Raw genomic sequence first — 72,089 nt, forward strand, 5'->3', positions numbered from 1 at the left:
CCTTAAGCTTCTTTGGTTGGCCTCCTTAGCAGCCTCTATTATTGTTAAAAATTGATTTGTATCCTTCATTTCAAACATTTGAGCATTGGATGAAGTTTGGTGGTCATTTTGGGGATTATGAAGGAGTTAGAAGATCTTGAAGTTCTAAGCTTGGAGAAGGAAGTCTTGGATCCAAAATATCTACCCATTTTGCCAGAGTTTGAGGTATCAAGTTCTTATCTTGATGGCTAGATGCTTATATCCCTCTTTTAGGTTAATTTGTTATGCTTTAGCTATGGGTTGGATGAATGTTTGGATTAGGAAGTCCCAAAGCATTATTCTTTCAGATCTGGGGTTGTCATGGTCTCTTTTGGTATAAAGGTACCGACTTTATGGATTTAAGGACTTATTGTGTGTATTAAGTCCCTTATTAAGCTCTTATTGAGCTTTTGAGTTTCTGCTAGGCATGCATGAATGTAAAGTTGTCAACTTTATATGGTTTTCCAGCTACAAGGTGTCAGATCTTCAATTTGGGGCTTTGTCTTTGGAGATTAAGTACTTAATGGTTAAGCCCTCACTCTTTTAAGTCTAGGGTTTGGGTTTGAACCCATTTTGGTGGTTCCTAGGGGTAAAGTTGGAAACTTTACCCTTCTAGATCTCATTTTGGTCGAGACTTGAGCTTTGGAGCTCTTGTATTCGATGAAGGCATCTTAATGTATTAAATTGTTGGGTCTCGGGCGAACTCGGCGAGTTGGTTGGTTAACTCGGCGAGTTGTTTTGGTTTTCCCCAATTTTTGAGTTGATGTAGAACTCGGCGAGTTGATTAGACAACTCGACGAGTTGGGTCCATATGTGTGACATCCCCAATTTCTCGGCCAGAAAAGACCGATTTGTTTATGCTTGGTTTTTAAAATCAGAGTAATCTTTTAAAGAAAACAGTTGCGGAATTTGTTCCTAAAACAAAATATGATAAGAATTATCAAAGCATTTCTTTAAAGAAATGTATTTTCATTATATAACAAAATCTCGGGATGTCATGTTCAATACAGACCAAAAGCATAAACAGAACAAAATAGACCTTACAACAGTTATTCATAACTACTGGCCTATAATCCAAAATCTATCGTCAAGTCCACCAACTTATACTCTTGTGCCATTACCTGTAATGCAAAGAAAACTGAGTGGGTCAGGCTTGGGAGCCTGGTGAGCATATAGGGTTTTCAACCCACAATAATATAATTATTATATTCAACCATCAAACAATCAACTCAATTACCCATCCCTATTATCTTTCTTAGGATTTTACCCTAGGAATTCAACTACCCATCATTCATTCATTCCTAAGGATTGACCTAAGGAATTAGCACAAACTTCCATTGCTACATAAGGCGCATCTGCCAACATTATCCTTTAAGCGCCTCTGCCAGGATTACGTCATACACTATGAGGCGCGACTGCCAGGTTTATGACATTCTCTTTTAGGCACATTTGCCGACATTATCTTATAAGCGCATCTGCCAAGATTATCCTATAAGCGCATCTACTATTATTATGACAATCACTATTTGGCGCATCTACCAAGATCACGACATTCACTACTTGGTGCATCTACCGATATTATTCTCAAGCGCATCTGCTAGCATTATGACATGCTCTTTTAGGTTCATCTACCAATACTATACTTAAGTGCATCTACTAGTATTATGTCACTCTCTCTTTGGTGCATCTACCAATACTATGCTTGAGCGCATCTGCTAGCATTATGACATTCTCTGATTGGTGCATCTGCCAATATCATTCTTAATCATCTTTCATACATCATCATTTTATCACATACCAACTATCTCATCTACCCATGTTCTACCCAACATATTTGTAGATATAAATTACATATACAGTTTAACTCATTTAAAAACTATATAAGACATTCATTCCATACTCATCTCAAATAAACAACAATATATAAACACATAGCACGTATTTTATAACAAATACTTCATATTTATGTGTTAGAAGAAAGTAACCACACACTCACTCGTGTAAACAACAATATACTTAATACACTCAAACCATACTTGTATTATTATCATGTTTGTGAAAGGTAGTATACACTCACTTGATCAGAAGATGATCGGACAGCACTACGACTTGCAGAAGTAGTAATCCTCAGCAGATCTGGAAGATCTCCACAAAAATCGAACTTCTCGTGGGCAGAGCTTCGGCTCGGGAACCGCACTTCTCGGGATCTTCGGGATCTCGGGACTTGCTTCGGGGCTCGAGAATAATATCGGGTCTTCGGGGTATTTCTGGCATGCAAATCGATGCAAAACGGGAGAGAGAAGAGAGAAAATAGCAAAAGAACTCGGCTGCCCTCGCATCCTATTTATAGGAGGCTGGAGCCTCGGAGTACGTGGGGCGTACTGCTCCGAAACGTCATGGCGTTCGTCATCCGAAGAACTCGAGTGCGAAGGTCGTCATGCTTCGCTGTACGCGGGGCGTACTTCGGATCAGATCGGTGACTCCTTCGGATAATCATCCGAATTAAAGATTAAATTTAAATACAAAATATTTAATAAACTTCGGAAATTCATATCTTCTTCATACAAACTCCGTTTTCGACGTTCTTTATATCCACGCGAAGGTGAGACTATGCTCTACAACTTTCGTTTAGACTACGTCGGCTAATTTTGACTTTATTTTTATTATTTATTTTTAGTAGGCCGGGACAGGAAAACTCCGTTATAAAATCATAACTTCTTTATCCGACGTCCGTTTTCGCCTATCTTTTCATCGTTTCACTACAATTAACGAGATCTTTGATCCTCGTTTAGATTGTTTCGGCTATAAACCGCTCGATCTTAAATCGAGTATTCGGGCTGCATACCGCTAAGTCGAAACTTAGAAAAATCATAACTTCCTCATACGAAGTCAGATTTGGACGTTCTTTTTATGCACGCTCACGGTTTAACGTATTCTACGACTTTCATTTAGATTGCTAAGGCTAAATACCGCTCTAACGTAAATTCACTTTTTACGTCGCGTTGTGTCGTGTCGGTTCTGTCGCGAAACTTCGACAGGTCATAACTTCTTCGTTATAACTCGGATTTTGGCGTTCTTTATATGCACGGAAACCTTGTGACATATACTACAACTTGGTTAAGATTAATCCTTCTAGATAATCTTCCATCAAAAAGTCATTTTGACGCCTATCGTCTCTAAATTGACTAGCCCTGATCTACGGGCGTTACAATATGGATTATGGATCTTGTCCTTTTGGCTTATGTCTTTAACCAAGTTTTTTCCCAAGGTGGTGCTTGAGGTAATCTGAATTTTATATAAGGAAAATATGGGGTTAGGATAAGGCCCATATGGGATTGGGCCCAATTTGGAAAATTGGGCAATTAGTGGGCCTTTATGGATCCTTGGTTCTGGGCTTGTGAAACGACCCAAAAATCACGACTAAAAATTTCTTTTAAAACATAACTAAAACCATATTTATAAAAGAGTATCATAAGTCATAAAATAATTTTTAGAGTATTAATTCAAAACATAATCTCATTATCAGAGTAAAACATTCCCAGGCTAACTGACTATGGTGTGTGCACTGCAATCTTCCCGAGCTCCTCTTTTGAAAATTGAGTGCCTGAAACCAAAACTGAAAACCGTAAGCACGAAGCTTAGTGAGCTCCCCCAATCTACAACATACCATACAATAACATATAAAGCACATACTGGGCCTTGCCCACTGCATCGGACTGAAGTCCGGACTAACTGGGCCTTGCCCCCTGCATCGGACCGAAGTCCGGAAACTGACTGGGACCTTGTCCCCTGCATCGGACCGAAGTCCGGACTAACTGGGGCCTTGCCCCCTGCATCGGACCGAAGTCCGAAACTAACTGAACATCACATAACATAAACATATCAACTAGCATGAACACACATATACTGCATACTGCATCGGGCCGTAGCCCGGAACACATAACACATAAATCTTGTCTGAGCCACGAAGGCATCAAACATACTAACTACTGCATCGGATCAAAATCCGGAAAACTACTGCTAGCTAAACGGGCCGGCATTGTGGCCTTAGACCCGTTCCTACTGAAAGGAAACTCACCTGAACTGTTGAACTCTGCTGGTAACCCTCTGGTTGCTAACCGACACACGTCTGAAGCGCCGCTCCTCTAACTCTCCGAGCTACCAATAACAAGGTAACACTTAGCCCGACTGACCTCTACAAGTCAACTAACTCAACTCTGATCAAAGTCAAAGTCCTGTTCAAAGTCAACCTTCCAGGTTGACCCTACTCGCCGAGTCAGCCTACTGACTCGCCGAGTTCATGAGCTCAGAAACCTCCTCCCTTCTCGACTCTACTCGCCGAGTCAGACCATGACTCCCCGAGTCTACTGATTTCCGAGTCCTGACCTGGCCAACTCACTGGGTCCCCACTCAACTCACTGATCCGAGTCTTAACTCGAAGGGTTTGGTGTTTCGCGACTTGACTCGCCGAGTCTAAGAACAGACTCGCCGAGTCCAAGGCAATCATCAACAGACTCGCCGAGTTGTTCTTCCAACTCGTCGAGTTCCTGCCCATCTTCATCCAACTCGTCGAGTCCACCCATGTGACTCGCCGAGTCGCTACAGCTCTTAATCCATGTAGTGGCTTTTCGAGCCAAACAGGGGTTCCAACTCATAGATCCATACTTCTAAGGCCTATTCCTCACGTAAAGTGGCAAACTTTACGTGTAGCTAAAGAGATCTAGGCTCAAAACACTTCAAACTAGGGTTTATGGCAAACATACTTCTCCAACATACCAAGGGCTGATATTTTAGGGGATTCTAGACCAAAAAAAGCATGGATCTGAGGTAGCAACCTCAGATCTGGACCTCTAGCTTGAAATGGTTACTTATCATGCCAAAAATGTCCAAAACTCACACATAAGAATAGATCTAGGTGCAAAAAGGGAGTCCAAGCAACAACTTATTACCTCAAATTGGTCTGAAATGTCTTCCCAATCCCGGATCTACAGTCCCTTCTTGCGCCTCCAAGGTCTTTCTTCCTTCTCCAAGCTTTAATGCACTCTTCAAGGCAAGATCTAGCTCAAAAACAGATATGGTGGCTAGGGTTTGGTGTTCTCGGGTAGAGAGGCAGTAAAGGAACCCTAGGGAGGAGAATGAGATGTTTAAATAGGCTCTAAGTCCCGGATTTAGGGTTTTCCTCGTTCAGACCCAACTCGCCGAGTTCACGAGCCGACTCGCCGAGTTGGTCACTTACTCGATCCCCCCCGGATCCCGCTTCGACTCGTCGAGTTCCTCCCTGGGCTCGACGAGTCCATTCCTTGACTTAGAGTTTCTTTCCTTTTCTTGGCCTTTCTGATCCTGGGTGTTACAACTTGAGAGTTTGAGTTATTAATGGGCCATCAGAACACAAAGTGTTGGACTAGGGAGAATGGTTGGGCCTTAAGGCAAGGTTATGTAATGGGTTTGGGCCCAATTTGGAAAACTGGGTCAATGGTTGATTTGTGTTCCTTTGGGCCTTTCAGAGTGTAGTTGGGTCATAAATTTTGACAAGGTTAGGTAGGGGTAAAATGGTCATTTTACCCCATGCATGGAGTTGTGGTTTGGATTGGAACTCAATTGTTAATTGGGTGTCATTTTGTTATTAATAGTTCGGGGATCAATCAACATGCAGTCAGGAGTTCTTTGTAAGATTCAACAGTGCTAGGTGAATATTCTCACTATATCCATGGGTCGAAGGCACCAATGCCCGACCCATTATGTGTTATGTGGTATGTTAGTTGTCTTTGTGATATTTACATGGAATACCTCAGGGGGGAGCCCATAGCAATTGGATGTCAGATCATGAGGGGAAAGCCCATGGCATTCCAGGAAAAGACCATGGGGGAGCCCATGACACCTATATGTATGTGTGTGATAGTCTGTGATTGTATGTGGTATGGTATTTTGGGGAAACTCACTAAGCTTTATGGTTATGGTTTTCAGTTTATGTTTCAGGTACTTCGGTTTTCAAAGGGAAGAGTTCGGAATGATTGCAGAACACACACCACATGTTTCTGCACAATGTGAATTACTCTGGTTAATTGATGTTTTGCTAAATATTGGTTACTCTGGTTTTGTGAAAACAATCTATATTAGTAATTTATTTATTTAAAATAATAATAATAATAATAATAATAATAATAATAATAATAATAACTGTTGTGATTTTGGGTCCTTACATTTACATTTCGTCCATCCTCAAAAGAAGACTTCGTCTTCAGTAATCACTTAAGTGATAAGATGTCACTATTTGACATGAACTTATCATTCAAGTTCCCATGTAACATCATCCCCAAATGGTGTTGTCATTACATCTTCATTATTCTCACTTCTCTTTTAAAAGTATTTATACATCACGATCAATAATATTTTTGGGTTTGTTAATGTATCAAAGGCTTTAATCAATGTTTAGATCGTTTAAGAAAACTCTCATTGACACATCCAAACTATTTAGACTATTATTAGGTGCGACAATTCTGACCAAGTGATTTTTTTCAATTCTATGTTTATGCTATTGGACCAATCTTTTCCAAATCATATGTTTAATTAAGAGAAAAATGTGTAGTTTTATCCGAATTGCATATTTTATGAATGTGATTAATCAAAGTTGGTTGTATGATATCCAAATAATCAAATAATTAGAAACAAAATATTTATTCCAAATTGTAAAATTGATTATTACGAATGATGTGCATAACTCGATTAATATTGATGGATCATAAAATCAAATATAGACCCATTACATTTGGTTGTATAGCTTTAAAACTATCTTTATTCCGATTCTTAGAGTTTTTAGAAAACTAGCTCTCACATTTAAATATTATTGTAACCGAATCAATCTTTGATTTACTCTTGTTCCAGTTTAGCCAAATATGTTTTTCACCTATGTACATCTCTAATTACTATCACTTCAAATCACAATAATCAAATAACATTTCAAAGGACATATCCAAATGCCACCCAAGTACAACAATTAGACAAACTACCCTTTTAAAGAAAATCAAACAATGAGGGCATAAAATTAAATCTTGAAACTTTAGACATGCAAAGTGTAAGATTAACAAATTTAGTAAATCTAACGTCTACTACTTAAAAATTGCTTACATAAATCTTTTTTATTTTTTCCTTTTTGAGGAAACAATATTTGCTCATCTCTCTCTCTCTCTCTCTCTCTCTCTCTCTCTCTCTTATTCCCTTCGTCTCATTCGGTTTCTCTCTCTATCTCTCTCCCTCTCTAGACTCTTTCTCTCTCGCTCTGTTTCTCTCTCTCGGAGAGGACGAAGACGACGAAGAGGACAACAAAGAAGCACAAAGATATGGTGTCAACGCGTCGCAGCGGATCTATATCAAACAACAGCAACAACAAACGATCATCGTCTTCCGAACAGAAACCCCCGTCCCCCAAACGCCAAAAGGTCCCAAATGCTCTACCCCCCGTAGTTTCACGCACTTTTCCTCGTCGTTTCTCGAATTTCACCCGTCTTGATTGAGCCTTGATTTAATTTTATGTTCATAGGCTGATAATGGTGGTGCATCGGAGAAATCGACGCCGCAGGAACCTTTGCAACAGCCGCTGGTAGACAATTCGAAAGAATTTAGTTCGCCAACGGCGCTGGATCCACCTGAAAATGCCGCAGCAAGTTATCAACGGAAAGATGGAAGCGCCGAAGGCGAGGCTGTTAGTGCTGGGAAGCCGGAGGCGGCTCCGGCTGCATCCGTCGTCACTCCGATCGCTCAAGGCAAGTTGTTTTTTCGCTGTCTTCCAAATCTATTGCATGCAAATTACTAAAATGTTAGGCTTTCTGCATTGTTAAATCTAATCTGTTGGGTTTGTATCTTTTAAGAACCATATCTCATGGTCTGAAATTCATGATGAAAATGATCAATTAAACAATAGTGTAGGTACAGAACACATCAGGGTTTAGGATTAGCACACATTCCAATGAGTGCAGAAGTCAACATGTGTGCTTAACTTTCTATATAAATTTGTTTACCCACAGAAGTCTAATGGGGCTTTTGGGCACTTGTTGAGATATGCTTGTTATGAGTATCAGACATTAGTATTGAAGAGCAAAAGTTTCTTCTTAGTTGGTATTTTTTTTTGGAAAGGGCTTAACCACTTAATGCTGAGGGTTTTTATTGGTTGCTATGAAGCATCAGTGCCCATTTTAGGGGAAAAGCTGAGAAGTTCATTCTCTTCATGGAAGCAGCAAAATCAGAGCTGTGAGATGGCCACACCTTGGTGCAGGCTTCTTGCTCAGAGTCCATCGGTTAGTATGAATCCTTCCTCTTTATTTCAGCAAAAGGCTACATAAAGCTGAAATGTATTGTTTTTTTTTGGCAGAACCAAACAATGACTGTTTATACAACAAACTTTTTAGTTGGATCAAACAAGAATGCTAATCTTTCCATCAAGGATATAAGCGCTATTCTTTGCACTATCAAGCCTGATGAGGTACTTACTAACAAACTACTAAGTGATATTTGATGCTTCCAGTTTAGGTAGGGATTCACATCACGTTTCACATTAAGCAATAAGCACAAACAGAAGTTTATAGGGGATTCTTGGAGATGAACTCCATATTGTCTACTTGCAGTATGAATACTTACTGTTTGTCGACATGATCAGCTCGAAGGTGGTTCTGCTGTGCTTGAAAGCAAAGGAAGCAAGGGATCTGTGCATATAAATGGGAAGACTATTAAGAAGGGTACAAACCATGTTTTGAATTCAGGAGATGAAGTTGCTTTTGGTCCTCCTGGGACTCATGCTTATGTATCCCTTCCTTTCCATTGTTTGTTACTTTGTTAGTACTACTATTATTATTATTATTTTCTTCCTTAATCTTCCTTCCAATAGATTTTCCAGCAGCTAACAAGCGATTTCTTGTTAAAAACACATACACCCAAAACACTGCATACCGAAAGACGTGCAGGGGATCCATCAGCAGTTGCAGGTGCTTCAATTTTGGCATCTCTTTCAAATCTTAGAGCAGATTTATCTCGTTTGAAGCCTGCTGCTCAAACTGCTCCTAATCATGATGATGAGATTGATGGTCTAGAAGTGAATTCAGCTACAAATACTGGCAATGATAGTGCATCTGAAATTGGAGCTACCAGCAAGATCACGCCACTTGGCAGCAATCTAGATCCTAGTATTGTTGAAACAGGAAATGTAAAAGCTTTCTGTGCCTAATTAATATTATTTCCCAACTGCTGACTGCTGACATCATCTTCTAGTTATTGATTTTAACATAAGGGAAAATATATTTTTTTCGACAGGTATTGGAAACAAGGGATTCACTGCCTCCGGTTCCAGGGATGTCTGTAAGATCTGCAATGTTGAAGGAAGAGATTTTTACAGGGATTATTGATGGGAAGGAAGTTGGAGTTTCTTTTGATGACTTCCCTTATTATTTAAGGTTTTTATACTCAATCGACCATTTGTCATGCTATTAAAGGATCTGGCCATGTTTTTCATATGTCTTTTCTACTTTTTTATGCAGTGAGAACACAAAAAATGTTCTTATTGCAGCTTCTTATATACATTTGAAGCATAGAGACCAAGTTAAATATGCTTCTGAACTACCAACTGTGAATCCTAGAATCTTGCTTTCTGGGCCTGCAGGTATGTCTTAAATTATGCTTCTTCACAGTTTGGCATCAAATAGAAACCATGAATTTTCCATAAGCCCATTTATAACTGCTTTTCATTAATCTGTTTATTATGTAGATCTTCACTGCTAGTTTCATTATTGTAGCTTCTGCAAATGTTTTAGAAAAGAAAGATCATTGAGATCCTAACTTATGCAAAAACAGCCAACATACTGCCATTTATCTGTCTATTTAGCATCCTACTTTCACATCTGTTTATTACAGCATTGTGCTTTGAAACATCACCAGTTATATCATTCTGCCTTTTCCTTTCTTTTTATACCTCTGAAAAATCCACCGATTATAGCATTCTACTTACATAAAAATTCTTATTAAAACAGTAGGATGCTATAATAAGCAAATTAATGAAACTACATTGCTATTGCTTGCATTGTATAAATGTTTGGAGTTTGGATCTTTGCTACCATGAATTTTCCTGCTGAGATTTAATCCCCCTTTTCAGGATCTGAAATTTATCAAGAGATGCTAGCAAAGGCACTTGCTCATTATTATGGTGCCAAATTGCTTATATTCGATAGCCATTCGTTTCTGGGTGTAAGATTTCATCATTATTATTATTATGGTGCCAAAATGGTTATTAAGTTTAGAAACGACAAGTCATTTGGTGGATTTGTGTTTTAGGGTTTATCACTGAAAGCGGAGCTATTGAAAGAAGGAAGCACTAAGCAAAGCACCACCCCTAGTGAATTGGATGCTCCGGGGAATGAAAGTGTTTCTGAGCCACAACAAAAAATGGAGGTTGACTTTGTCCCTCCAGTTGCAGGAACCTCTAAAACCCCCACATTCAAATTGGGTATGCATTATGCACTCACTCTCACTCTCTTCTAATTGCTTAATCTTTTCTTATTCCTGTTTAACTACAAATGTGTAGGTGACAGAGTGAAATATATAGGTCCTACTTCAGGAGCCATATACTCTTCTTCAAGGTACAATCTGGTTTTCATGTGGTACAATACAAGTCTTCTGTTTGTTTCCTAGTTAAAGTTTTGGTTGTTTTCTTGACCTAAACTAAAGGGGTCCTACTGCTGGAGCTCGTGGGAGGGTTCTGCTACCTTTTGAAGACAATTCCCTCTCAAAAATTGGTGTAAAGTTTGATAAAGTCATCACTGATGGGGTTGACCTTGGTGGACTTTGTGATGGGGGTTATGGATACTTCTGCTCTGCTAATGAGATTCGATTGGATTCAACTGGGGTTGAAGATCTGGATAAATTACTCATTACCACTTTGTTTGACGTATGCTTTGGCAATTGGCCCCCAAATATTATTATCATTCCTCCATTTTACAAGGGTAGATAATGAATGGATTGTTGCTGCAGGTTGTAACCAGTGAGAGTAGGAATGTTCCTTTTATTTTGTTCATGAAAGATGCAGAAAAGTCGATTGTTGGGAGCTCAGAATCATATTCAACATTTAAAACCAGGCTTGAAAAGCTACCAGACAACGTTGTTGTTATTGGTTCACAAACTCATACAGATAGTCGCAAAGAAAAGGTAAATTTTTAGTCCAATTCCTCTTATGTTGTTAATATATTTTTTTAGTAATTGCAGTTTGTTTGCTTTTGTTGCAGTCACATCCTGGTGGTTTGCTTTTTACAAAATTTGGCAGCAACCAAACAGCTCTTCTTGACCTGGCTTTTCCAGTAAGGACTTGTTCTGCTTCTATTTTCTTTACTTGAAGATTTTTTTTATATAATAATAATTAATAAGATAAGATAATTAAGGGCATTTATGTTTATATATAATATAATATTCAGGATAGTTTTGGGAGGCTACATGAAAGGGGGAAGGAGGTTCCGAAGGCGACTAAGCTTTTAACCAGACTTTTTCCAAATAAAGTGGCCATTCACATGCCTCAGGATGAGAACCTCCTTGCCAGTTGGAAACAGCAATTGGATCGTGATTCTGAAACATTAAAGATGAAGGGAAATCTCAACAATCTACGTAATGTGAGCAACTCACACTTTTCATTCCTAATCAATTACTAATGAATGCTACATCTACATGTTTTTTTCTAAAAAAATGGATCTATTAATATTATGACAGGTTCTTAATAGGACTGGTTTAGAATGTGATGGGCTTGAGACGTTATGCATCAAGGATCAGTTGCTTACAAACGAAGGTATGTGAATGTAAAGATTTATTTTGAGAGTCTTTCAAGTGAATTATTATTTAAATAAATGTTTTGGCATATTATAATTTATATTGAAGGTGCTGAGAAGGTTGTTGGATGGGCTCTAAGCCATCATCTAATGCAACACGCTCAAGCTGAACCAGAGGCAAGACTTGCTCTCTCAAACGAGAGGTACCCTACTTAAAACTCACTTACTTTAATCTCAGTCTTCTGTTTTCCTATATAGGTTTTTTTGAGCAAATTGTGGTGTTGGTATGTATTACTATTTCTATTTTCTACACATAATTGCAACCCAATATATAACTTGAAACTGTAAAAGGCTTACACGTTTCATGTTACGTACTGGTATTGCGGGTAAGAAATTGCTATTATATCTGAAGAAATGTAAGTGCAGTTTTATTATGAGTAAACAGTAAATAAGTTTGTGGTTATTATTGGTAAAATAAGATAAAGTATGGTCACTGTAACGTATTGATAAAAATAGTAGTATATAATGTTTTTTGTTGGGAAGCGTAGTAAAGTATGTAATTGTTAATTTGGCAGCATACAATACGGTATTGAAATTCTCCAAGCAATTCAGAATGAATCCAAGAGCTTGAAGAAATCTCTCAAGGTGATGGATGTTACTTGATGGTTTAAGGGTTTATATGAAATTAGCTGACTGATAGTTTTTGATTAATATTAATAGGATGTTGTAACGGAAAATGAGTTTGAGAAAAGGCTTCTAGCGGATGTGATTCCTCCTAGTGACATTGGAGTAACATTTGATGATATTGGAGCATTGGAAAAAGTTAAAGACACGTTGAAGGAGCTGGTGATGCTTCCTCTACAAAGACCCGAACTTTTCTGCAAGGGCCAATTAACCAAGGTTTTCATTTTTCTTTTCTTTTAATATATTTGATGTGATTAAGGGAATTATTATGAAAATAATGAATGTTTTTAAAATTACAGCCATGCAAGGGTATCCTTCTGTTTGGGCCTCCTGGAACTGGAAAGACTATGCTTGCTAAGGCTGTGGCGACGGAAGCTGGTGCCAACTTCATAAATATATCCATGTCAAGCATCACATCAAAGGTAATACTAATACTATTATTTAGATTTAGAAACCAATGACTTAATGATTAATTAAGCATATATGGATTGGATATGTGATGTGAGGTTTTGTGTGGTTTGTTTGTTAATAGTGGTTTGGTGAGGGTGAAAAGTACGTGAAGGCTGTGTTTACGCTGGCTAGCAAGATTTCTCCAAGTGTTGTGTTTGTGGACGAAGTAAGTTTGTTTGTTTGTGTGATTTTAGAGTAATTGAAAGTAGTGTTAATTTGTATTTACAACATAACATAACATAGGTGGATAGTATGTTGGGGAGGAGGGAGAATCCAGGGGAGCATGAAGCGATGAGGAAGATGAAGAATGAGTTTATGGTGAATTGGGATGGTCTGCGCACAAAAGATACAGAGAGGGTTCTTGTACTTGCAGCCACAAATAGACCTTTTGACCTCGATGAGGCTGTTATTAGAAGGCTCCCTCGTAGGTAATTTTTTTTTTTCTTTTTTTTTTTTAATATATAAAATATCAAATAGTATGATTAATGTAATTGTGTGTGGGTTGGGTTTTATTCAGATTGATGGTGAATTTACCAGACGCAGCCAATAGAGCAAAGATCTTAAAGGTAATACTGGCAAAAGAGGATTTATCTCCTGATATAGATTTGGATGCAGTGGCTAGCATGACCGAGGGATACTCTGGAAGTGACCTAAAGGTTTGTTGTGTCTTTTTTTTTTTTTTTTTTTTAAATTAAAAATTAATAATGTCGAAGGTGATGATATTTTGTTTTATATTGCATTGCAGAATCTATGTGTAACTGCGGCGCATTGTCCGATTAGAGAAATCATAGAAAAGGAGAAAAAGGTTGGTAAATACAGTATTTTAGGTATTTTTTAAAGCTTAGTTTTTGTGGATTGATATGATATGAATTGGATGAATGATTCAGGAGCATGCTGCAGCTATAGCAGAAGGCAAACCGGCCCCAGCTTTAAGCGAGAGTTCTGATATCCGGGCTTTGAACCTGGACGACTTTAAATTTGCACATGAACAGGTAGGGTACTGTTTGCTGTTTGTGAATTGTTATGTTAGAGATAATAAATAAATTTGGTGAGAAGAAGTTGATTGATATGGTTATTAATTAAAATATAATAATATATTGTTGATTGTGGATGATAGGTTTGTGCGAGCGTCTCTTCCGAGTCGGTAAACATGAATGAGCTCGTTCAATGGAACGAGCTGTATGGAGAAGGAGGATCAAGAAGAAAGAAGCCTCTCAGCTACTTCATGTGATAAAATAATACATTCTACTCATGTTCCTTTGTACAATCATCATCAAGTATAGGAGGAGGAAGAGGCTCTTTCTTTCTTTTTTTCTTTTTTAACTTAAAAAATACTCTCTCTCTCTCTCTCTCTCTCTCTCTCTCTCTCTCTCTCTCTCTCGAGTAGTGAGTGGTCTCGGTCTCTGTGAGATGGTTGGCATAAAAGGCTGGCATCATCATAATCATCCTCAGCTTTTGTTTTGTTTCTTTACCCCCATCTCCATCTCCATCTCTTTTTGTCTTTTTTGGTTTATTTATTTGACACCAACTACTACTGGATAGGAATAAAAGTTATATCAATCAGTCAGTCAATTAATCAATCTTGTGCATATCTATATCTATATCTTTATTTATTTATTTGATTCAACTTCTATTTATTAGTACAAGGATAAAATAAAAAAAGTGTGGCTCACGTATTTTGGTAAAAAACTGTTTGATTTTCTTCAATTATATCATACGTCTTCATTTTGGTTTGATACAATAATACTCGAGTATTGTCAAATATATACACATGTTTAAAGTTAAATAAAATATTGCTTTCTTAAGTCAACCCTATTATTAATATGATAACGTCGTTGTGGATTCTTATTTAGCAAACAAATTAAGCGGATTGTTCTTAAATACGACCTAAATATATTAAAAAAAAACGATAACTTAATTTGGTGTTATGAATAGTGTATCACAAAATATGGTGTTCTATTAACATCAAATTTGTTTTTAAAGTTTCATTTGTATTTTATTTTATTTTATTGGTAAAAGAAAACAAGCCTCATGTAAAATATATTAAAACGCAACAAATGATTCGCCCAAGCCCAAAAGCACCAAAGTAGAAGAAATAGGGAAAAAAACAACATTTTACATTTCAATAAATAAGCAAAGCATAAACCTGCAGCAAATTCACATCTAAATGTTGTATAAGAATCAACCTGGAATGGGTTTCCAAGCTTTTTACCACTGCGTCCTTATTGGAAAGTTGACCAAACCGGAACCCTATCATGGGTTGTCAATTTGAGAAAGGTTTCCAAATCCCATTGTCTCAATAGACAATGGGAGTATCTTTTATACTCCAAAGACCCTTCTCAAAAACATGTTGTAAACCTTTGTCATTGTCAAATTACAAGGAAAATACATCTTCATGATTGACAAATATATCATTTAATCCGTATTTTTTGATTTGTTGAAAGCATGATAATTCACCATATGGAATGAGAGTCTATCTCCAACCAAAAAAAAATGTCATAGAAAGTACGAGCAGTTACCCCGTTAAGAGAAAATGGAGGCCCAACAAGAGAAGTTACAAATTACAAAGCCCACCCACCCACCTTCAAATCCGAAACGGTTAAGTTTTAATAAATGGTTTAAACCCTATTTTTGTATAAACCCTAGTCGTCACTACAAACTGTCCGATAGGTGTGCGTGCGTGCTAGCTAGCTAAGGAGATACGCCGTTGACCATGGCTCACTTGCACGTCACAACATCTGCAGCAAAACCCCTTGTTCCTGTTCCAAATCGGGGTAGTCTTTTTTTCTAGTTGTTGTTTCGATATAGACAATACCAGTTTGTGAAATGTCTTTTGTTTTATGATAGAGTGTAAAATAGGAGCTAAATCAAGTGAGTTTGGTGGAGTTGCATTTGTTCATCATAACACTAGGAATCTTTCTCAGGCCTGTAAAAATCAAGGTATTTTAGCTTAATCACTTCACTAACTATGTCGTTTTGGCATCTTCTAAACCTACACGTAGAGAATTTGATCATCGTGTGAGATTAAGAAGAGTGAACTAAGAATGTTTGTACTAGGGTTGTTTGGATTTGATTCAAATAGTCGTATTTTGTGGTAAACTGTTGTAACCATTGAGATAAACGTAAAATCGCCTAACCGTCCCAAATTTTAATAAATTAATTATTTGAATCTGATTCAAAGTCTCAAATCGCCACAATTAGATTGTAAACACACTTCCAAACACCCCTTCAAAACGTTGCTTTGTTCTTGAGCAAACCCTGTCAATTTCATTGATATTTTATGGTGTTAAATTGCTTAATATAAGGAATGTGGTTGATGGACAGGAATTCAAGCAGTTTTGGCCAGTGATAAGGAAACAGATGCATCAAGTGGAACTAAAGAAAGGGGTCTTCGTGGCAAATTGAACAAAGTTGTGTTAGCTTATAGTGGTGGCTTGGATACCTCAGTCATTGTTCCTTGGCTAAGGTAAATTACATTACATTTTACAACATACTTCCAGTTCAGGATTCCTTACTTAACCCATTATTAATACTAATAGAATTGATCCAATCTTGATAGACAAATTTGAGATTTCTGTTTTTTTCTTGTAGGTTTTTAACATTGTTCTTTTTGCTTCATAGATTACATCCGATTTCTTCTAGTAACTTGCTAAAAATGTTGCAGGGAGAATTATGGATGTGAGGTTGTCTGCTTTACTGCAGATGTTGGCCAAGTAAGTTGTTTAGTGTATTTGGTAATCAGTTGGTTTGATTTTGCTTTTAAACCATCATACCTTGCTTTTGATTGGCAAGAAAAGTGTTATCCTTGCTTAAATGCAGAAAAAGAACTCTACTCTGAGCTAATTTTGACAGAATATTCCATGTATGATGCTTATTTATGCATCTACATATCTAGTTTTTGTCTAAAATCATAAAACCTGGCAAGGCATAGTGGCTAGTGTAAAGAAATCAAAAAGCTGTTGTTTAATATAATATCAAGCGTTCACATTTTCAATGATTTCTACATTGTGTAGGGGATATCAGAACTGGAAGGTCTGGAAACAAAAGCTAAGGCTAGTGGAGCATGTCAACTGGTTGTGAAAGATTTGACAGAAGAATTTGTGAAAGATTATGTATTCCCTTGTTTGAGAGCTGGAGCTGTATACGAGAGAAAGTACTTATTGGGAACTTCAATGGCTCGACCCGTTATTGCAAAGGTTAACTAAGAATACTAAATGGGTAAATAGGTAAATTGTTATCTAAAAACCTTCCAAAAAATTTTAAAAATGTTGTAATGAACATTCACAGGCTATGGTGGATGTGGCAAAAGAAGTCGGAGCTGATGCAGTTGCCCATGGATGCACAGGAAAGGGAAATGATCAGGCATGTTTAAGATTATGGTTTTCTTTTTCTTTTTTTTTTTTCTTTTTTACACTAAAGACATGGTATTAAATTTTATAATATTTTACAGGTGCGTTTTGAGCTGACATTTTTCGCTCTGAATCCTGATCTACAAGTTGTGGCTCCTTGGAGAGAATGGGACATAACAGGGAGAGAAGATGCAATTGAATATGCCAAGAAACACAATGTCCCTGTTCCAGTCACAAAGAAATCCATCTATAGTAGAGACAGAAACCTATGGCATCTCAGTCATGAGGTATATATATATATATATATATATATATATGTGTGTGTGTGTGTGTCCAAAAGAAAAAAAAAAGAATCTTGATTTGATTGTTTTTTTGTTGTTGAAGGGAGACATCTTGGAAGACCCTGCAAATGAACCCAAGAAGGATATGTACATGATGTCTGTTGACCCCGAAGATGCCCCTGACAAACCCGAGTAACAATTTTTCTCTCTCTAAATTTTTTATTTTTGTGTATAAATTGTTTTCCTAACGTTGTAATACTATTTAGGTACCTGGAGATAGGAATCGTCTCCGGAATCCCGGTTTCCATCAACGGAATCGAACTTTCCCCCGCGACTCTCCTATCCCAACTCAACGACATCGGTGGCCGTCACGGAATCGGTCGAATCGACATGGTGGAGAACCGTCTGGTCGGAATGAAAAGCCGTGGGGTCTACGAGACCCCCGGTGGGACCATCTTAGCCGCCGCATGTCGTGAACTCGAGTCTCTCACACTCGATCGAGAAGCCATCCAATTTAAAGACATCATGGCACTCAAATACGCTGAGTTGGTGTATGCGGGTCGGTGGTTCGACCCGCTCCGTGAATCCATGGATGCGTTTATGGAGAATATTACCAAAACGACCTCGGGCTCGGTGACACTTAAGTTGTATAAAGGCTCGGTTATTGTGGCTAGCAGGAAGAGCCCGTTTAGTTTGTATAGAGAGGATATTTCTTCGTTTGAAAGTGGACAGATTTATGATCAGGCTGATGCTGCTGGCTTTATAAAGTTGTATGGGCTGCCTATGAGGGTCAGGGCCATGCTTGAAAAGGAGCTTGGGAAAATTTAAAATCTATTTATTTTGTTCTTGCTTTCTGTTTGTTGCTGAATTTAGAGATTTTTGTTGGGATTTAACATTGAATAAATGTGTTTTGAAGCTTTTAGATTTTGGGTTGATTATGGTAATATTATTGCTTTTAGAAGACTATTTTATTTGGGTATTTTTTTTTTCTAAAAGAAGCATTTATGAGTTTTATGTTTTTTTTTATTATATTAGTAGTAGAGATAGCGATTTGGGACATGACCATGGGATGAACAACTTGATGAACAATAATTGATATGGTTCTAAAAGTATTGAGTACGTATAATTGATAAATTATTTCCGTGGGAGTATGTATATAAGCTTAAAAAGGTGTTTTATACTTTAAAATTAACAAGGTATTTGTATCTTTGTGACTACTTGAGACCATACACTTTAGATTTGATGCTGGAAAAAGACATGTTATGATTTTTGATCTATTTTTGTAAAGACATGTTATTTGCTCCCAACACAATTTCATTTGTGATAAGACTTTTCTGATACAATCCTTCACAACATAAGTAAAAAGTATTTAACAAAGACATGTTAGTTTAAAAACAGATTTCTATACAAAACAATAAAAATCTTTAACAAAGACATGTTAGTTTAAAAACAGATTTCTATACAAAACAATAAAAATCTTAAAATTTTGTATTTTGATTTGTTGGAGCTCTTAAATAAGAAGAGACTCTCCAAAAATAAGAGTATGCCACTGAATACAGCGAACACACGGTATTCTTTAGTAAAAGGCGAAAGAATAGTTCGCTTTGTGTTCACTGCATGGCTGCGTGCCTTTCCATTATCAATGCTGCTTGGTTTATATAATGATTCCCAAACCTTGTATTTACTCTAAGCTGGCGATGTGGGATGAACCCCATCCCAAACTTCTATTCTTTATTCCTTTTTGGACTTTTCTCTTTCTTTTTACATATGTATTATATCCCATACTTAAAAAAAACCTTCCATTATTTTTGTGTAGTATTTAACCATTATTATTTTCCAAACTGTTTCTAGTTTATCCGTGATACACGCTAACTATCATACTCTCACTATTCCATTTTGATTAATTTAATATGTAGAACTGTAACTGTTCATCATCGTCATCTTCGTCTAGACCTGCAACTAACTAGAACAAAAGAAAGAAAAATAAACAAGTAAACTTACCTCTGCTGTCTTCTTCGTTGATCAATCCAACCCAAGATCTTCACCTGCTGCTTCGTCTTCGCAGCCGAGACCCGATACCTGTTCCATCTTTACCGATCGAGCTTGCCATCACCATTAAAACTATACCCACCCACCACCATCGAACCCACATATTGCTGCCATCGAAGCCACCATCTCTACCACCTTCTGCCATCTAAAACAAACCACCACCAACTTCATCGAGAATCAAGAAAAGGAGAAGAAGAAAAATTCAAACTGTGTTTTTTCTTTGAGGCTGTCGATAAACACACATTTTTAGTGAGGGAAGTAGATACAAAACCTTGAAGAAAAAAACTCAAAAAAAAAAAATCGAGATTTTTTTTGTTCGGTTGCAGGTTCTCATAGGGACGATGAACAGTGTCCTTCTTACTTCTTGATTCTTCTTCTTTCAATCTTGATGGTGGATGCTGGAAATTGAAAACGAAGCAGCAGATGGCTAAAGGTCCCGATAATGATGGTTTTTGGAACAAAAAAATTGAACACTCAGTACTATTCACCATCTTCTTCATAAAACCTCATCACCACCACGTTACACTTTATACTACTTTAAACCCACGTAGACTTCACCTGTATCACCAAGAACACGTAAACCACTTCCATCAAACCACCTTAAAACCTCATGCATGAAGAAAATGTAACACCCTATACTATTCATCGATCGTCTTCCTCATAAACCTCACCACCTTATACCTCCATTTTACCCACCTTATATCAACACCTTTTGTTTCATTGTAAACCTTATATCACCATTACTGTAACCTTCATCGGACCTCCAAACACCTACCATAAACACTTACTGTTATACAGTGACTCCAAAGGTTACCGGTAGCTTTGGGCTAACCAGTCACACCGCATGAAAACAATCAAAGTTAGAAATTAAGCATATAATGGTTAATTCATACAAAAAAATTATATGGGGTTTTTTTAAGCATTGAAGTATAATACATGGGTCATGGGGTTATTATGAGGTTTTCCCTATCTGAAAATACATTTTCAGATATAAGTAGGGGATGTTGGTCATTGAACATTCAGAATAAGATGATTTACAACTAATACGCCTTGGTAAAATATATATCTCCCAAAGGATAAATTTTGTTTATAGACAAAATCAATATAAAAAAATATGAAAAAAAGACAATTTCGAGAAAAAATCAAGTTTTATGAAACTAGACTAGAAGCCTTTCATTTTCATTTTACGTTAAATCAAGGTGTAACTGTAAATAGTTAATATTGTTTTACTTCTTTTTCAGTAACGTGATGCTTATTAATTAGCTTCTATACACTGAGAATCATAGTTTGCCTTATCAAAGATTTTTGCATTCCAAAACACACCTTACAGATACCTCATCAGTTTCATATTTTGTCCCTGTGATGAAAAAGGCTTTGATGTGTACAACTTGTGTTTAATATGAGGCTTGATTTCGCCCCTAAATTGTTCTACAACTTTGTAGATCCAAAATATGAAACCATGTATCACTATAACATTGTTGCATAAATAAGCATTTAAATTTTAAATCAGTGTCATGGCATAATGTAACTGGTTTCCAATTATAACATCTCCCATGGTTAACATTTCAAATGATTTCTACATTTAACACATTCTTCAATAGATCAACCTTTTTAAAAGCTTTTTCTTAAAATCAACTAATTTATACTCATCTATCTTAAATGTCTTATAAAGCTCCTCAATCCTCATCTACATTGTCCTTTTTTAAGTGCACGGCGTATTTAACAAACTAATTATACTCATCTATTATGACAAACCTGCTGGAATGCATTCATTTTTATCTTGTATATTTAATAAAATGATAAAGGTTTACCACGTAAATAAAAGTATGGTTTTAAATAAACTTTTATTAAATGTAGAAATTAAATAAAAGGAATAAGTAGTTAGAGATTTCCAAGTGGCAGAAGCCATAAAAAACAAAAAACATTCAAATTGTAAAAAGGATTTGCAATGGGTTGTACAACTAGTAAAAAAGCCATAAAAATGACCATTAGAGTTGGTTCTTAATATGTTGCATATTTTAGTTGACAAGTATATTATTGTTTTTAGCAGACTATTTGAGTACCTTTTTTTTCTAGCTAAAGAATTTATCAGTTGTATGTTTTAACTTATATCAGTGGTAGAGATGGTGATTTCTGACTCGTTTATTAGTTATGTTTTATTTTTAACGGGTTTAGTTGTTATAATAAGAAAAATAGCTAAATTGTTATGCAAAGTTTTCAATATATTTAACATTTTTAATAATATAGTTTGTGATCACATTTAAACACTAATTGTATACAAGGAGAAAGTTAGACAGAATGTTTTAGGCAACCAAACCTGACTTTACAAGTGTAGGCAATTACTGTACTTTTGCTTATTGAAGTACGAGGTTTGAGACTAATATGACAAATAATCTGTAGTTTGTAATTGGTTACGTAAAACAACATATTTTAAATTATGTGTAATAGAAAGTTTGACAAGTATTATTTGGTAAACAAAATAAACTTTAACTTCGATTGGTTGGAGCTCCTCAAGAAGAAGAGACTCTCCAAAAATAGGCGTATGCCACTATAGGCAGCGCGCACACGGTATTCTTTAGTAAAAGGCGAAAGAATAGTTCGCTTTGTGCTCACTGCATGGCTGCGTGCTTTTTCCTTCTCCAGCTGCTTGGTTTATATAATCACTTGGAAGCCTTTTGTTTCTTCTAAGCTGACGATGTGGGATGAACCCCATACTTCAATTAAATTTCTCCTCTTTGGCCTTTTTCCCTTTCTTTTAGCTTGAATTCATTTTGGTTTTCTTTTTATACACAAGTGTTTGGAAATGCATTTTCAGAAAGTAATTAGGGGATATCGGATATTCAAAATAAGGTATTCCACCAATAAGAGTAAAAGTGTAAAAGTCTTTAATCATGTTACTTTAAACCTCGGTGTAAATATATATGTAATATGGTTTTACTTTTTTTTTTATAAGTATTCATTAATGTGATGCTTATTGTTTTAACATATGAACCATAGTTTTCTTTAATAAAGATTTTTGTGATAGCCAATCAAAGTTTCCAAAACACACCTTCAAATGGCTCGATCATAAATGTCATTTTTTCCACTCCAATCAAATAAACACAAGTTATATGTTTTCTGATCTTTCACATCTACGTTAGATGACACATTAAATGACTATTTATTTCCTCTCTTTTTGAAATCCCTCTTTTCACATTTTCTTCCCCCGAATTGCTTATACGACACCCCCTCAAACCACCGTTACATGGGTTTTGACATCCTTACAGCCCTACCTACAAATAACATTTTTAGGGACTTGATTCCTTCGAACTCTTGCTTCAAGTCCAACTTGATCTTTGACTTTTATTTTTATTCATTTTTACATGTCTTTTGGTACAACTATTCAAATGTCGTTTATATGATTATATAAACGACCAAAATAAATTGATCAATTTGACAATTTGATCATCATTTTAACTAATAAAAGGAAGACACCCATTTAACAAGTGGTAAATTGTGAAATACCTTTATGTTGTAAAATTATTTTACAGTCTATTGATGAATGAAAATGTGCATTTAGAAAGAAAAAAAAATACTTAATTATATTTTTGACCTTAAAACCAATCTAATTTGTTCTTTTTTTTTTTGAGAAAAAAGAAAAAGACACGTTAAAAGTCTTTCAAAGTATATTTTCAAATGTATATAACATTAAAAAAATTTAATCTAAGTTAGGTTATTATTGGCAGTATACTTTTGTAATCATATTTAACACTGATTTTTTACACACACACACACAAAAAAAAGGTTATTTAGATTAGACAAAAAAGCGTTTTGGTCCAACCAAACATAAGTTGTCCAGTTTCAAGTTACATAGATATATTATACGTTTTTTTATTATTTACTCAACTTGTCCACATGCTCAAATTGGAACATGATCAATTACATATTTTTGCCTATTGCTAATAGAATTCACCAACATATACGGCTCATCTATCCTAATAAATGAAGATAATTTTGCTAAATGTCATCTTCTCATTAAATTTGCCACATGTAATTTTATAAATTTTTTGATTAAATTTAAATCCACTTGTTATTTTGTGGGTTTTTTTAATTAAATCAATTGATATGATATATAATACTAAATTTATATATGTAAAGTATTAAATATATTTAATGTGATAATAAATCCAAGGAATCTTCAAAAATATATATGATATATTAAAATACATTGAATATGATAATAAATTTAATGAATATCACAAAACAATCATTGATATTATGAATGATCTTATTAATAGTGATTCTATTTATTCATTAGAATATGTCTATTTATTTTGAAATTTTATTTTAAAAAATTCTTAATATTTAAACTTTGATATATTTTTTTTAATCAACCCGTGTAGTACACGGGATTCACACCTAGTTTGGGATAATACAAGATAGCAATGTAAAATGACCAACTTGGTGAACTATATTTTTGCTATTTTAACGGTTATTAATGATTTGTGTGAATAGTGTGACTAAATTTGTATGAAGATAACTTAACTGATCTTGATTTTTAATGTACAAGTATAAGCTTGATAAATTATTTGATTAGAGTATATAACCGGAAAAGGTGTTTATGATATCCAAACATATTGAATTCAACACCTTTGTGAATTGTGCCAGTGAGTTCACTTCATTTTTAATCAGAAATTTAAACTACGTGCAATGTTCATGAGTTATCAGTTCATTTTTTTATATGAATCGCAGAAATCGTCTTTGTTGCATTCTAAGGTTATATAATCAGAAATTTTCTATTATTCTATATATATCGCCTATCTCTATCTTAATGAAAATTGACAGACTATTTCCATAAGAGCACTTACATTTTTAAACTTTCAACTTAGAGATTGGTTGGAGCCCTTATTTAAAAGAGACTCTCCAAAAATAGAGGTATGCCACTTAATGCAACGAACACACGGTATTCTTTAGTAAAAGGCGAAAGAATAGTTCGCTTTGTGTTCACTGCGTGGCTGCTTGCCTTTACTTCTCCCATCTGCTTGGTTTATATAATGGATTCCAAGCCTTATGTTTTCTTCAAGCAGGCGATGTGGGATATAGTCCCAAACTACCTTTTTGCGACGCGCCTTCCTGCCCTCCATTTTCTTCTCTTCTTTACTCCTGTGGTTGGTTTAAATAAAATGCATATGATAAAACTTTAAAAAAAAAAAAAAATTATGTCTTTACTTTTTACATTAAAGTAGTCGAAAATGTTTACTTTTAATAAATTCCATTTTGATGTTTGCAAAAGGGATAGTTCGGCAAGTTGATTTGAAACATTCTTTTGTTGTTGTTGGGCAATCAACTTATTACACATTATTATGACAACTATGTAGTTACAGTAACAATATAATATGTGAATAAAACAACTTAAAAGGTTAAATATATATTGGATGACTTTCAACGAACTTGTTTAAATCTTAGTTAAACTCTATTAATTTGACTATCGACCATTTATATTTATATTAATATTAATTTTTAGTTCCTTAAGTAACAGTAAATTGTTGCTATTGGACCTTTTTTTTCCTTTTTTGGTTTGGATGGTTTTTTTTAATGTTATTTTTAGATAGTGGATTACACGTGCAGTCAGCTCTGAGTGCTTGTTGGCATCTGCATGTTATCACCTCAACAACCCACCGCCCATTGACAGTTATGTTAGAAATCCACCACCGTCTCTCCCTCTACCTCTCCATTCCTACCCGCCTCCAAGCCTCCGCCTCGCTATGTTCTATTTCTTGTATAAACCTATGATCGGACCACCACATCTTCTACCTCCTGCAAAGGTTCGCAGGACAAACTTCCAACAGTTTTGATGCTTCGTTTTCCCACCGACACTAACAGATTTGGATTGGGTATCGATTTCATAGTATCACCTAGTTTCATCCCATCTCTTATACATATTGTTTGAAGATCAGTTCCCAAATCAGATGCCGAGACTGAAGAACCCTAACCTGATTCTCGCCACCACCATCATCGATCCTGTACCAATTTTTCGCCTTCCCTCTTTCTCGATTCCAACTTGCTCAAGTTACTCCACTTCCGATTGTCCTTATTTATACCGTCAGTTTTTGGATGGAATTTTAGGGTTTATTTTCCTGTGAGATAAGCAAACTCACAACGAAAAAAAGAAACTATCGATTTTGATCTTGCTTTCATTCATCATATGTTGTTCGCTCATTCTCTCTCTAAGTAGGACTCATGTACACATAGAATCGTCCATATTCCCCTTTTCAGAAGGAAGACACCTTTCATTTTCATTGCATGAGACAGATAATCCAAAATGGGAATTCCATCGTGTAACATCCCAAAATTCAAGCCCAAATTTTTTTTTATTAATTAATTCATAAAACATTCATTGGAAAGTATTGTATAAACATGACATCTCAAAACCAAGTATCATATTCGAAACCCACAACCATGAACAAACGTCATATCAGAGTACAATCCCAGAAAACACCATGCGGAAAAATCATATGTGTGTGTGATGTCATGCTACGCCGCCGACTCCTTCCCCTTAGACGAAGAGGTACCTGAAACCAAAAACTGAAACCGTAAGCACAAAGCTTAATGAGTTCCCCCAATCATACCACATACCATACAACACCATCGGTATCTTTCAACCGGTAATCGTCATCGGTATCTTTCAACCGGTAATCATCATCGGTATCTTTCAACCGGTAATCGTCATCGATATCTTTCAACCGGTAACTAGGGACTATCCCACCCCTACCACTAGCATACAATAACAGATATAAGCACACATTCAGACACATTCGGGTACTGACCTACCCCTTGGTCCTACGGACCACTATCTGGGAATCTATCCCTATCATGCAACATATCATACAGATATAACACATAACCAAACGCATATCAACCCAAGATAAATTATCACAAAGACAATTATCTTCTAAATACTCCTCAATGGTGGGTCGGCATTGTATCCTTAGACCCACCTCTACTGGAAGGTAACTCACCTCGTAGCTGTTGAAATGTGCGGGAATCCTTGGACTGCTGCCACTGCTGCTCCGGAAATCCTTCGGCTAAAATTCCCACAAAACACTTAGTCAGAAACTGATATCTACCCTTAGGGTAAAATGACCATTTTACCCCTCGACCAAGTCAAAGTCAAAGTCAACTTCCAGTTGATATGACTCACCGAGTTGACTCGTCAACTCGTCGAGTCCCTATCCTTCCATCAGACCTCATAACCGTCTCTACTCGTCGAGTTAGGCAATGACTCGACGAGTTTTCCTTCCAAAAGAACACCGACTGAATCCTCATCCGACTCGCCGAGTTGTATGAACAACTCGTCGAGTTACTCTTCATCCTATGAACACGGTCTGTCCTCGACTCGCCGAGTTGATGAACAACTCGCCGAGTTCCATGAAGATTGCCTTGGACTCGCCGAGTACCAAGAATTCCCATAACACTTTGCTTAGTCCAGAACGTTGGGTCACTCCCCGAGACTCCCTAAAACCCTTCCACACTCAACTGGTCCTTACGACCCTCACTGATATGGGACCAAAACCCTTGGACTCGCCGAGTCTAACATATTCCTTACTACGAACTTTGATTTCTGATGTACAACACTTAACCAAATGATAGATCCAGACCCCTAAACTCGATCTAGCACGTAAAGTTACAAACTTTACGTGCATGCATGGGACATTAGAGCTTAAAAGGCTCTAGAATGGTTCTTTTTTTGCATGGGGCCTTCCTTGGTGCAAAAAGCAACCTAGATCTGACTTGTGGCTCATAAAATGACATACTACAGAAGCCCAAAGCCCCAACCATGTTTGCAAACATGGTTGGCCACCAAAAATGGCTTATAAAAGCCCTAAATCACCCCAAAGAGGGATCTAACAAAAGAATGAGCAAGGTTCAGACTTTATACCTTCCAAATACTGCAAATGATGAACCAAACTCGAATCCTTCAGTCCCCTCTTGATCCTTCTATGCTCTTCCTTCTTCCTTGAGACCAAAACTCACAAGAATCACTCAAAAAGCCTTAGATCTTCACAAAAACGGCTAGGGTTTGCTATGAGGAGTGTTTGGGAGCATAAATGGAAAAGGAGGCTGCATAAGGTCGTTTAAATAGGGTGCAAACCCCTGGATTAGGGTTTTTGTCCAAACAGTGGCTACTCGTCGAGCCTGGGACTCGACTCGCAGAGTCCGCAACTTAAACCCCGCGCCTCATCCCGCTTCTACGCGGCGAGTCAGTCCTTCGACTCGTCGAGTCCAAGGCCAAAAATGCAAAAATAAGGAAGATTTAATAACAGAACACATACCAAGAACCAGGTGCTACAAATCTCCCCCACTTATTTTAGACTTCGTCCTCGAAGTCTGCCGCTCGATCCTGAAACAGCTCGGGGGTAGTGCTCCATCATCTCATCCACCGGCTCCCAAGTCTACTCTGACCCCTTTCGGTGTTGCCACTGCACCTTCACGAGTTCTACTCTTTTGTTCCTCAGATCCTTCGACTTCCGGTCAAGGATCGCCACAGGCCGCTCGATGTAATTCAGGCTGCCGTCAACCTGAATGTCCTCCAAGGGTACCACCGCTGTATCATCCACTAGGCACTTCCGCAGCTGAGAGACGTAGAAAGTGTTATGGATCTGACTAAGCTCGGCTGACAGATCCAGTCGATACGCCACCTTGCCCACCCCGGCTACAACCCTAAACGGTCTGATATACCTTGGCCCCAACTTGCCCTGCTTCCTGAATCGAATGACGCCCTTCCATGGCGACACCTTCAAGAGAACCATATCCCCGACCTGGAATTCTAGGTCTAATCGGCGCCTGTCGGCATAACTTTTCTGCCGACTCTGAGCAGTCTGAAGCCTGCTCCGGACCTGCTGAATCTTCTCTGTCGTCTTGAGCACTACTTTGGTGCTCCCAATGACTCTCTGGCCAACCTCGCCCCAACATATCGGGGTCCTGCACCTCCTCCCATACAACATCTCGAAGGGAGGACGGTCGATACTCGCATGATAGTTGTTATTATACGAGAACTCCGCCAACAGGAGGTAGATATCCCAACTACCTCTGAAATCTAAAAAGCATGCCCGCAGCATATCCTCCAGAGTCTGGATGGTCCGTTCGCTCTGGTCATCCGTCTGTGGGTGAAAAGCAGTGCTAAAATGCAGACGAGTACCCAGCTCGTCATGAAACCTCTTCCAAAACCTGAAAGTAAACCGTACGTCTCTGTCCGAAATCACCGCAACTGGCACTCTGTGCCGCGCCACCACCTCCCCGATATAGATATCGGCTAATTTCTCGGCCGAGATGCTCTCCTGAATCGGAGTAAAGTGGACGCTCTTTGTCAATCGATCCACGATGACCCATATCGAATCCATCCCCCGCGCGGTCCTGGGAAGTTTCATGATAAAATCCATCGTAATATCCTCCCATTTCCACAACGGGATATCCAACGACTGCATCTTGCCGTGTGGTCTCTGATGCTCGGCCTTGACCTTCCCGTAGGTCAAGAACCGCTCCACGTACCATGCCACATCCCGCTTCATGCAGGGCCACCAATAGTCCAGACGAAGATCCCTATACATCTTCGTCGCCCCGGGATGAATGGAGAATCGGGATTTGTGCGCCTCCTCCATCAAGACCTGCCGCACTCCTCCATGATAAGGGACCCACACCCTACGGTGAAGAGTTAATAAACCCCGACTATCATAATCGAAAGAGGAAACCTGCCCCATAATCCGCTCACTCTTCCGCTGTTCCTCCTTCATGGCCTCCTGCTGAGCCTCTCGGGTCCGCTCTAGAAATGGAGTCATCACTGTCATCCTCAGACAGATATCCCTGATCGGTGCTGCCTTGCGGCTAAGCGCATTGGCCACGACATTGGCCTTCCCCGGATGGTAGAGGATCTCACAATCATAATCATTCACCACATCAAGCCACCGACGCTGCCTCATATTCAGATTTGGCTGGTCCATGAGACACCTCAAACTCTTGTGGTTCGTGTAAATCGTACAACGAACCCCATAGAGGTGATGACGCCAAATCTTGAGGGCGAACACAACAGCCCCCAGCTCCAAATCATGTGTCGGGTAGTTCGCATCGTGAGGCTTCAGCTGCCTCGACGTGTAGGCGATGACATGCCCTCTCTGCATCAATACCACTCCCAAACCTGCGATGGATGCATCGCAGTACACAACAAAATCCTCCATGCCCTCTAGCAGGGCTAAGATTGGCGCCTCGCACAATCTCTGTCTCAGTGTCTCAAATGCGGCCTGCTGCTCAGGCCCCCAGCGATACACCACCGACTTCTTAGTCAGTCGGGTGAGCGGAACTGCTATCTTGGAGAAGTCCTGAATGAATCTTCGATAGTAGCCTGCCAAACCTAAGAAGCTCCGAATCTCAGATGGAGACCTTGGAACCTCCCAATTCATCACGGCCTCCACCTTGGCCAGATCTACCGAAATCTCGTTTTGGTTGACAAGGTGCCCAAGAAACTGCACCTCATGCAACCAGAACTCACACTTGGAGAACTTAGAATACAAGTTCTCCCTCCTCAAAGTCTCCAGAACCTCCCGCAGATGCTCCTCATGCTGCTCCCGTGTCTTGGAATAAACCAATATGTCATCAATAAATACTATCACAGACCGATCCAACATCGGTCTACACACGCGGTTCATGAGATCCATGAACGTGGCAGGAGCATTGGTGAGTCCGAAAGGCATCACCACAAACTCATAATGACCATAACGCGTCCGAAACGCAGTCTTCTGCACATCCTCCTCTCTGACCCTCATCTGATGATACCCTGAACGCAAATCAATCTTGGAGAACCAAGATGCTCCCTGAAGCTGGTCAAAGAGGTCGTTAATCCTCAGGAGTGGGTAGTGGTTCTTCACCATTACCTTGTTCAGCTCCCGATAATCTATACACATCCGATGCGACCCATCCTTCTTCCTCACAAACAGAATCGGGGCTCCCCAAGGTGAACTGCTCGGTCTAATGAAACCCTTGTCTAACAGCTCCTGCAGCTATGTAGACAACTCCTGCATCTCAGGAGGAGACAACTGATACAGCGCCTTGGCTATCAGAGCCGCACCAGGGACCTGGTCAATCCTGAATCCCACCTGTCGTTCCGGAGGTATCCCAGGCAACTCCTTGGGGAATACGTCCGCGAACTCCCGTACCACAAGTACATCATCCACCGTCGCCTTACCCGTTTCCCGGGTATCCATAACATACGTGACATAACATGCACAACCCTGCTGAAGGTAACGCCTAGCTATCGCGGCTGGACATAAAGTCGGTCCTCGTTGTGGCCTCTCGCCCTGAATCACCAACTCTCCCCCACTTGGGGTCCTGACCCGCACCAACTGTTGCGCGCAGTCGATCACTGCCCCATTAGGGTTGAGCCAATCCATGCCTATAATCACCTTTTTCCCACGCAATGGAATGGGAACCAAGTCTACCAGGTAGCGCTCCTCAAATAACCTCAGTACACAATCTCGAAATACCGTCAATGCCCGCACCAAACGGTCGTCTGTAATCTCTACCTCTAGAGGGCAATCCAACATGCCCGAAGACTCAGAAAATCTCTTGCTAAGCGCAAGAGATACAAATGACCGGGTAGCGCCCGAGTCAAACAATACCAGAACCGGGATGCCGTTCACATGGAACGATCCTAAACAAAGCACATATCAATAACACAATCACCACAAAAGAAGATCAGAGGGAAAGAATCATACCCGTCACCACATCAGGTGCAGCGCGTGCCTCCTTGACTGTCAGCTGAAATGCTCGGCTCCGCACCACTGGAACCTCTGCCTTGACCTTTCGGCCATCTGTAACCCGCGCCGTCGCTGGCATTGCTGATGACGCTGCTGTCAATCTCAGGTAATTGGCCCTTTTGTGGCCCCTCTGATTGCAATGGAAGCAAATCAGATATGTCATATGTACCGCAGGGGCGGGGGCAGTACAATACCTACCAAAATGCCCCACCTTGCCACACTTATAGCAGCCCGAACCCGGCCCAGTGCGACAAGCTCCCTCGTGTGACCGACCGCATTTCCCACAGCGGTCCCGTCTTGCCTGGCCTTTCGGCCTACCATCAGATCCCTTGGGCTTCTTCCCCGAAGCCCCAGTCGTCAGCCCCTCCACTGCCTTCTTCTTCTGGATGTCCTCCAGATCAATCTCCCTCTCCCTAGCCCTGGCAATCATGGAATCTAAGGTAGGGCAAGCCGAAAAACTAACATGCTCCCGAATGTCAGCTTGTAGCATGTCATGGTAGCGGGTCATCCTCATATCCTCATCACCCGCGTACTGGGGCACCAACAATGCCCTCTCCCGGAACTTGGCGGTGATCTCCGCCACAGTCTCCATAGTCTGTCTCATATCCAAAAACTCACTGGCCAGCCGTTGAAGCTCCACAGCTGGCGCAAACTCCGCCCTGAATCTAGTCACAAAATCCGACCAAGTCATAGCCTCAACGGCCGAGGCTCCCAATGAGTCGCCAACGGACTCCCACCAATCCCTAGCCCTGTCTCGCAAGCATCCTGCTGCACATCTCACCTTCGACCCCTCTGGGCAGAAGCTCGTCAGCTGCGCATACTCAATGTCTGTGATCCATCTCCTAGCAGCAATGGGGTCTTTCACCCCATGGAAATCCGACGCACCACTCCCACGAAAGTCCTTAAAGGACAATGTGCGCGTACCCATCTGGATAGACGCCAAATCACTCCTAAATGATCGGAGACGATCCTCCATCAGCTCAACAATCCCCTCCTTGATCGACCCGAAAATGATAGGGGTCGACTCAAGGATGCCCCTCGCGATCTCAAACGTGATGAACTCGCGTAGCCCGTCATCAACCTGCTCGGATCCCGAACCCGAGCCCGATCCTGATCCTGATCCAGAACCTCCTGCTCCAAGTCGTGTGGTCACCATACTAAAAACACACGCATAAACGTTAGGATCATACATATACTCGAGAGTTGTAACACGCTCCCCAAGGTTCCCAATTTCATCTAGGCCCTCCTTGATTCGAGTACGGGTCCTCTGCTTTCAGTAGTACGGGCCCATACTACCTTCCACATCTACCCGTGCTTTCCTCAAGGATTGCTTCGACTTCACCAGGTCCCTTTACCGATACCCCTTCCCACTAACCTCATCCTAGGCTTCCCTGGGGCACTCTCCGACATACTCTCTACCATCAGCTGCACGGGAGCCCCTACCATTTCCCCCTAACTAACTTGCAGGTATTGTTACATATCCGCTCCTTAGTTGGTTGGAAATAGTCCGAACCCCTATAGCACAAAGCAAGCAGCATTCGTGCATCGAGTAACCAAATCAGACATAACCTTATACAGGTCATCCTACTGTTGACTAAACAGCCCTAGCATACAACTCATATAATAGGCATATAAGGCATCCTCCTAGATCCTCAGCCCTAACTAGCATGCGATTATCAGAATCATATATCAGGAACACAAGGCATCTTCCTAGATCCATAGTACTATTCTAGCATGCAATTTTGAATCAATCCATATAGCATAACATAACATGTATGGGTATCTTGGGGAAAACTTACTTGAGCCCGGCTGGTCGCATGCATCACACACCTTGTCTTTCGTAAAATGCTTTCGCTTAGATTTTTAGAAAACATTTTATTGTAACAATCTTTTAGCCCCTTAGTTTGAGTCCAGACACCCCCGAGGGCATGTCCGATTCCCTCAAACCAGGGCTCTGATACCAACTTGTAACATCCCAAAATTCAAGCCCAAAAATTTCATTTTTTTATTAATTAATTCATAAAACATTCATTGGAAAGTATTGTATAAACATGACATCTCAAAAACAAGTATCATATTCGAAACCCACAACCATGAACAAACGTCATATCATAGTACAATCCCAGAAAACACCATGCGGAAAAATCATATGTGTGTGTGATGCCATGCTACGCCGCCGGCTCCTTCCCTTAGATGAAGAGATACCTGAAACCAAAAACTGAAACCGTAAGCACAAAGCTTAGTGAGTTCCCCCATCATACCACATACCATACAACACCATCAGTATCTTTCAACCGGTAATCGTCATCGGTATCTTTCAACCGGTAATCATCATCGGTATCTTTCAACCGGTAATTAGGGACTATTCCACCCCTACCACTAGCATACAATAGCAGATATAAGCACACATTTAGACACATCCGGGTACTGACCTACCCCTTGGTCCTACGGACCACTATCCGAGAATCTATCCCTATCATGCAACATATCATACATATATAACACATAACCAAACGAATACCAACCCAAGATAAATTATCACAAAGACAATTATCTTCTAAATACTCCTCAATGGTGGGTCGGCATTGTGGCCTTAGACCCACCTCTACTGGAAGGTAACTCACCTCGTAGCTGCTGAACTATGCGGCAATCCTCTGACTGCTGCCACTGCTGCTCTGGAAATCCTCCAGCTAAAATTCCCACAAAACACTTAGTCAGAAACTGACATCTACCCTTAGGGTAAAATAACCATTTTACCCCTCAACCAAGTCAAAGTCAACTTCCAGTTGGCTTGACTCGCCGAGTTGACTCGTCAACTCGCCGAGTCCCTATCCTTCCATCAGACCTCATAACCGTCTCTACTCGTCGAGTTAGGCGATGAATCGACGATTTTTCCTTCCAAAAGAACACCGACTGAATCCTCATCCGACTCGTCGAGTTGTATGAACAACTCGTTGAGTTCGTCATCAACTGATACTCATGTCCTGCCCTGACTCGCCGAGCTGTATGAACAACTCGTCGAGTTACTCTTCATCCTATGAACATGTTCTATCCTCGACTCGCCGAGTTGATGAACAACTCGCCGAGTTCCATGAAGATTGCCTTGGACTCTACGAGTCGATTCATGCACTCGCCGAGTACCAAGAATTCCCATAACACTTTGCTTAGTCCAGGACGTTGGGTCACTCCTCGGGACTCCCTAAGACCTTTCCACACTCAACTGGTCCTTACAACCCTCACTGATATGGGACCAAAACCCTTGGACTCGCCAAGTCCAGGAATGGACTCGCCGTGTCTAACACGTTCCTTACTAAGAACTTTGATTTCTGATGTACAACACTTAACCAAATGATAGATCCAGGCCCCTAAACTCGATCTAGCACGTAAAGTTACAAACTTTACGTGCATGCATGGGACATTATAGCTTAAAAGGCTCTAGAATGGTTCTTTTGTTGCATGGGGCCTTCCTTGGTGCAAAAAGCAACCTATATTTGACTTGTGGCTCATAAAATGACATACTACAGAAGCCCAAAGCCCCAACCATGTTTGCAAACATGGTTGGCCACCAAAAATGGCTTATCAAAGCCCTAAATCACCCCAAAGAGGGATCTAACAAAAGAATGAGCAAGGTTCAGACTTTATACCTTCCAAAGACTGCAAATGATGAACCAAACTCGAATCCTTCAGTCCCCTCTCGATCCTTCTATGCTCTTCCTTCTTCCTTGAGACCAAAACTCACAAGAATCACTTAAAAAGCCTTAGATCTTCACAAAACGGCTAGGGTTTGCTATGAGGAGTGTTTGGGAGCATAAATGGAAAAGGAGGCTGCATAAGGTCGTTTAAATACCCTGGATTAGGGTTTTTGTCCAAACAGTGGCTACTCGCCGAGTCCGCAACTTAAACCCCGCACCTCATCCCGCTTCTACTCGGCGAGTCAGTCCTTCGACTCGTCGAGTCCAAGGCCAAAAATGCAAAAATAAGGAAGATTTAATAACAGAACACATACCAAGAACCAGGTGCTACACATCGACTCCTTCACTAAAGAAGTCGAAGGAAGCAACGATCTTGATGCTCTTAAGGTACTAAAAACAGTTTAATCTATTAAAAAAAATAGACCTTTTGTAGTTTGTGACTCTATAACTACACTTATTAAAAATTTTCCATTTTTTCTTTGTTATCAGGAACTTCAATTGAAAGATAGCGATGTATCAAGTCAACCCAAATGTAAAAACACCACGGATGACAATTTAGGCCTTAAAATTGATACAAAAAGAAAATAGAAGCATAGAAAACTTCTTCTGTGAAGCAATTTGAAAAAAAGAGTGGCAATTAAAAACCTGAAATATCTCAAGTTAAGGCCCATCTTTCTAAGGTATATATTTGCTTCACTACATTCATTTTATGCACTCTTAATTTTTTGTTAACCTTATGGATTTGGTCAATTAGTCATACTTTATCAGAAAGTCTTTAATTGTTTTTACTTTTTACCTTAGCAACATCGAAAATATGATTCAACAACATCTACTGCAAACAATGTGCAATCTGAAGGTGTCAAGTATGTTCTATTTACTCTTGAGCTTTATGTATTGTTAAAAATGTTTATATTTCATTAGATTTTAATTTGACTTTTTTCTTCACATAGGGATAAGGTCAAAGTGAAGTCAATGAAAACAATTCAGGGAAATTCAACTGAAGCAAGAACACATTCTTTTGAGTATCCTAATTTGCTTACATCTACATTTTTTTATACATTTGACTTTTGAGGTGAATTTGTTATTTATTAGCATTATATTTAGTTTTTTCTTAATTACATGAAAACAGAAGCTCAACAAAAGGAGATGAAAAGCCACAAAGACTTACCACACTTCTAGCTTATAGTTTTAGTTTTAGGTGTAATGAAAGACCTGAAAAACATAAAGCGGTCAGTTATGAAGCGAGTTTTGATCATGATTCGCTCCAAACTAGCAACGAAGCGGGTTTTGATCATGATTTGCTCCAAACTAGTGTAAAGTTAATGGGCTCTCAGAGCAAATCGAACGTTATGAAGAGATGGTGAAGTTCATGGAAAAGCTCATAGTTGGACTAACATTGGCGTTTAAGCTCACAGTTGAGGAGCGTAACCTTATCCCCATAGCTTACAAGAACATCATAGGCTCTCTCCGAGTGGCTTGGTGCATCATTTCATCGATTGAACAAAAGGAGGAATCACGGAAGAACGAGGATCACGTTGTACTAGTCAAAGGGTTACAGATCTAAGGTCAGGAAGGAACTTATGGATCTTTGCTCAAAAATTTTGAAGCTTTTTGAGTTGAATCTCATACCATCGGCTTCTACCGGTGATTTGAATGTGTTTTATTTAAAGATGAAAGGGGATTACCATAGATATTTGGCTAAGTTTGAAGTAGGAGATGAGCGAAAGGAAGCAGTTGAGGATGTTATGAACTCATACAAAGTTGCTCATGTAGTTCAAGTGTTTATATTATGTTTATATCTTGAAGAAATTTGATATTTAGGTTAAAATTTGTGAAGTATGCATGTTTATACAATTCGAATATGAATGTAACATCCCAAAAATCGAAACCAAAATTTTTTGTTTTTAATTATATTACTTGTAAAATTGTTTGAGGAAAACATTACTGATATCACATCAACCACAAAACCATAGTTACATGTCTCAAAAAACCATAATGTCAGATAGTATAATGTCAGAGTACAATCCCAGGGTTCTCAAATGCGGAATCATGTATGTGCGATACGCTGCTACCCTACCGACTCCTTCCCCTTAGATGAAGAGGTACATGAAACCAAAACTGAAAACCGTAATCACAAAGCTTAGTGAGTTCCCCCATCATACCACATACCATACAATCATACATATTGTGGGGCAATTATGGGGTGCCCGACCTACCCATGTCAAGCCATTTTGGGGTGCTAACTGTCACACCCCAAAACCAAGGATGGTGGAAACGTCCGGGGGTGGCGGACTTCATGTGTAGTATCATAACAACGAGTATAATACTGATCAAAGCAAATACAACCATCATAAATATAATTGAAAAAGTTAGATCATAGTATGTGGTTACATATTTCAACATCGATTACATTATGATGACAAAAATGAAAAGTTTGACGTCTTAACGTCCCATCCTCAAAAGCTGTTGATTACCTGTTTCACTGATTTCCTGAGAATACAAGTAGTTTAAAAAAATGTCAACAATTAATTTGGTGAGTTCATAAGTTTTTGAAAGTAGACTTGAAAAGCCTTTGGTTGTAATAGTATTGTATGTAACGCCCGTAGATCCGGGCTAGTCAATTTAGAGACGATAAGCATCAAAAATGACTTTTTTATGGAAGATTATTTAGAAGGATTAATCTTAACTAAGTTATAGTATATGTTACAAGGATTCCGTACATATAAAGAACGCCGAAATCCGAGTTATAACGAAGAAGTTATGACCTGTCGAAGTTTCACGACAGAACCGGCACGACCCAGCGCGACGTAAATATTGAATTTAAGGTAGATACATATCTATCCTTAGTGATCTAAACGAGAGTCGAAGATGTCTTCGATAGTAGTCCAACGATAAAAAGACAGACGAAAACGGAGTTCAAATGAAGGAGTTATGAATTTCGAACGGAGTTTTCCTGTCCCGGCCTACTAAAGATAATATATAAGTAATATATTTATAATATATTAAAAATAAAATCAAAATTAGCCAATGGAGTCTAAACGAGAGTTGTAGAGCATAATCTCACCTTCGCGTCGATATAAAGAACGTCGAAAACGGAGTTCGTATGCAAAAGTTATGAATTTCTGAAGTTCGGGGCGCGAAACCCCAAAACTGTCAGATACCACGACGTGACAATGTAACGCCCGCAGATCCGGGCTAGTCAATTTAGAGGCAATAGGGGTCGAAAATGAATTTTCGACAAAATATTATTTAGAATAAATAATCTTAACCAATTTGTAGAATATGTCACAAGGTTTCCGTACATATAAAGAACGCCGAAATCCGAGTTATAACGAAGAAGTTATGGCCCGTCGAAGTTTCGCGACGGAACCGGAACGACACCGGAAGCGTAAATTGTGAATTTACGATGGAGCAATTTTTAGCCTTAGTGATCTAAACCAAAGTTGTAGTATATGTTAAACCGAGAACATCTATAAAAAGAACGCCCAAATCTGACTTCGTATGAGGAAGTTATGATTTTTCTAAGATTTGGCTTAGCAGTGCACGACCCGAAACTCGAATTTTAGTTCGAGCGGTTTTTGGCTTACGCGACCTAAATGAGAGTTGAAGATCTCATTAATAGGAACTCAACGGTAAGAAGATAGACGAAAACAGATTCCATATGAAGAAGTTACGAATTTTTCGCGGTCATTTAACAGTCTAAACGCCTCCTACTGTTAAATTTGAGATCGGTCGAGAATTAGCTGACAGAGTCTAAATGAAAGTTGTAGATCTTTACCTACGCGTTGAAAAAAAGAATGTCGAAAATGGAGCTCGTATGCGAGAGTTATGATTTTTCTAAGTTTGAAGGCAGATACGCGATAGGGGTGACGTGGCACCACCAGAATTGGACACGTGGCACCACCAGAAGGCTGCCACATGCCCCAACTCGGCGAGTAGGTCTTCCTACTCGGCGAGTCCATCAGGAATTCAGCCTATAAATAGAGGTGTCGGGCATTCACTTATCTTCACACCTCTCCAACATTCTTTCTCTCTCTAACCTCCCCCCCCCCCCCCTAAAGTCTAGGTAAACCCCCTAGCACCCGAAGGAAGCCCCAAGGCTCTCGGAGTCCCGAAAAAATAGCTTTTCGGCTCGGGAACGCTGCTCCAGCGAAGCCCGGTTTTCGAGAAAATCCGTTGTAAGTGAGCTATGCCTACCCTATCTTTAGTATAGCTTATGTTTTAATATAGTAATGTTATTAAGACTTTATAATAAATATTTGGGCTATTATTATGAGTTATATTGAGCGTTATTTAACGCTTGTATAATAATAATAGCTAGACTATTAATTAGTTGCGGCTAACGTCAGATTAAACCCTAGTCATATTGATACTAGGTTTTGTCGAGGAAATTGTTTTAAGAGTAACGAAGTGTTGTCCGAGTGCCGACTCACCACCTAATCAGGTGAGTGCATAGTTATTTTCATCTTACACATAGATATAAAGTATTTTAAATAAATTACATGCTATGTGTGCATACTATTTGTATACTTGCTATCTATGCTGGAGGAACGATTTTATACAAGTTTTACATGATTTTAAAATGAATATGTATTTTATATCTACAAAATGTGTTGGGTTGAACATGGGTAGATGTAATAGTTTCAGTGTGACCAAATAATATAACGAGAGACCTCGATATAGATGTTTTGATGATCCAGTCATCTAGCGGAGTATAGATGACGACCACAGACTTTTCTAGACAGTCCAGTGGAACGCTAGCAGGCTTGCAACCTGTAAGTGTTTATTTGAACTTTGTGTTTATTTGATCTGTGTGAAGTACTCCATCCCCCGCATGATTGCCTTATTTGACATGAATTGCTAAGGAACCCCCGAAGCATGTGTTGTCACCCCGATGAAAGTCCTTAGACTAGGTCCCTTGTGTTAGATGTCTTAGGGACGTAAAGTGAGGATAACGGGAACGGGTAATCGGGTTTGTTTGGTTTGATAAAATTAATAAACTTATTAATTGTGGGATGAAAACCCTTTGTACTCACCAGGTTTCCCAACCTGACCCACTCAGTTTATTTATATCACATGTGTTGATATGAAGTCACATTACACTGAGAGATTAAAGAGATGTAGATCACTAGTGATAATGAAAGCAAGTTATGTTTATGCTTATGTATCTGTATTAACGATGACATCCCAAACGTTTTAAAAATACATTTCTTCAAAAATGCTTTGATAACGTATTTATCATGTTTTACTGGGAACAAATTCCGCAACATTTTTATTAAAAGAAGTACTCTGATTTTTATAAAGCATAAACAAAATCGGTCTTTTCTGGCCGTGAAAATGGGGATGTCACAGGCAAGCAGTGCCACGACGTGGCAAGTCTTCTGACACCTCCGGGAGTCCCCCAGACGCAACTTGCGATGACGCATGCAGTGACTACCAAGCCCACGACGTGGAAAAAGGTTGCTATAAATAGATTTGAAGGGCCAGCCGTTTAGGGTTGCTATTTTCTCTCCTCTCTCTCCCGTTTTACCTCGATTTACGTTCAAGAAATATCTCGAAGCCCCGGTATCAACCTCGATACCCGAAGCAAGTCCCGAAGCCCAAAGATCCCGAGAAGAAAAGAGTTTCCGAGCCGAAGCTCTGTCCGTGAGAAACCCGGTGTGTGAAGATATCTCGGTTTCACCGAAGAGTTCTACTTGAAGAGTCGTAGTGCCGTCCGATCAACTTCTGATCAAGTGAGTGTATAGTCACTTTCATCTTACACATAGATATGAAGTATTTTATAAAATACGTGCTATGTGTATCTATATTGTTGTTTATATGTGTGAGTGTATAGTTACTTTCTTCTAACACATAAATATAAAGTATTAGCTATGAAATACGTGCTATGTGTTATATATTATTTGTCTATTTGAGATGGGCTTGGAATTGATGTTTTTATACGGGTGTTAAATGATTCAAACTATATATGTATTTTATATCTAAAAAAATATGTTGGGTAGAACATGAGTAGATGAAATAGTGGCAACTATGGAGTTAGCGCCTATTGTATAAACCTTGGTGACTATGGAGTTAACGCCTATTGTATAAACCTTGGTGACTATGGAGTTAGCGCGTATTGTATAAACCTTGGTGTATTGTATAAATATTGGCGACTATGGAGTTAGCGCATGTTAAGTGAACCTTGGTGACTATGGAGTTAGCGCCGCTTGAGTAAACCCCGGCGACTATGGAGTTAGCGTCTGATAACTATGGATTTAGTACCTGATAGATAAACTTTGACAGCAATGGACTTCGTGCCAATTCTTTAGGTCAATCCTTAGGAATGAATGAACAAAGGATAGTTGATTCTTAGGGTAAAACCTTAAGAGTAAAGAAGATAATGGGGATGGGTAATTGGGTTGTTTGTTTAATGATTGAATATAATAATTGTATTATTGTGGGTTGAAAACCCGATATGCTCACCAGGCTCCCAAGCCTGACCCACTTAGTTTTCTTTGTATCACAGGTATCGATACGATTGTTGTTTTGCACTGAGAGATTAAAGGAGATGTAAATCAATAGTGTAAATGAATGTATGTTCTGTTTATGCTTATGTGTCTGTATCGGAACATGACATCCTGAGGTTTTATTATTAAATGAAAATACATTCTCTTTGAGAAATGTTTTGATAAGTTATTATCATATCTTGTTTTGGGAACAAATTCCGCAACCGTTTTCTTTAAAATATTACTCTGATTTTAAAAACAAAACATAAACAAATCGGTCTTTTTTGACCGTGAAATTGGGGATGTCACATTGTATAACCAAGAAAATCCAATATTTTCCTTAAAAAATGTTACGTAGTCTTAAATCCCAAGACCGAATGTAAGTGTAAGTTTTGTACTAGTAATGATATGTGTAGTTTTAAATAAATGAAACCCATTTTCAATGTAGTATTTCCCCGTAAACTTTATGTTTCGTTAACTCACTATGCGAGTCGTTATAACCACACTATGACTAACTGAACCTGCTATGACGTTTTTCAGGCGTTGGAAAGATATGATATTTGTCACTCCTGGCCTGCCGACCGGACTGTTGTGAACAGCTGGAGTGTGGGGTGTCAGTCCCAATATAGATCTATACACAAACTTATCACGTTCTCCCTACAAGAGACTCTAGTTATAACTGTTAGGAATTTTAACCCGTACTCTAAGAGTACTATGAAGAATGTCTCACGATTTACGTTAACGAGTTTACGTTTTGTGTGTGAATGTAAAACCTTTTCTGTGGAAATAAAACCTTCCGTGATATGTTTGTTGTGTGAATGAAACATAAACTATTCCTATAATAGCTTACCAAAAGCGTTTTGTTATGGTCAAAATCCTTTTTATAACTGATGCAAACCTTTATACTAAGATAAAAGAGATGTAATATAAACAACATATATTTATATATAACAATACACACCTTGCACAACAAGTTACAAGGTGTAAATGGGTTATTAAAAATTTGCTAGTTTTATCTTTTTCTGTTCCCGTTCTTGTAATAATTATAGAAAAATCATATGGAGACAAAAACTGAATCCGTAAATTATGAGAGTTTAGAAATTGTGTCTAGTTTGTTCATAATTTTTATTATGATTTTTAGTAACCTCTAACTTGTGTGAAAATGTCCATATTCACAGACTGGTCCGAAGTGTTTCTGAAATGATAGGCAGTTTTGTAAAAATCACCATAAATTGTAGAAAAATCTTATGGAGATGTGTAAGTAGTCATTTTAAACGTATAAACCTGAACTCTTCGGATATAAAACAGTTTTTAAAGATATTGAGTTTAAGATGATCAAAACAGTCCATGAATAGAACTCAACTTTTCTGTGAAAAGCTGATGAATTTGTTTATGTTATGTTAAGGTGATTTAACTTGTATTCCCCCCCCCCCCCCTAAAACTTGAAGAAAACATGAAAAATATGGGTATGAACTCACCTTGACTGATTTCTTGGGATGGATGATGAAGAAAATAAGTTTCCAAGTCAAGAACACTTGGAAGATGTTTGAAGATTTGAAGATCTATGAACAAATATGATGATATTTGTATAAGAATTCCATGATTTGGGTGAAAGATTGTAGAATATTCAAGTGTAGGAGGAAGATACTTACCAAATGTGGAGGAAAATCTCAAGATCAGCCTTGAAATCTCTAGTTTTGAGAGAGAGGAAATGAGAGAGAGATATGTTTGCTTTTGGTGAAAGAGTGAATATCTTGGAGGAGAAACTTGAAGTGAAGAAAATGAATAAAAGAGAGGCCATTCTGGCCGTGAATTAGAAGGAAGGGGGAAAGAGGTTGGGTGGGGTGGGTGGAATGAGTTATGAGGGGTGGTAATGGGGGGACATGGATTTAATTAAAGGTGTTCTACTTTTAGGGTTTGTGTAAATGCATAGATGTGTCTTGTTTATGTTGGGGGAACATTGTATTAACTACTGGCTTTCTATAAAAACAAGTCAACCCTTTATAATTTCTTGATATTTTTATAAAAACGGTGGTGTTTTATAAAATAAATATGGTATAAAGGATGTATAAAATATTTAATTTGAATTGTAAATATTCAAACTATTATAACAAGCATTATCATCAAAATAATAATACATTATATGAAAGTTAGGTTGAATTTCCAAATTTTGGTTCGTTAAAAGTTTGTGTTTAGCCGGGTATAAACTTTGTCGTATTTGGTGACGAATTTACCAAAAGTTTGTGTTTGTAGCCTTTTCTATGATTTTTGCCCCCTAGTGTTAGGTTTATGAACCCTACTACATTGTGTTACGAGTATTATTTATTCCCAAATAGTATATAGCTAAATTATCAAGTTTTACGTTACTAACCCTAACTAGGGTTTATATTTGATAACTGGTAAAAAGATAGATACTTTGTATTATAATTGCAAATTATACATTAGGAACATTAAGAAAACATAGTGCTTATCCTAAAATCTTAATACTAGTCGTGTGACTTGGTTGACTTGTTGACTTTGTTTGACCCAAAGTTGACAGTTGTCACACTAACCTACCTATGTCAAGCCATTATGGGGTGCTGACCTACCCGTGTCAAGGCCATTCCGGGGTGCCTGCCTACCCTCCGGTCAATCTCACCCGGTCACAAGGACTATTTCACCCCTACTACTATTAAATAATAACATATGATAATCATGTTGTCAGACATATCCGGGGTGGTCAACCTACCATTTGGTCCTAACAACCGAATCGGGGGACTATTCCCCTCCTACTACCACTATCACATATAACATATCATACTGGCACATAGAACACATCAAATAGTAGCAAACCAGACAATTATCACAAAGACAACCATCTTAACTATAATCAACTACTAGTGGGTTGACCTTGGTGCCTTAGACTCACTTCTACTGGAGGGTAACTCACATCAATGTCGTGTAGTGTCTGCACTGTCCTCGGTATCAAAATCAACTCTTCTTGACTCCTCGACCCATACACAACATCCTTTCCAAATTACCATTTCATACTCATAACCCCTACAAGGGCCAACTCAAGTCCAAGTCAAAGTCAAGGTCAAAACCTTGGTCAAAGTCAACTTTGGTCAAAGTCAACATATGGTTGACTCGACTCGTCGAGTTGGTCCACCAACTCATCGAGTCCCCACGTCCACAATATGCTTTAATCTCATCACTACTCGTCGAGTCTAGCAAGAGCTCAACGAGTTTCATTCAACAAAACATCAAAACCTTCTTCAACTGACTTGCCGAGTTCATCCTTGAACTCGTCGAGTTCATCTTCATCCGTATGAAGGTATTTAGTCTGTGACTCGCCGAGTTCTCTCTGAACTCGTTGAGTGTGTCTTCATGTGGTTGGGACATTACCTTTAACTCGTTGAGTCCTTCGATCTTCAAGTCCATAACAAACCCCAACAGGATGAGTTTTCCTTCAACTCAACCCAAGACCATTTACAAAAGACGTTTGGGGGAAACTGCGACCCGACTCGTCGAGTCCCTCTTTGTCCAAAACTATATAGTCGATTTTACTCGGTCTTAGTGCATCCAAACCATAGATCTGACCTCCTATGGTCCATATTATACGTAAAGTTCTAACCTTGACGTCCATGCATGAGGTATTTGGCTCAAAAAGCCATAAAAAGGGGGTTTATATGTTGCATGGGTCTCCCATGGCCATAAAGTTGACACCTTTATGCCATGGGAACCCTCAATGGTTCCAAATCTGAAGTACAATTCCAAATATACACACAAATCCGAGTATAGCTTCACTAAAGCTTAGAAAAAGGTAAAAAATAGCCCCAAATCAAGATCTAAGTAATGAATAGCCAAGGTATCAACTTTAAACCTCAAACGAGCAGGAAATGTGCCAAGACTTCTGGATCTACCTGCTCTCTCTTGATATCCCAAGCTTCCTTCTCCTTTTCCAACTTCAAATACACACAAAAGGCACCAAAAAGCTCAAGAACACTCAATAAAGACTTAGGGTTTCGAGTTAGGGTTTCTCTGGGTTGGGAGGGACGATGGAGGTTGGGTTGAGGCAAGATAAGTTGTTTAAATAGGGTGCAAACCCTAAATATTAGGGTTTCATCTAGACAACCCTACTCGTCGAGTCGGGCTCCCGACTCATCGAGTAAGTCACTTAACCCTCGCGACCAGAAATCCAATCTACTCAACGAGTTAGGCCTCCAACTTGTCGAATCCTAGAGCAGAACATGAAATTACTCAAATTCAAATACGTACTAGGAACCAGGTGTTACAGTGAAGTTATCCCATAGTCATGACATTCCTATAGGAGATTTGAGATTATCCGTTTAGCCTTTCGTCTTCAGTTATGCCTCACTATCAAGTCAGTAGTTTCGGTTTAGATTATCATCTACTTGTTTGAACCTTGAAGAACCCGAATTCGACTATACATGCGGTTTATCATATAAGGACACCATTAATCATCAATGTATGTACTACTATATTGGAGCATAGACTATATACATGCATTATATGAGTGATATTGAAAATTAAGCCAAATTATGGAAGTACATTTAGATTTTGATGATAGATGCTAATCTAAATGTAAAATATTGTTTGTTTGTTGTATACTGGGACTTGAATGATAACCATGTAAGATTTGAATTATATGTAATCATTTTGCAATTGGTTCTTGTTTCAAGGAAACTGTAGCAACATATATGGCTCCAACACATCTGATTAGATTGGGATTGGCACTAAATTTCTCAGTGTTCTAATATGAGATTTTCAATTCATCCGACAAGGCTTGCATCATGGCTAAATAGGTAACTTTAATTCTTTAAATACCATAAAGCAAGCATCATCAATGTAACATCCCGAAAATTCAGAAGTATTGTTCAAGGGCTAAAGTGTAAATTAAGGTGGGGACTCGACGAGTAGGTATTCCGACTCGCCGAGTCGGAGCGGGATTTGGTCGCGGGTTAAGTGACCAACTCGCCGAGTCAGTAGCTGGGACTCGACGAGTTGATGCTGAAAGGAGAAAACCTTAATCTCGGGGGTTTTGCCCTATATAAAGAACATATCATCCCTTTTTCATCCTCCGTACCACCTTTAAGAGCATGAAAATCCAAGAAATTGAGTGGAACTCCATTGTTAGTGAAATTGGAGCTTTGGGAAAGGAAATCTTGAAAAGGGAACCTGAAGACTAAGGGATTATAGCAAGGGAGTGGTATAGATTCGAGGTCTACTTCAGTGGGATCTTGCATTGGAGGTAATAGATCTGTTCTTGAGCTTTCGTGCATCTAGATCTATCAATTGTGGGGTTTTTGGAGCATAAATGAGGTCCATCTCGAGTTTGGTGTAAGATCTGAGGTTGCTACCTCAGATCTAGGCTTGTAATAATCCAAGGAGCCATAAAGTCTATGTTCAAGAGATGTAGGTGAAGTTCTTTTGTCCCAAACCTTAGCCCAAGAGTGTATTATGCTTAGATCTCTTTGGATTCACGTAAAGTTTGCCACTTTACGTGATGGATGGGTTGTAGGGGAGTGGATCTATGGTTTGGAGCCCCTGCATGGCTTGTAAAGCCACTGTATGGATTAAGAAATAGATGTACTCGGCGAGTCACATGGGTGAACTCAGCGAGTTGGATGAAGATAGACAGGAACTCGACGAGTTGGAAGAACAACTCGGCGAGTATGTTGAATGTTGCCTTGGACTCGGCAAGTCTGGTCATGGAGTCCTAACCTTTTTGGTTGAGCTGTGAATGGGTGAGTCGAGGGATGACTCAGTGAGTTGAGCGAGAAAGGACTCAGAGTTTGTTGGACTCGGCGAGTCTTGGGGCAACTCGGCGAGTTGAGTCGTGGACTGGGAGTTCTGAGTATAAGGACTCGACGAGTCAGCGGGTTGTCTCGGCGAGTAGAGTCAGTCTGGAAGGTTGACTTTGACCGAGGACTTTGACTTTGACCAAGAGTTGACCAGTTGACCTCTGGGGGTATTTCGGTAAATATTGGTACTTATTGAGCTCAGGCTTTTGGTATTGATCAGTGGTGGAGTTTGTGTCGGAGGTTGGAGCAGCGTGATCTTATCTTTTCAGTCATCAGTGGCGAGGTGAGTTATCCTCACTATATCGACAGGGTCTAAGGGACCAAGGTCGGCCCTTTATTGGATTGTAATCCAGGTATCGTTGTTATGTTATTGCTTTGCTATGTTTGCATCCTGGTAGTTAGGATGGTATATGTTAGAGACTTGGTTAAGGTCGGTATCCTGGTATATAGGATGATGCTATGCTAGCGACCGGTTAGGTCAGTATCCTGGTTAGGATGATGTTATGTTATGTGATCTGCTACATCGGTTTGATTGGGTGTGAATTGTTATATGATTTTATGTTTATGTGCATATGGTTGTTGGAATGGGGTTGGGTTAAGGTGGGTCCTGCTTTATGCTGTAGGCCAACATACCCAGGGCGGACCGGTTATTCTGAAGGCCCAGCGAGCGGTCCGGATAGGCTGTAGGCCCCAAGAGGGTGGACCAGACGTGTCGAGGCTCGAGGAGTGGACCAGGCCGACTGAAGGCTCGGTGCGGGCGGACCAGTCATATTGTAGACTCAGAGAGTGGACCAGGTGGATTGAAGGCCCGGTGTGGGCGGACCAATCACACTGTAGACTCGATGTATATGGCTAGACTCTGAGAGTGGACCAGGCGGATTGAAGGCCCGGTGCGGGAGGACCAATCACACTGTAGACTCGATGTATATGGCTTGACTCAGAGAGTGGACCAGGTGGATTGAAGGCCCGGTGCGGGCAGACCAATCACACTATAGACTCGATGTATATGGCTAGACTCAGAGAGTGGACCAGGTGGACTGAAGGCCCGGTGTGGGCGGACCAATCACACTGTAGACTCGATGTATATGGATAGACTCGGAGGGTGGACCAGGTGGACTGAAGGCCCGATACGGCAGACCAGTCACACAGTAGACCCGAAGTGCATGGTTGTTCTGTGTTCTGTTATGATATGACATGTTATGTGTATGGTATATGTGGTTGGTATTCTGGGGGTATCTCACTAAGCTTTCGGGCTTACAGTTGTGGTTTAAATTTTTCATGTACTTCAGGAGACTGTGGCAAGGCAAAGGCATGATCGTACCGCTCCTCATGTTTATGTTTTATGATATGGTTCTGGGAAGACTCTGATAATAATTGTATTGAAAACCTTTTTGTAATAACTTAATGAAACTGGCGGGTTGTTTTTGAAAAGTTTAAATTGGTTGGAATTTTTAGAGCGTTACAAGTTGGTATCAGAGCCTTGGTTTGAGTGAATTGGATGAACATTCGTGTGAATCCAGTCTCAAATCAAGGAGAGTTTTCAAAAAGAGAATTTAAAATGGTTTTCAAAATGAGTAAAGGAGGACGCGGAGGTATGATCAGCCGGAGCCAGTAAGTAACCCCAAAATACCATACAAGTTATTTGTTTATAAGATATGATAGAATAGCATGCTACTACTAGGCTAGGGATCTTCAGGAATTGCATGATAGAGTTGCTTGATTTATGATGCCTTCTAGCCTAGGGTTTCTTTCTGTATGATATTTCCAGTCTTCCTCTAGGAGTGAGGGTTGAGTGCTTGTTATGCCTGTTCTTCACTAGGGTGTTGTGGTGATACTTGATATAAATATGGGTAGGTGTGGAAGGTAGTATAGGCCCGCACTACTGAAAGCACAAGTCCCATACGCGTATCAAGGAAGTCACAACCCCTAGGGCTGGGTTGAGAGTCGGTTCTCGGGTTAGTGAGAAGCGTCTAATGTTTTGTGGTATTTTCAGTATGGTGGTTACAAGGCATGCTGGGAGCGGATCCGGATCAGGATCGGGAGCAGGAAAGGGCGGCCAGGGTGGGTCAGTACCGCCCGAGGTTATTGGTCAGATGAGCACAAACGAGTTGGATGCTAGGATTCGTGAGATCCTGCATGATGAGGTTGTTGCGTTATTCCGGGCCGAGTTGCCGGAACTGTTTGGGTCGATCAAGACCGCCATGGTCGAGTATTTTGATGAGCGCTATGCAGCTCTTACAGAGACGGCTTCCGCGGCGGCTACAACAGCTGTAGCAGCGGCAGGGGAGGAGCCGGTAGAGGTTTTCAGTATCAGGACTTCGATAATACGAAGCCCCTACATTCGATGGAGTTCAGGACCCGATTGTTGCTATGAGATGGTTGTCAGACATGGAGGGGGTGTTTCTTCACGTGTTCATGCCCTGCTGATCAGAGAGTGAGGTATGCTTTTAACCTGTTGAGGCTCGGGGCGAAGGATTGGTGGAGATTGACCACGAGGTCATATTCGGATGCGCAACGGGCTGCGGTTTCATGGGATCAGTTCCAGGAGATGTTCAGTACCCGTTATGTTCCACGGGTTGAGAGGGAGAGGTTGGCTCAGGAGTTCTTGGAACTGAAGTAGGATTCAGAGTCGGTGACGGAGATCACTAGGATGTTTACTGAGAGGGCGATGTTTTGCCCGGAGTTTGCTTCGGAGCAGGCTCAGATGTTCTGATATCTGAGTATGCTCAAGAGGGATATCAGGCAGTTTGTATCTACGCAGAGGTGCGAGACCTTGATGGAGTTGCAGGAGGCCGCTCAGCGGTGTGAGTTGGAGATTGAGTTACAGTTGAGAGAGCAGAGGCAGGCCTCGGCACAGTCACAGCCGGCGTCGAAACGGTCCAAGACCGTTGATACTAGGTTGGGAGATCAGAGCAGCCGCACTTGTGGGAAGTGCGGGAAGGGTCACACTTGATTTTGTAGGTCCGGTGGTGTGTGCCGCAAGTGCGGGAGAGAGGGGTATTATGCGAGGGATTGCGGTCAGTCAGCCCGAGTTCAGGATATGAGGATTTGTTATTAGTGTCATCAGGTTGGTCACATGAGGGCCAACTGTCCACAGTTGCTGTAGGACCGGTGCAGGCTCCAGCACCGGCAACTTTGAGGAATACAGGTGGAAGTCAGGGTGGAGCAGAGCCCCCGAGGGCTCAGGGGCGTGCTTTTCAGCTTATAGCAGAGGAGGTCATGGCAGAGCCGAATGCAGCTGCGGGTATGTTTCCTTCTTGATATCTTGTTATCTTATGGTTGTTATGGAGTATTATATCAGCTAGTCTTGTTCGCATAATTTATGGTATTGTATCCGTTTGATCTTCCGGGTTTATGGTATTATTGAGGGGTCGGTAGTTAGGGGTTGAAAACAGTTAGCATCCAAGGGATTGATGGTCAGATTTTGGTTGATTGGTCTTGTTGTTGGGTATAACAATTGTGATTTGAGAAGTGCTCAACGAAGAGTCGAACTCCCTTAGAGTTCGAGATGTGTGATGTCGAAAGAGTGATTTTGTGGAGGTTGCTCGTTTTGATTCAGTTCAAGTAAAAGAGAATTTGTTGAGTAAGAATGTTTAAGTGATGTCGGTTGGGTCACCAGTGGTTGGTAGTCAGTTCTCTAAGTGGGGAGAATTGGAAAATTCGTAGGAGGATCGACAAGTATTTGAGGTTGATTAGCTGTTTGGAAGTCAGCGGTGTTTCAGTCATCCAAGAGTGTGGGCTGGTATGAGTAAGTGGCTGACTAGTGAGGGCAGGGAGCAAACCATGGATTCAGGGTAGATAGTGTTTGATGTTAGGCCTGGGTTAGGCCATGGAAAGGATTTCGGGATCAGAACGAGAGTTCGGAACCCCTAAGGGGCTAGAACAGTATGAACGGGAAGGATTTCTTGGAAGGGTAATTGGAATGATGTTTGATAGTGGAGCAGACCTGGAAGACTGAAGGCCGGAAGGCGTACCAGTCAGGTCAAAGGCTCGGGAGAACTGTCCAAACAGGTTGAAGGCCCAGAGAGGCGGTCCAGACATGCTGAAGGTTCTGAGAACGGTCCAGACAGCCTAAAGGCCGAAGAGGGCGGTCCAGACATGTTGAAGGTTCCGAGAGTGGTCCAGATAGGCTGAAGGCCTGGAGGGGAAGTCCAGCCATGCTGAAGACTTTGTATGTGTTAGTGGATCGGTATGAGGAGAATAAGGAAATACGTCGCTAGAGAATGATGATTGATATGGTCTGTCCCTAAGTGTTGATCAAGTTAGTGGAAAGCAGTGCATGGACTCGAGAGTCCTTGCGAGCAGATTCAGAGCATGTGCGATGCACGGAGTAGCGGTTACTCTACAAGGGATAGTGTAGAGTGGGGTATGTACACCGTGGCACTTGTCTGAAGTGGCAAGATTGGCAAGTAGATTTTCTTGGATAAGGAAAGGGAAAGATATGTAACTCCTGGAGGGAGTGTTGGTTCATGGAAGTGGAAGCAGTAGTGAGAATGGATGATTGAGAGTATTTCAATTATGGTTGTTGAGCACTGTGATAATACCAGTGGTATGGAAGCACATACATATTGGGTGTCTATTGAGGTTGCGGATGAATTTTCGGTGGTATAGAACTAGAGGAGTTCGGAAGGGAGGCAAGGATGGAGCCTTGGATTTTCAGTATGGTTGTGATCAGGAGGTTATGTATGTAGCAGTAATTCATCGTGGGGATGTTTGGAGGTATCGTCAGCGTGTCGGGTTTTTCCAGCCCGAGGATGTTAGAGCAGGTTCAGCAAGTGATTATGTGATTTAGAACGATGGAAGTACCATCGGGTGGCTAATAAGGGTTGTTAGCAGAGAAAGAAGTCGGTGGCTGACTTGAAGCAGTTGTCGTGACTCTATGAGAAAGAGTGGGTCTTTATAGGGGTTTGATGGCAGTATTTGGAAGAACCTGAGTTGAATGAGAAATCGGAGTCCGCAGTGCGAGGGTTTGTTCCGAAGTGTATGCAGCAGTAGGCTTCGAGGACGAAGCCTAATTTAAGTGGGGGAGAGTTGTAACATCCCGAAAATTCAGAAGTATTGTTCAATGGATAAAGTGTAAATATTGACTCAGCGAGTAGAGTCAGTCTAGAAGGTTGACTTTGACTGGGGACTTTGACTTTGACCAAGAGTTGACCAGTTGACCTCCGGGGGTATTTCGGTAAATATTGGTACTTATTGAGCTCAGGCTTTTGGTACTGATTAGTGGTAGAGTTCGTGTCGGAGGTTGGACCAGCGTGATCTTATCTTTTTAGTCATCAGTGGCGAGGTGAGTTATCCTCACTATATCAACAAGGTATAAGGCACCAAGGCCGGCCCTTTATCGGATTGTAATTTGGGTATCGTTGTTATGTTATTGATTTGCTATGTTTGCATCCTGGTAGTTAGGATGGTATATGTTAGAGACCTGGTTAAGATCGGTATCCTGGTATATAGGATGATGCTATGCTAGTAACCGGTTAGGTAAGTATCCTGGTTAGGATGATGTTATGTTATGTGATATGCTAGATCGGTTTGATTGGATGTGAATTGTTATATGATTGTATGTTTATGTGCACATGGTTGTTGGACTGGGGTTGGGTTGAGGCGGGTCCTGCTTTGTGCTGTAGGCCAACATACCCAGGGCGGACCGGTTATCCTGAAGGCCCAGCGAGCGGTCCGGATAGGTTGTAGGCCCCAAGAGGGCGGACCAGACGTGCCGAGGCTCGGGGAGTGGACCAGGCCGACTGAAGGCTCGGTGCGGGCGGACCAGTCATACTGTAGACTCAGAGAGTGGACCAGGTGGATTGAAGGCCCGGTGCGGGCAGACCAATCACACCGTAGACTCGATGTATATGGCTAGACTCAGAGAGTGGACCAGATGGATTGAAGGCCCGGTGTGGGCGGACCAATCACACTGTAGACTCGATGTATATGGCTTGACTCAGAGAGTGGACCAGGTGGATTGAAGTCCCGGTGCGGGCGAACCAATCACACTGTAGACTCGATGTATATGGCTAGACTCAGAGAGTAGACCAGGTGGACTGAAGGCCCGGTGCGGACGGACCAATCAAACTGTAGACTCGATGTATATGGCTAGACTCGGAGGGTGGACTAGGTGGACTGAAGGCCCGATATGGCGGACCAGTCACACAGTAGACCCGAAGTGCATGGTTGTTCTGTGTTCTGTTATGATATGACATGTTATGTGTATGGTATATGTGGTTGGTATTTTGGGGGTATCTCACTAAGCTTTCGGGCTTACAGTTGTGGTTTAAATGTTTGAGGTACTTCAGGAGACCGTGGCAAGGCAAAGGCATGATCGTACCGCTCCTCATGTTTATGTTTTATGATATGGTTCTGGGAAGGCTTTGATAGTAATTGTATTGAAAACCTTTTTGTAATAACTTAACGAAACTAGTTTGTTTTTGAAAAGTTTAAATTGGTTGCAATTTTTAGAGCGTTACAATCAAAATTAATGTATTGTGATTATATATTTAATTATTTTTATTATGAGTAGGCATTCGAGGAAGCCGTTGTTGAGCTTGACACCTTGGGTGAAGAATCCTACAAGGATAACACTTTGATTATGCAACTGCTAAGGGGCAATTTAACTCTATGGACTTCAGATGCACGGGTTAAAGCCCTACTATCCTCTATCCGTCTCTCCCTCTTGATTTAACTCTAGGGTTACTCCAATAACAAAGGTACCGATTTCCTCAACCCCATGGGTCTTTATATACTAGTGAGCCTCCTAGGGTTTCACCCTTAAAACCCTAATTGGATAACTTAGGCCCTAAGCAATCCAATATCCTTATTGATAAGACTTTGGACGATTTCTAGGCTCTTCCAAACCCTAAAATCGTCCACCCTCTTATTCATAAGGAATCACAGCCCAAACTACAACTATCATACAATTGACAGTTTATGCCCCTTTATTTAATTAATCTCTTTAAGTCACCAATTAATTCATAATTAATTTATGACTTATATTAATCAAATAACAATATTATTATTCTTTATATTATTCTCATAATATATTAATAATATTTCTTCTCTCATTATAAATCACCCTGTCAAGTTGCTATGGTGAAGGCAACCTAAAAGGACCATGCTCAACCGGGTCAAATACTTACCAAATATAGTTATAACCTTAGACACTAATCCAACAGTTACAGCTGCCGTGATGGCTGCCGTGACAGTTGTCCTTGCAAACCGTAACGCTATCAACGCAAGCAATGCTGGCAAAAGGGTTGAAAATCCCGATCGTAGTATCAATCCAGGAAGCCAACAAACGATAACAGTCGCAGGCTCGCGAAGCCACAACTCAGAGTGCAAGAAACGGAAGCTTCAAGCCCGGAAGGAACGCAAGCAATATAAGGGAACACTCCTGAAGTGTAACAAGTGTAGTTATCATCATAAAGGAGCCTGTCGGGTATTGCAATGTAACAATTGCAACAGCGTGGGGCATGTTGCCCGTTCCTGTGGAACCACCCCACCACCAAGGCTAGCCAGATATGTCACCAATGCGGTGAAATTGGGCACCTCAAGAAGGATTGTACAATAACGAAGAACTCTGGCGCAAACAGGAAAATACTAAGGATCACTGTTGCAGGAGAGACTACTCCGGACCCACGTAAAAGTAATTAAGGCGTTTTATTGTAACAGACTTATAAACTGTTTAAAACTAGTGCAACTAGAGTCTTATCTTTTGCGAGATCTCGTTGGTTAAGGGACCCTCGTGCTGCGTATACTAGTCTTTTGTAGTATACTTTGTTCGCAGCAGTATTCCTATAGTTACTCTAAAGTATTGTAACCCTGTTAAGAGTTGCACCGTTGTGTTTTATCTATAACGCTTTATGTTCAAATCTAATGTCGTTTACTTCTAAGTAAGTCCGACATTATCATACAACTTGAGTCAATTCGATCCGCACAATACTAGTTTCGTGCGTACTTATCCTTCTCCGAAAACGTCTTTCTAGTGAAGCCGTCATTCCAGAACACCGAAGTACTCATGCATAGAGTGCCTCATGTTTCTTAACCTTTCCAAAGAAACCTCAGCAAACCTCCCCGAAGTACCACTCGTGCAGTACGTCAAGTTCAATCCAAAGACCCACAGTTTCAATCTTAATTATATACGACTCGTATACCCGAGACTATGATTGATGAACCTGGTATGAGTTCTACTATGAACTTTAGGACGGAGACTGCCCAGGACTACGAGTGATCGTGCTTCCGTGAGAATAAACTTAGAAATACCTATCCTTTTCCCTAATTCACGAGTAGTCATACTTTCTTTTAGATCTTCACGACATCTAATCCACCCTAAGGTTTTGACATCATAATCAGTTAGAGTTGGTTAAGTCTACATCGAGCCGACATCAGGTGCTTTGATAAAGCAGTTCGTCCTAAATAACGAAGCTCTAGTTATTTACAGCAACGAACCAAGTACGAACCTTCTCATCATTTCGTGTATGCAAGCTCAGAAGTGCTTACGAAAGGAATATCAGGCATTCCTTGCACACATCACCGAGAAGTGCCGAGAAGTGAAGGACATTCAGAACCTCCACGAAGTACGCGGCTTTCCTGACACCTTTCCAGAAGGACTACCGAGACTACCACCACAGCGTCAAGTCGAATTCAGAATCGACTTAGTTCCAGGGGCTACCCCAGTAGCCAAATCACCTTATCGTCTAGCTCCAACTGAGATGCAAGAACTTCCTAGTGAGCCTAACAAACTCCTCATAAGAGAATTCTTTAGGCCAAGTTTCTCACTTGGAGGAGCGCCGGACTTGTCTGTAAACAAGAAAGAGCATTCCAAACGCTAAAGTAAGCTTGGTGCACCGCACCGATATTATCCCTCTCAAAGTGGATAGAATATTTCATGGTGAAAGGCAATGCATCCAACCAAGGGCTTGGTTGCGTTCTTATACAAGAGGAAAGGCCACTGCCTATAGCTTAAGACAACTTAAGACGCAAGAAATTAACTATACAACACATGATCTTGATTCAGGAGCAATGGTAATTGCTCTGAAGATCTGGAGACACTACTTGTAGGTTACAAGGTGTAATACTCTCACAAACCACAAAAACACTCAACACACATTCGACAAAGAGGAGTTATCATACCAGTGAAGTCAAACGAAAAAAGCAAAGTCGTATCCCGATAATGAAAGGTTCGCTGGAAGGCCAAGCGAGGACCTGAGTTCACTTAAGAACACGAGGAGCAAATAAAACTTTTATCCGTAGCATGATTATCAATTCTGCTTAAACTCTAATTTCGGGACGAAATTCTCTCTAACGGGGGGATGATGTGACAACCCGATATTTAGAGACAATGTAATGTAAAACCAGTCAAATTTAGGTCAAAATATAACTTTCCTAAAATCTTATTTGGGTTAAATCAAGTGGTAGGAATCGTAACAAGGTTTTCATACATATAAAGAACACAAAAATCCGAGTTATAACGAAGAAGTTATAACCATTCTAAAATTCCCGACAAAAACCGGCAACACCGATTAAACGAAAAACGCAAAGTTTCAATACAATAGTTTTTAGCCTTAAATATCTAAATGAAAGTTGTATATAACATTAAACCGCGAGCGTACATAAAAAGAACGTCCAAATCTGACTTCGTATGAAGAAGTTATGATTTTTCCAAGATCCGGATATAGCAGTAGACAACTAAAAACTCGAAATAGAGATCGAGAGACTTTTGGCCAAAACAACCTAAATGATAATTGAAGGTCTCAACAATAGTAGTGCAACGATGAAAAGTCTGACGAAAACGGACATCGGATGAAGAAGTTAAGGGTTTTTAACAGAATTTTCGTGTCCCGGCCCGTTAAAAATAAATAATTAAAAATAAAGTCAAAATTAGCCGATGAAGTTTGAACGAGAGTTGTAGATCATATTTTCAGCTACGCGTGCGTATAAAGAACGTCGAAAACGGAGCTCGTATGCAAAAGTTACGGATTTTACAAGTTCGAGGCCAGAAATCCGAGGCTGTCAGGTTTGCCACGACGTGGCATAGTTTTGCCGCGACCCGGCAAGTGACTGAGGGCGTTCAATCAATGGAAGAGGATAAGACTTTCTCCCCACGACATGGCCAGCCTTAGCCACGACGTGGCACAACAGAAATGCCCCTATAAATAGATTTCAAGGGCCCCGAGTTCCATTGCTCAATTCCCTTCTTTCTCGCGTCGAAACTCTGCGTTTAAGCCCCCGAAGCCCTCCCAAAGCCCCGGTTTTCACCTTCGAGTCCCAAAGGAAGGTTTTATGTTCCCGATATTCCCGAAAATCCCGAGATTTTCCCGCGTTTTCAACTCTTCTTGTCGAAGTTCTGCTCGATTCTTCTCTCGACTACTTCAAATCAACCACTTCAATCAAGTGAGTTCATACCCCTATAAACTACACTTTCAAATGTTTATCAATGCTTTTATACACCTTTAATGGGTGGGGGGGAATACAAGTAAACACACGGTTATTATCGTGTGTAACATAAAGTTTCACTATATACTCTTTTCTATCAAGTGAATCATATGTGATTCATAACTACTACATGAGAACTTTTGTATGCAATATATATTCACGATAACATCTTGTCTTTTGAAAATTAAACATGTTTACATATATATGCGAATCAAACCCTTTTATTTATACTTTAAGTATATGTGATCATTTATGTCACTTTAGATGTTATACTTTACATAACAAGTGAGCATTACACTAGGATTTACTATACGAATGAAACACACACTTTGAATAGCTATAATAGGTATAGTTTACGAGAAAATCATGAACATTTACATACTAGAAACACTATATCAAAGAGATACTTTCACATACAAGAAAAAATGGACATTTTTAAACGTAAATCTGTTTTATAGTAAGTTTTGTGAGACAATTCATGTACTTTCGAGTATGCATTTTAAGTCTTGTACTATATACCATAATCCCTTGTAGGGGGGGAGCATGATACTTGTGTATACATCTATACGGGATTGACAATCCCGCACCTAAGTTGTTAGCTACAGCTAGGCCGGCAAGCCTGGGGTGACAAACGTCATAACATTTCAACACCTGAAGAACGTTGTTACAGACAGTTTGGGTCATTAGTATGGTTATAAAACTCACATGGAGTATTAAGAACTTATTGATTTACAGGGTTATCAAATGCCGTAGCGATTTTATATTTATACAAATCTACTACTCGAGGCATGAAAAACACGATTTCATTTCAGTTTTGGAACTTTTAAACTACCACACACTTATGAACAGATATTGGATTTCTAAAGGTAAACATTAAAAACAGTCGAGTCTTGGTAGAAGACTACTTTTATACTAGTAGAAAATATGGGATTTTCTAGAAACTTTCAAACATGTACAAACCATTTTATTCAATTTTATACAAACAATTTCATTGAATAATTCCAAATGTTTTCTTCATACTTATACAAACAATTACATTGAATAATTCCAACTGTTTTCTTCATACTTATACAAACAATTACATTGAATAATTCCAACTGTTTTCTTCATACTTATACAAACAATTACATTGAATAATTCCAAATTTTTCTTCATACTTATACAAACAATTACATTGAATAATTCCAAATGTTTTCTTCATACTTATACAAACAATTACATTGAATAATTCCAAATGTTTTCTTCATACTTATACAAACAATTACATTGAATAATTCCAAATGTTTTCTTCATACTTATACAAACGATGGCATTAAATACTTATGAACTCACCAGCTTAAATGCTGACCTACAATTTCAAAATAACTTGTATTTGATGAGTTTTGGTCATTAGAACATCCTATGTGCTCATACAAACCCTAATGCTTGGATCTAGGTTTCTCTATTGTACATGCAATTTATCCAAGACTGTAAACCCTGGATCTAGCATATGATAATCAATATAACATATAATTAGGGTTTAGATCATACCTTGATTGTTATGTAGCAATAACAATCTCAAATCCTCCTTGTATTGACTTTAGAAAGCTTAGAGTCACAAATGTCACTCCTCTAATGGTTCACAAACACCAAGAGCAAGAGGATGAAGAAGAGAAGAGAAGGAGGCTCTCAAAAACATGTGGAAACCCTAGATGGAAGTCTGTCCACGTTTTTGGGGCATAAGGGCTCTATATATAGTGAGGCTATTAGGGTTATCTAACAAGGAAACCCTAATTTGGATGCTTAAGCCCTAAGCAACCCATGGACTCCTTTCCTTAAAGGCCTTGGACGATTTCTAATGGGTTTCCCCATAGAATTCATCCACTCCTTAATATAAGGCAATCCATAGCCCAAATTGCAATTATCTTACAATTACAATTTCAGTCCCTTAAGTTTAATTAATCTCTTTTAGTCACAAACTTAATTCTTATTAATTCTTGACTAATATTAATTAAACAATATGATTTCTCCTTTAATATATTATTCCCATAATATATTAATAAATCATACTTAATCCTTTCTCTCCATAATTCATCCTATCAAGTTGCTTTGGTGAAGGCAACCCAAAAGGACCATGCACCATCGGGGCAAGTACATACCAAAATAGTTATGGACTTAGACACTAATCCAACAGTCTCCCACTTGGATGAGTCTAATAACTATTCTGCATATGACTTCAGATCCTGATCTGCAATAGTAGCTTTCCAAAGCCGCTGTCAACTCTGATCCTATCAGATACGCGTGTCCTTTAGATAAGGGATCATATATTCCTCCATTCTAGATATCGTATGAGACATGATTTCTAATCATTCTCTCTGTACTATTTCTCGACTTCCGATGTATGACGACTGACTAATTGAACAAATCAAATTAGCCCTAGCCCGACCGAGCATTTACGTTTGTCATCACTAAATCATCGAGGGGCCCAAAGATATCGCTTTTTTTTCCTACTTTGGATAAAAGGAACGGATAAACTTTGATTCAATGCTCGCTTGCACTCACTCACCGAATCACACACAACAATATGTTTTATAACACCAAGTTATTGGTGCGTTTACATATTATCAATGTGCAACCGATTTGCAAGATACAACTCACACATCTCGGTTTCAAGAATATAAGATGTTATCGTCTCACCAATCACTCATGATACAATTCATGGAGTGATCCAAGTGAGCGTGGGTTTAATCCAATGCTCAAATCATATTCATAAGCACTCATGAACGTTGCAACAAACATTTGCTTATGTCTAATACTCTTTAGACAATCCACACACCAATTCATGACAGTCTTTATTCATACCTACTTCCAACATATGAACGACTGTGGCCCGTTCGAATAATTTGACTGTTCTTAACCATTTAAATTATTCAGGAAGTCAAAACATGCAAAGTGAAACACAAGGATAATACTAATCCCATAGGGCCTCAAACCTTTGAGTATAAATAAAACACCTTTTATTTATCACCATATCGATTACTCGTTATTTGTTGTTTCGGGTAATCAACTTCTTACTTGAATTATTACTACACTTGTCCCATGCTCCTAGCATGCACACAATGTTTATCTATGGTTCTTACTTTGTGAAACAGATCAAACGAACACATTTCCAATCATACTCATTTCACAACTCCTAATCCTTTTCACAAGTGAAAAAATATCAAATTCTTGCCACTTATGGAATATGCTAGATTCTAACATTTTATGCAATGATCCTTTTGTAATGTCATAGCACAAAAGTCACACTGACTATTGCCAATGATATTACAAACTCCTCTATCGGAGATTGTTACAAGACAATTCCTTAGATTTGATGTCTCTCACTGAAAGTACATTCCTTTGAACATTCTTTTGCATAAAATTTCTAATCTAGACATTGATTCTCAATATCCAACTCCCAATATGGAAACCTTTCCATACTTACCATATGACAACTCATTCTCAATAGAATCTTATTTATTCATAATAATATCGATATGGTCCATCCAATACTATACTTCCAACTACTCACAAGCGACCAATCCTCGGCGAACTTTGGATTGTCCTTTGATAGTTGTTTAATTATCTTAGTCAAAACCGATTCTTGTCCTTTTCCCTCTAAATGCGCTAGACAATTGGAAAATTTTAGAATGGTCAAATATTATAGCATTTGCAATCGATCCTATACCCGAAGCGTATGGGACACGATGCATAATGTCTTACATGTAGATTTGATACTTTATAAATCTTCTGCCATAATATTTTATGTGCTACGTTCTCAAATTTTGAACTATGAAGAGGAATGCCATAATCATAATCGAAATTTGTGAACACACTATGTTTCCTTGACTAAAATATTAACATTCCACAACCTAAGCCTTTAGATTTGTAATGAAGCATAATATTCTCTCCCTTAATTATAGCAAAACAACTTTTCAACTCTTACAACTTTGCAAAGTATAACTATTGTTTTCTATAATTAATATTGCTAACTTGCAATACTTTCCATAATAATCATACAATCATAACATTTATGCTCCCACTATCATGATTATTATTATAAAACATAACACTTATGCTCCCACTAGCTTTGACATGTATTCAAAAACAACTTAACTTCCAGAAAAACAATACTTGTTGAATTTCTTAAGTTCATGTTTCTAATACCTAATGCTTTGATAATCCTTTATCTAAGCTTATACACATTTCCCTTAGATAACTCATATGTGTGTCTAAACAATCCAGACTAATTGTCAAATCTCACAATTCGAATCATGGAAAGGGATACCGTAACCATAATCGAATTCGAGAATACAATTTCACAATCACTATCTTCTTAAAATCTCTCTTAGTGAAAGCATTTCCTCATAATCATTTTCATGAAGGAGGGGATCTTATGACACTTAGATTTTAATGGTGTATGTGTTCCTATCCATGTGAATTTGTCAAAACCAAAGTTTACAACAAATTCAAACTCATATGGACCGAACTTTCTTAATCTTGATTTCTTGCCTTATGGTAGCATAGCTGCCCACCATGTCTTCCAAGTAGTTAAGCAGCTCTCCCTTTCCTATCAATGTACTTTCCATTGATCAAGGTGCCTGCCTTTTATGCGTTCAAATGAGAACTCGTAGAACTCACATGCATAATTAACTCAATTGGAATGGCACAGAAACAAAATAGTGTCAACATGATAGGTTGTAGACCTCAACTCGTGTGCTAGTGATGATCGATAAGGTTTATTTTGATTTGTTCTTGAAACCTTTCAAGACCATTAAGACTCCCACTAACTCCTTGACATATAAGATTCTCTTGTCAATAAACATTTCTTGACAAACAAATATTCAAGAGTTAGTGTAGTTTTTATCAAGACACTTCATAAATTGGTCCTAGTTGGTCTTTGTCTTATCCTAGATATCAAAACTTTCCACATTTGATGAATGTTATAAACCTTCTTAATACTTATCACTCAATTTCACAATCTTAACTCTAATACTTGTTTTGGAACGAAGTATGATTGACTTCTTGATTTAACCATTTCTTCAATTCTTGATTCCTCTTCTTAGAAATACAATTGTACTAAGACTCACTTAGAGGATCGATTGAGATATGGTTCTTAATCATTAAGACCTATCATAAAGCATAAAAGGTACTCTCCCTTCTTCTTAGAATGGAGAAACTTTTATCTTTCTGCCTACTTGATTCTTCTTATTCGTTCTGCTATTGATTTAAACTTTTTCAATCAATTCAGAATTACACTTAATCTTGTAAGTATAATCATATTTACTAAACCTTTAGTAAGTCATGACGAATATCTTTGTTACTCTTATGGTGGACTTGATCAACACGTAACTTTGTGTACACGATCTCCTAGTCCTTCACTTGACACTTTGTCAACGAATTAGTCTAATTTCCAAATATGAAATTTCTCATTCATCATGCAATCAAGTTGCGTAATTCCAAATTTCTGTCCAACTGAAACTTGGGCGATGAGAAACTCTCCCTATTTGGTAAATTTTCGACATTTCCATAATTAAGAATCAAATCCATTATTGCTAATAATAGAAACATTCAAACATCAATTTTTTTCATACATGCCATTGCAAGGATAAATAAATAATATAAAATCAAAATTTATTTTATTGCGGAAAATTTTTGTCCTTACAATGCAATTCATTGAAAAACTATGCTAATACATATTTCTTAGCAATCTAATTCTAACTCTAAGTAGTAGCTCAAGAATTTAATCTTCAAGTAATGCGATCGAAATCCATTTCTTCACGGTTAGATTCTGCTCAATTCTTCCCTTAAGCTTTCTCTCTTTTCTTCGATCCTACAAAACATCAATTGTAATCTTATCACATTATGCATTAAGAATCTAGAATAGGAGCTTAAAAGAGTTAGTCAATGGATTTTAACTAAAGCAGAGCCACACGTTTTGACTCTCCCATCTCTTAGATCTCTTAGGTAAATAGGGCAGCTTCGTCTCCAATGCCCCTTCTCTTGGCAATAAAAGCAAATCGACTCTTTTGGAACAGCACATGGAACTACTTCAGATATTGCCTTTCTCTTATGATCAAACTTTTCGATCATAGCATGTCTTTCGTTGCCATTGTCTATATCCATAGAGGTCTTGAAGGTAGATTCACCAATCAACTTTGCTTTTCTATTGCGCTAAACCATTGTTGATTTAGCGGTAATAAGCATATAGGTGAGATCTATAAGGGTCACGTCGCAGCTCATCATATAGTACTCTCTTACGAACTCACTATATGAGTTAGGAAGTGACTGAAGAACCCAATCAACAACCATCTCCTCACAGACAATGGATCCTAACATTCTTAACCTATCAATGTGTGACTTCATCCCTAGGACGTGTGCACACACCGACTTTCCTTCTTTATGTTTACTTGTCAAAAGGGCTTGAGTGAGTTTGAACTTTTCAAGCCTTCGAACTTGTAGGTTAGGGAGAATAATTGGAGGAGGGGAAGGAAGTGAAGCATGATCTCTTGTTCCTCGATCAAATCGTGGAATATCATCTTCGTGTGGAATGCTTGTTCCACGGGATTTGGGAAGACCATAGTTGTCGAACTTTGACATCTACAAAACGGGAGAAAACGAATTCAAGTTAGTTGATTGATTGAGTCCTTAGTAAATCACCCAAATGAGATACTAAGGCTAGGACCCAACACAATATGCTACAACCTAGAAAAAGGATGTCGTAATCTAGTTTGCAGAATATTTGAAGGTAAGTGAATGACGATTCACTAATTTCAACCATTAAAACGAAAAAGAAATTTAAGTTTTAAATCTATGAAAACTCCTAGATCCTTTGAGATTCATTGAACATTTCAATGGCATGTTTAAATGTCGATATGCCCCTCTAGTTTGTGACTGGGATGCCGAGGATCACAAAGCGGGTGTGAATAACCATGCAAACTTACATGGTGCCCTCACATGTTACGGTCACCTATTCGATGTGCCGGTAAACCACACATGCTCCACTGAACTATGACAAACATTAAGTCACCCTTTGCTACCTTTGCTTAGAACCATTTAGAGTGTCGGCTAACCACACACGCTCCACTAACGTCTTCGCAAGGGCACAAAGTGTAATTTCATGGAATTGCATCAATTCACTTTTGCCTAAGTAACTAGGATTGGGAATTTGTAAAACATTTAGTTACTTTTGTGCTTCATTATACTTATAATGGAAGGTTTTGTCCTATCCTACCCGTTCGGCTAACGACCATCCACTAGTCAAGAGTGCGGTGGGTAAGAGTGGATACCCATTCAATCGACATTTTATAGGCAATTTCCTTAAACACCCCTTATAGACCAACTTCGTGAATGAGGCCAACTAACGGTAAGACTGACTTTTACTCATACATATATATAATGTTAGACTTTTAATGTTATATATAGTATAGGGTGTATTTTACACTTTTAAAATACTAGGAGGTGAAATTTAACAATTATACTTTTAATTCAATTAAATTGTAAACCTAAACTTTTATGGATTTATTGAACCTCTTTTAATTATACACCTTAATTAATTAATAAAACCATAAGGGTGTGATTTGAACTTTTCAAAACATCACTAGGGTTTTAAAATTTAACATTCCTAAATTAAACTTTTAATCAACTTTTAAATTCCAAAACTTGAGGGCAAGTTTTGAAACATTTCAAAACATTTAGGTTTAGAATTTAAATTTACATCAAAATTAAACTTTTAATCAAAATTTAAATTCCAAAACTTGAGGGCAAGTTTTGAAACCTTTTCAAAACATTAGGGTTTCAACTATTTAAATTTCAAAACTAAACTTTTGAGTTTAAGTTTAAACTATAAAACGTAAAGGGGAAAAATTGAAACTTTTCATAACATACGGATCAAATAACAAATAATATAAATTAAACAATTAATTTTGTCATTATCTATATTTGACCTAATTTCAATTTCTTGCAAAATAAGTTACCCAATTAACACAAATAATCAACTTTAATCATATAAGAAAGTTATTATCTAGTCAATTGGTAATTATCTTTTGTTTAATCAAGGATACACTCATAAATATGATTAAAATGGGATTTTAATGATCTAAAACAGATAAGGCAATTATCCATGAGTAAAACAGCAAGAAATCCCGAAATCCCCTCTTTCTGACGCTCAAACTCGCCGAGTAGGGCCTACTCGCCGAGTCCACAATGGGACTCGCCGAGCTCATCAGGCAGTTTCACAAAAATCGAATTTTTCAACTTGAACAAACATAAAAGGCGTCAATACAATAGAAACCAATCAAGGCTCTGATACCACTGATGGGTTTTGGTCATAAGAACATCCTATGTGCTCATACAAACCCTAATGTTTGGATCTAGGTTTCTCTATTGTACATGCAATTTATCCAAGAATATAAACCCTAGATCTAGCATATGATAATCAATATAACATATAATTAGGGTTTAGATCATACCTTGATTGTTATGTAGCAATAACAATCTCAAATCCTCCTTGTATTGACTTTAGAAAGCTTAGAGTCACAAATGTCACTCCTCTAATGGTTCACAAACACCAAGAGCAAGAGGATGAAGAAGAGAAGAGAAAGAGGCTCTCAAAAACATGTGGAAACCCTAGATGGAAGTCTGTCCACGTTTTTGGGGCATAAGGGCTCTATATATAGTGAGGCTATTAGGGTTATCTAACAAGGAAACCCTAATTTGGATGCTTAAGCCCTAAGCAACCCATGGACTCCTTTCCTTAAAGGCCTTGGACGATTTCTAATGGGTTTCCCCATAGAATTCATCCACTCCTTAATATAAGGCAATCCATAGCCTAAATTGCAATTATTACAATTACAATTTCAGTCCCTTAAGTTTAATTAATCTCTTTTAGTCACAAACTTAATTCTTATTAATTCTTGACTAATATTAATTAAACAATATGATTTCTCCTTCAATATATTATTCCCATAATATATTAATAAATCATACTTAATCCTTTCTCTCCATAATTCATCCTATCAAGTTGCTTTGGTGAAGGCAACCCAAAAGGACCATGCACCATCGGGTCAAGTATATACCAAAATAGTTATGGACTTAAACACTAATCCAACAATATTCTCAGGTCACCAGTAGACAGCTACGATGACCAGGTTTTGCGAAGACGGAACAGTCAAGACTCGTCTTTTATTTTGATTACTTGTTGTAATGTCTTATTACTATGAAAGAACACACATGTATTAAACTATTACTATTAATGCAATGGACGATGTTGTTGCTTGTTTACTACTTTGTGTTGTTGTGATACATTACATGACGTCCTCCGCCCCAGAATGTTTCTGTCGTTCCGGTTTTGGGGTGTGACAGATTGGTATCAGAGCATTGTTTATAGTGAATTGAGTATATCAACCCATAAAAGATATACTAACTATAAATACAATGGGATTAAAATACTCTGACCAAGAGTTTATACTTTTAAATAATAAAATATTTAATTAAGTATACGTGCCTGCATTCATACTAAAATCAGTGTCACAATGACGAGAACAAAAGTATTACGATTGTTGAATATTACAAGTAAGCTTGGAGATGTATGGTCAGTCCTGGGAATGGCATAGCCTGATCAACTATGCTGGTCCGAGGAGTGATTAGCATATGCCCAAGAATGGTTGTGATGTAGCAACAAGTCTAAAAACTTACCAACACGACCACGATGAAATACCATAGGGGTATTTAGGTTACTGTAATTGCTTATCTGAGAACTAAATAGATTTTTATCAGTAGGTCAATAGTTGTTTAGTAGATACACTAAGGTTATATGTACTAGGATGTCATAGACTTAGAATTTGTGAATCTTTGCTTTATGTCCTGTCCTCATTGGGTTGGGGGATTAGGGTTAGGGTCACTTATTCGAAGGCCTATCCTATCCTAAATACATATAACTGGTATGCAGTAAACAAGTATTGAAGCAACTGATAAAGATCATCTTATAAATATCTTAGTTAGTTCGTCTATTTAGTTAGTTCTTATTATCCCTTTTCTCGCGTAGAGATCATGGCTGGATTCCATCCTCACGGCAACCCGTACTACCCTAACCACGACAATGTTGGATGGCTCGGAGAGGAGCCAGTGGTTGATCACCAAATCCTTATGGATGGTCACCAAGCTGAAGGCTTTACTGAAGGGTCTGACTCTGAACCCGAAGTAGAGAACCTACCCCGATGGCTCTTGTTCCAAATCCTAACCCTCGTCCGACTTTTCATGGCCCGACGCCCCCTTGGGTAGATGGAGACAAGGAGCGAAGAGCAAGATCAACCTATGCCGTTTAATGGAGACCGAAGCTTCTACAACATAAGCGAAGGAGCTCAGCAGACAGAGTTCTACCAATCCTGATCCGTAGAGTTGCCCGAAACAAAATTTCGGGCAGGATGGCTCTCCAACATATCGAAGAGGTTAATGCCAATGCAAGAATGCATACCATTCGCACCAATCTCCTTGATCACACAAGTGAGAGATCTAAGAGAAACCAGGAGACCCTGCTGCAAGCACTAGCTGAAACCCGAGCCGAAGTCATAGAGCTCCAAGTACGCCAGAGGGTGTATGAAAGATACCTGCTTGATATGGAACGTCAACTAGCCGAACTAAGGGTTCACCATAGGGGTGACTGTCGCCAGTAGGAGATACCTTACTTCCTTCTTTGTTTTAAACAACCGTGTTCCTGTCTATGTTCTGTGTAGTACTTTCTATGTGACTACCTTGTATTGTAAGTACTTTTAGTTAAGTCTTTATGCTGTCAAAGACTTTTCTACTCTGAATATGATGTAAGACCTACAACAAGGTCAACTTCCCCAAACCTATTACATCTTAAACATCAATGATATCAACAGTCGGCTAACTTTCGTGTCAATCTTTATTCAAATGCTTTCATTGGAGTCTATCTGAAACCCGTTCTAGTCAAGTTATTGGACTAGGGTAATTTAGCTCAGGGATCATTCCCAATTCTCTTTCAATGGTCTCAAACGTTTTGAGACCATTCTATTAATTTACTTCTACTCCGTACTAAGACTGCATCGTAGGGATGTAGGTCAAACTTTCGAGAACATACTATTACTTTTTACTTGAGCGATCGAAGTACATCTAGGGTCAACCCAAAATCGCTCACAGAATCCTTCTCTTTCGTGTTACATAATCATGTCGTCATCCGGAAACAGTCAGCCGAACAACGAGACCTCTGCCTTTACTATGGACACCGCTACTTTCCAAGCCGCAGTTTGTCACACCCCCAAACCAAGGATGGCGGAAACGTCCAGGGGTGGAGGACTTCATGTACAGTATCACAACAACGTGTATAATAGTGCTCAAAGTAAATACAACCATCATAAATATAATTGAAAAAGTTACATCAAAGTATATGTTTACATGTTTCAAAATCAATTACAATATGATGACAAAAATAAATTGTTGACGGTTTAACGTCCCATCCTCAAAGCGCTGAAGTTTTCCTGTTTCACTGATTTCCTGAGAATACAAGTAGTTTTGAAAAGTGTCAACAATTAAGTTGGTGAGTTCATAAGAGTTTTGTTTGGAGTAGAAACCGTTTTCCTCTTTTAAAATCGATAAAGTTTGATCTCCAGAAAATCCAATATTTTCTTAATTAAGTGTAAACAGAATAATCCTATACGATGCGATGATGTATTCTAGATTTACCCGTAGATTTCCCCTATAATTGTCCAGCATATATAAATTATATAAGATTTAGGTTAGATAAAACGTCGAATATAATGGGTCCGCCCTAGGTCCACAACCAAACAAGGAACAGGAGATGAGGCGGGCACCACCAATTCTAAGCCAATCCAGACTAAATTCTTGTATGACTCAAGCATATACGCTCAATGATTATAGTTGAAGTCTAACAATGCGAACCTTTAATGTGAATATAACCTATACATATCATAGTTCACCGGGGAGTAATAGAGATTAGTGAACCTGAACTATGCATATGAATAGCTTATCGAAAGTGATGTGATGGTGAATATAACCTATACATATCAAAAGTGATGGTGAATGTGAATATAACCTATACATATCATAGTTCACCGGGGAGTAATAGAGATTAGTGAACCTGAACTATGCATATGAATAGCTTATCGAAAGTGATGTGATGGTGAATATAACCTATACATATCAAAAGTGATGGTGAATGTGAATATAACCTATACATATCATAGTTCACCGGGGAGTAATAGAGATTAGTGAACCTGAACTATGCATATGAATAGCTTATCGAAAGTGATGTGATGGTGAATATAACCTATACATATCAAAAGTGATGGTGAATGTGAATATAACCTATACATATCATAGTTCACCGGGGAGTAATAGAGATTAGTGAACCTGAACTATGCATATGAATAGCTTATCGAAAGTGATGGTGAATTCCTTTCTTGTAATTAAGTTCCTAGGGTAGATGAAACATAAACTATACCTATTATAGTTTATTACTTTGTTTGTAATATGTATTTACCATAACTATACCGATTATAACTAACGCGTTCGTTTGTGGGGGTATAATGGCTTAACTATACTTATTATAGATTATCTTAATCGTCCATAGCGGCAATAACTCTTTGGTAAGTGCAAGACCTTTAATATTGTGTTTGTTATATAAATAACCCTAAACTATACCTATTATAGTTTATCGATTGATTTCGTGGGAAATGAGCATAGGCCTTACTTGTCATAATTTATCAATGTTTATATTTTAATGGATATAGCCTCGTAATATCGTGTGTATATATATATATATATATATATATATATATATATATATATATATATATATATATATATTTGTCATACTTGTGAAGGTGTAAATCCATTTGTTTTCTGATGTATGTCTATGTAAGAATACAAAATTTATTATATATTGCAACTACACATAATCACATAACGATGTATACCTTGCTCAACATGTTACAAGGTGAAATGAAATTTATTGTGTTTTTCTGTTAATAACATTTTCTGTAACTGTTATTGGAAAAATTGTAGAAAAATCATAAAATGTCCAAATCAAGTTCTGCAACTTCCGAGAGTTTGGAAAATGAGTCTAGTTTGTTCATAATTTTTATTATAATTTTTAATGACCTCTAACTTGGGTGAAAAAGTCCATAATCACAGACTGGTCCGGATTGATGTTTGAAATGATAGGCAGTTTTGTAAAAATCACCATAAATTGTAGAAAAATCGTATGGAGATGTGCAAGTAGTCATTTTAAAGCTAAGAAGTGGAACTACATGCACCTAAAACAGTTCTGAAAACAAAAATATTTAAACAACAGAAAGCCCAATGTGAAATTTTTCCACGTTTTTGGCTCAAGGTGTTTCATCTTTAACTCTAAAGAACACCGCAACAAGTTTGATGTCAAAGCTGACGAGGGGATCTTTCTGGGTTACTCACTCACATCCAAGGCGTACAGGGTCCTAAACAAACGATCAAGAAGGATTGAAGAGACATACTATGTGACCTTCGACGATAACTATGTCAAGAAGCTACAGGCCATAGATGACACTGCCGGGGAAATATTTCCTCAAACTGGCCAAGTCACAGTCTCAATCGCCAATTTGTACGAGAAATTTCTGGAACTCTTTGATGAACCGGATAAAGCTTCTCTCTCAGAAGCAGGTGCAGCTGACAACAAAATTGATCATATGAAACAAATTGTCGAAGATGCTGCGAAAAGAATGCATGAAGGAGAATCGCTCACTGATGAATCTCCAACCAACACTGCTTCTGTCGAGGGGGAGCCAAGCTCACAAGTCCAGGGGGAGCCAAGCTCTTCCACTTCACCCGAAGGTCCTTCACCAACCGAAGGTACCTCTCCAACCGAAGGTGCCCCTCCAAACGAAGGTGCTTCAATGCCTGAAAGTCCAGCACCGCAAGAAACCCCTGAACCTCATGCTTCTCAAGACTCATCAATTGAGGGGGAGCATGATGATATGATGCTTGATTTTGATAGTCAATCTGAGCCAGAAGAGATGATCAACGCTGAACTAGATCCAACCTTCGATCCGAATTACCCTCCTCTTACAAAATGGACCAGAGATCATCCTATCTCTCAAGTAGTTGGTGATGTATCTGAAAAGGTTCTGACCCGATCTCAACTGAAGGCAAAACAGACATCCTTATTTTCAAAGGTTGAGTTTTGTATGTTTAACTCATTTGTATCAAAAGTTGAACCGAAGACAGTGAACACTG

At 39.0% G+C, this 72,089-nt stretch overlaps 2 protein-coding genes, 3 non-coding genes and 1 pseudogene across 7 annotated transcripts; 3 read left to right on the top strand and 3 right to left on the bottom strand.

The window, feature by feature from the left end:
• The first annotated feature begins 7,163 nt into the window (after positions 1 to 7,163).
• On the top strand, positions 7,164 to 14,524 carry LOC145052265 (uncharacterized). Of its 2 annotated transcripts, none has more exons than XM_079000056.1 (26): positions 7,164 to 7,454; positions 7,556 to 7,778; positions 8,200 to 8,309; positions 8,384 to 8,494; positions 8,669 to 8,812; positions 8,897 to 9,211; positions 9,319 to 9,458; positions 9,543 to 9,664; positions 10,154 to 10,245; positions 10,333 to 10,504; positions 10,583 to 10,637; positions 10,726 to 10,945; positions 11,029 to 11,202; positions 11,280 to 11,351; positions 11,466 to 11,657; positions 11,755 to 11,830; positions 11,920 to 12,013; positions 12,386 to 12,455; positions 12,531 to 12,710; positions 12,794 to 12,916; positions 13,027 to 13,110; positions 13,188 to 13,372; positions 13,462 to 13,600; positions 13,690 to 13,749; positions 13,832 to 13,936; positions 14,062 to 14,524. In XM_079000056.1, the coding sequence occupies exons 1-26, from the start codon at positions 7,356 to 7,358 to the stop codon at positions 14,173 to 14,175; spliced, it is 3,471 nt and encodes a 1,156-aa protein (XP_078856182.1). In that variant the 5' UTR covers positions 7,164 to 7,355; the 3' UTR covers positions 14,176 to 14,524. The 2 variants fall into 2 exon arrangements, with proteins under 2 accessions (XP_078856182.1, XP_078856181.1); XM_079000055.1 differs by having other exon boundaries at positions 7,165 to 7,454; positions 8,194 to 8,309.
• Positions 14,525 to 15,562: 1,038 nt separating this feature from the next.
• On the top strand, positions 15,563 to 18,496 carry LOC145052267 (arginosuccinate synthase family). Of its 2 annotated transcripts, XM_079000057.1 has the most exons (9): positions 15,563 to 15,718; positions 15,792 to 15,884; positions 16,269 to 16,410; positions 16,609 to 16,657; positions 16,958 to 17,140; positions 17,232 to 17,306; positions 17,395 to 17,580; positions 17,678 to 17,766; positions 17,841 to 18,496. In XM_079000057.1, the coding sequence occupies exons 1-9, from the start codon at positions 15,658 to 15,660 to the stop codon at positions 18,400 to 18,402; spliced, it is 1,440 nt and encodes a 479-aa protein (XP_078856183.1). In that variant the 5' UTR covers positions 15,563 to 15,657; the 3' UTR covers positions 18,403 to 18,496. The 2 variants fall into 2 exon arrangements, with proteins under 2 accessions (XP_078856183.1, XP_078856184.1); XM_079000058.1 differs by lacking the exon at positions 15,792 to 15,884 and having other exon boundaries at positions 15,566 to 15,718.
• Positions 18,497 to 19,079: 583 nt separating this feature from the next.
• LOC145055799 (U5 spliceosomal RNA) lies at positions 19,080 to 19,197 on the bottom strand. Its single transcript, XR_013685353.1, has one exon. It is a non-coding gene; the product is annotated as a U5 spliceosomal RNA (small nuclear RNA).
• A 2,930-nt stretch (positions 19,198 to 22,127) lies between these two features.
• On the bottom strand, positions 22,128 to 22,245 carry LOC145055802 (U5 spliceosomal RNA). The gene has a single exon (XR_013685356.1). It is a non-coding gene; the product is annotated as a U5 spliceosomal RNA (small nuclear RNA).
• A 2,257-nt stretch (positions 22,246 to 24,502) lies between these two features.
• On the bottom strand, positions 24,503 to 24,619 carry LOC145055798 (U5 spliceosomal RNA). Its single transcript, XR_013685352.1, has one exon. It is a non-coding gene; the product is annotated as a U5 spliceosomal RNA (small nuclear RNA).
• An 11,806-nt stretch (positions 24,620 to 36,425) lies between these two features.
• Positions 36,426 to 54,072, top strand: LOC145049408 (14-3-3 protein 10-like; annotated as a pseudogene).
• The last annotated feature ends 18,017 nt before the right edge of the window (positions 54,073 to 72,089 follow it).

The sequence above is a fragment of the Lactuca serriola genome, chromosome 5 (assembly GCF_051521515.1).
Source record: "Lactuca serriola cultivar US96UC23 chromosome 5, Lser_US96UC23_V15, whole genome shotgun sequence".
Classification (NCBI taxonomy): Eukaryota; Viridiplantae; Streptophyta; class Magnoliopsida; order Asterales; family Asteraceae; genus Lactuca; species Lactuca serriola.

Excerpts from the sequence above, each read along its gene's own strand:
- LOC145052265 (XM_079000055.1), top strand. The coding sequence starts at position 7,356 with ATGGTGTCAACGCGTCGCAGCGGATCTATATCAAACAACAGCAACAAC. Across the intron at positions 7,779-8,193 it reads CGTCACTCCGATCGCTCAAG|CATCAGTGCCCATTTTAGGG; the intron begins GCAAGTTGTTTT and ends GTTGCTATGAAG. Across the intron at positions 13,937-14,061 it reads TTAAATTTGCACATGAACAG|GTTTGTGCGAGCGTCTCTTC; the intron begins GTAGGGTACTGT and ends TGTGGATGATAG.
- LOC145052267 (XM_079000057.1), top strand. The coding sequence starts at position 15,658 with ATGGCTCACTTGCACGTCACAACATCTGCAGCAAAACCCCTTGTTCCT. Across the intron at positions 17,141-17,231 it reads CTCGACCCGTTATTGCAAAG|GCTATGGTGGATGTGGCAAA; the intron begins GTTAACTAAGAA and ends GAACATTCACAG. Across the intron at positions 17,581-17,677 it reads TATGGCATCTCAGTCATGAG|GGAGACATCTTGGAAGACCC; the intron begins GTATATATATAT and ends TTGTTGTTGAAG.